The sequence below is a fragment of the Hyposmocoma kahamanoa genome, unplaced genomic scaffold, assembly GCF_003589595.1.
Source record: "Hyposmocoma kahamanoa isolate Upper Pololo Valley unplaced genomic scaffold, ASM358959v1 66, whole genome shotgun sequence".
Lineage (NCBI taxonomy): Eukaryota > Metazoa > Arthropoda > Insecta > Lepidoptera > Cosmopterigidae > Hyposmocoma > Hyposmocoma kahamanoa.
In genome coordinates, this window is record NW_020653854.1 from 15721994 (window position 1) to 15794082 (window position 72089).

Consider the following 72089-nt stretch of genomic DNA (forward strand, 5'->3'; position numbering starts at 1 on the left):
AAATACAACTGTATCCACAAGATTCAATTTTTCGTTTCTAACTACAATGTTTGTAACCGTCTCTCTAACATTGGGTAATGTAAATTTCACACAACTTGTTTGTTTCTCATTAAGAAGTAGGTTATTAACAGCAAACCAATCAACTACTTTAGATATAGCATTGTTCACATCGTCGTAGAAACATTGGTGCCTTTTAACTTTAAATAATAAGGAAGTATCATCAGCAAACAATACTATCTCATGTTTTATACCCTCCATAAGGCTAGGTAAGTCATTAATATAAACTAAAAATAAAAATCGTCAATGTCGATCGTGTCTGTAGGCACCTTAATCTAAACCAGTCTTAATGATTGCAAAATTTTATGTTTGAAACTTGAAAAGTTTTAGGAAATGAAACTATTTTTCCGGATTTAAATCGCGTATATTTGTTTTTTCAAACAAACCGATGTTTCGTTTTGTTGAAGACTGTACCATCACAGTTAACCAAAAATCGGACCTGCAAAGGGCCCAAAACGTCGGTTTGTTTGAATAAACAAATGTACGCGATTTAAATCCGGAAAAATAGTTTCATTTCCTATGTGTAACAATCGCTAAAACCTAAGAACTCGATTGAAAAGTTTTTTATGTGTAAGTAGGTAAATTATGAAATTCAGGATTCATTATTACTAGAGTTGTCCTTTAAGAGTACAGATATTTTTTTAGTTTGTATTTTGAGGATTACATCTACAGTTAATTCTTTGCAGCTGTCGGAGATTTTATTGTGTATTATTCCATTATCGACAACATTTATAAATTCCAAAATCATCGCTTTATAGTAACCAGTCGATTTCTTGTACATATTGTTTTAGAGTAACTTAAATTAATTTTAATTTTTTTTATTGTAAATATATGTACACGGTATTACCGTTTAACTAATTGTACCATCAAACGAAGCTAACAAATAACTTACAAAAAATGTATTATAATTATACACTCGATTCTCTAGCATCCATCCATTCTCTACTTGCGTATTTTGCAGCGTTCAGCAAACAAACTAAACTAAATTCGGGTTAATGCAAATCGGCGTATGTTTGCATTGGTAAAACAAACACAAAACCATATTTTTCAAAAGAACGATTCAACGTCATTATTTCGTTACTTCATTGGCTACGACTTTAAATTTTGCTTAGTAAGTGTTAATTTATATTGTCTACGGAATGATAACAATAGATTCTCATAAATCGCGCTAATTTGGCTGGCTCAACTAATTTACCAAAAACTTATAATCCAATACTAGTTACGCGTTATTGCACTATGCCCGACGATATCACTTTATCGTTTTTTTTTAATATAAATAACGCACACACTTAACATAGCCTCGCACTAGGGAAACCCTGTGTCGCGGGTGCCATGGGCACACACATAGACAACCACAAATTACACCCAAACTCACGAGAGAAATAATTGTAGGCCATACAACTATTTCTCCCGGGCCGGGAATCGAACCTGGGACCTCTGGCAGTCCGGCATGGTAACCGTTCGGCAACAGAGGCAGTTAATCTGGACTTAAAACTCTATGCTCGAATGATCGTTGATTGTAATGAAACAAAAAATACTTTTACTATTTTTATTATAATTTTATATGTACATTTTATATACAAGATAACAAACAAGAGCGCGGCTTGCGCTCACAACTCTTGAGCATTTTCGTTAGCTACGTTTTCCCTTACCGTTTCAATGAAGGTATCATTATAATAATTACACATTGCAGAGCGGGAATGATGTATAAAATAAATATTTGGTATGATACTACGTTACTTTTTGGAACAATAAACAACATTTACAGAGGTTTGTAGTATGTCCTTAAATTATCAACATGCTAAATGAATATTGTCCACTCCAAATCTGTCATTGTGTAGAATTACGTAATAAAAATAATGATATGACATGTTATGACACGTAATAGGGTAGGGAATAGGTACGTGATTTGTACTTATTGACCTACAATTGTAATTTGTTTATTATTGATACTATTTTGAACTAAACATATAATTATGAAAGTTATATTCCAAGTAGCGTAGTAGCATGCAGGCGTCAGTCCAGTTCCCGCCCGTTGGACAGTCACTCGAAAAATTAAACCCAAGAACAAAATCACCCTTTAAAATATACTAAAGCAACAGATGAAACATACACATGATGGTGCTAAACTAACTATTTTTTTAATAAACAGCAAGGGCGTTCCTTATTACAAAAATGTGAACTTACTGTAACTAATAAAATAAAACGCTACTATGACGCCAAAAAGGTAAATTTGCCCTGGAGTTCCAAAAACTCAAACACAATCTTCAAAGGCTTTACAGGACCTAAGGCTAAGACATTAAAATTAGATAAAGTCGATGAATAGAAGGCATGGGTTCATTGGAAAATGGCACACCGTACAGTAAACACACAGTACGCTATCGAAGTTACAGTCTTTACAGTATACATATATCAGTAAAATTTAAAATGCCATACATAGAAAAACTTCAAAAGGGCCCATAATGCGAGATAAATATAAAAAAGGAAAACTTAAACTGAAAATTAGAAATTAAAAGCTATAAACATACCTAGTACAAAGAAATTCTTTTTCAATCTGCTCCTAAGACTAAGAAGCCCATTACAGACTTCTGAATGAAATACCGTTATTAGTACGCAATGTCAAATGTGAATCATATCCCTAGAAAAACTGTCTTAAACAATAAATATCGATCCTGTATACTGTTTATATAGTAAGAAATACAGTAACCATAGAGTTCACAAATCTACAATTTCCTATTCCTGTTCTACAATATCAGAACAAGGTGGTTGTAGTAGTCCTAAAAAATGTACCATAGATTTGATTGCCGCTTGGCTTTCCCGAAAACCTAAGTATTACCCATAATAAAATAGGCCTTTACTACCAAAGATTTAAAGTCCTACACATTTCAGAAGTTTTATTCTAAAATCTCTATCAAATGTTTGATCCCAAGAATTTGTAGCGTCTAAATAGAACCGTACGTCGTCTATAAAACTTTCTAGAAGATTCGGTAACGAGATTCCATACATATCACGCTAAGACAATGTTACGTATCATTCGACTTTTGATTCTACTTCAGAATCCATTTGTAAGTAAAGATTTTAACGGAAATGGATTTCAATATTCATAGCAACATATATTTGTAAAAATATATTATCAATAAATGTTACATTCACAACACTTTGAGCGTCAAATAATTTATAATTGTCATAAACAAAATGGAATCAAAAGTGGAACCGTTCATCGTCTCACGTAGTCACGATTCGAGAGAGACAACATTAAAAAGTCTATATAAGTGTCACTGTTGCTTCGGGTGCGGCGCTGGCGCCGGCGGCGCTGGCTTAAAGCACTGTAATAAGAACGCTGTGTACAAGACGAACGCTATTGATAAAGCAATCAATGCGTACATGAATATATTGAGCTCTGGCTGCCTAAATCTGTTTTTCCGCAGCCATTCTAGTACTTCGTCCTCGTTCATGAGGTCACCTGCGGCAAACAAAAAAATTGTCTATGACGCACATGTTTATTGTAATTCATCCTATGAAGTGTTGAAAATGTCTGAGGTCTTACCTCTGAATATGCTAGGGAATCGCTTCCTGAAGTAAACTATAGCCGGTAATTTGGTAACACCCCACTTGCGTGCATATCGAGGATCTTGCATTTTTACAAATGTGATATCCAAGTTATCTGTTTCGCTGTCAATGTTTTCCAGTTTGTCTAAAACTGCTCGGCTTTCGGCTGACTTCTCATCTAAAAGTATTAAGTAATCAATAACGATCGTTTATATCGATGCCAATAGATAAAATTTGTACGTACTTACCTAATACTATTTTAATGATACTTACAAAAGTAGACAGCCAAAAACTCGTTTTCCTCCAACAGTTTATCTAACATCTTACGGTTTACCTCTTCAATTTCGTTTTTTATTTCAAAAACATCTTGAGAAGTCAACCATTGAAGTACTCTATCGACTTGCAGCAGATCTCCATCATACAGCATCGGTACTTGTTTACGGAAATACAAAAGTGAAGGGATGTTGACGATATTGTATTTGGCTGCTGCTTCTGGGCTAGCGATTTTGACGAAGTCTATGCCAAATTGGTCAACTTCTCCGTCGATTTGTTCGAGAGATTCAAGGATTTCTTCACACTCTGGGCAATCCTTTTCGTCATCTGCAATAAAAAAATGTTTGTAACTACCTATTTATTTATATTCATAACGCTAATTACTTTTTGTTATATTTCCATTTCATTAGATATTACGTATTCAAATCATACTCACAGAAGAACACAACAAGCAAATGAGATTCGTGCAGCAATCTTTCCAACATTCTTTCATTGACTGATTCGATTTCATCTGCTAATTCACGGTTGTCATCGTCTATCAACCATTCAAGGATTGACTCCTCATTTTGTAGGTCACCTTCGAATAAGAGTGGGTTGCCATTTCTGTTACAACAAATCAATTGAGATTTAGAACTATCTACGTAAATGATTTGCATTAAATTGTTTCTAAATTTGTATTGAATTGATATTGAATTATTTTTTGTGTAATTGCTCCACTAGTTTGTTATAATTATTAATACAAAGATCGAACACTTAGAAAAAAACCCTTCGATCCCGCCGGATTCGAACCGATGTCTTCTAGCAAACTGTGCCAGACGCTATGCCAACTAAGCCACGGAACGAACCAGCGGACCTCACGAATTTTTCTGTGCTCGTTGTTTGATTTTTGTATTTGGTTTTCAACTACTTTTTAGCCGCAGCTTCATCTATAAGAAATCTATGAAAGTATTTCGTCAATCAGTTAGGTAACTTTACAGCTACCAGCCCTGGCTCTGGTTCGTTCCGTGGCTTAGTTGGCATACCGTCTGACACGGTTTGCTAGAAAACGCCGGTTCGAATCCAGCCGAATCGAAGGAATATTTTCCAAGTGTTCGATCTTTGTATTAATAGTTAAATTATTTCTTTTACGCTACCGAAGCGGTATGTATATATGTTTCTCTTACCTAAAGTAAACCATAGCTGGGAAAGTTTTTATGGAATATCGTTTAGCAAGCTGAGGATCTTGGATCTTGACCATGTGAATACCAAAGACATCACATTCATCATCTATTTTCTCCAGTCCTTCCAAAATGTGGTCGCAGATGTGACAATTTAGTTTGTCTAAAACAAATGTAATGAGTTTTTGAAAGTTATATTGGTCAAAAAAATTGACTATTTCAGTAGTACTTACAGAAATAAACTGCTAGATATTGCGTTTCTTCAACCATTTTTTCTAACATAACTCTCGTTATCAACTCTATACGATCCTCTGTTTTTTGGGTTATCAGCCACTGCAACACCTCTTCTTCCTCCGCTAAAGAACCTTCATACACATTCGGTATATTGTTTTCAAAATATACCAACACAGGAAAATCGGTAACACCATAACTTTCAGCAATGGAGTAGTCTTGTGTTTTGACGAATTTAATTCCATGTCTATCGCAATCATCGTCAATATTCTCTAGTTCTTCAAGGATCCCGATGCACTGTTCGCAGTCGGGACCATCTGAAAATTCCAACTTTATTATTTGTGTTGTTATAGCGAGGTGACGCACATTTTACTTGGTGGACGAAATGTCTAAAGTGAGAGTGAATGAACATTCTTAAATATAACGGTAGATGTCTCAACCTCTACATTGAAAAACCAAGGTGCGATAATATCTGTACACATATCATCGTGGAGCAAACATTTAAGGGATCACAAAACCTAAATTACAATGTAGGTGCTAAGGATATTTGACTAGATGAACACACGCATAACAGCTATTAAAAATATTTGAATTTTGTAAAACATTATAAATAGCACACTTATTGAAACATGCGACATGCACGACAATAAGAATTAATAAACAGAAATAGACGAAATAAAGGAATTTTTAGCCAAGAAAATATCTGTTTAGCAAAGTAAGTCGTAAAACTCAACAATAAAATACATTTCGAGTTCTAAGGTTTTCGCGATTGTTACACATAGGAAATGAAACTATTTTTCCGGATTCAAATCGCGTATATTTGTTTTTTTAAACAAACCGACGTTTCGGGTTCTTTAGAGGTCGCATGGTCGCGGTTGACTGAGGAGGTACAGTGTTCAACCAGTTATGTCTAATATTAATGCAAACCACCCTGTTCTTTCACTATAGTTACAAAAGTTATTATTTAAATAGCTTATTTTTAATTTTACAAAGAAAACGTTTCAATTTACGCTACATTAAGTTTTACAAATTATTATATTGAATGAATTTTTATTAAGTTCAACTTATTATTAATTAATAATAGAAAATTATAATAAACTAAAACATATTAATTAGTACTGCAGTCTTATGTCTCTTTGGGATTTTTCGTCAGAGGAAATACTGGATCTCAAACTGGTGGTACGGAGAAACCATCTTCCCTGTTCAAATTAGGATGTTTTTTTAATTTCAATGGCCTCTCGCACATGGTGTCTGCCACAGTAATCATCTGGCAGGGGAACTTCAGCATATAAAGCAAGGCCTACATGCGAATAAGTTGAAGATTCCACACCAATGTCGCAGGCCCCGTGTGAAGCCACCAACAGTCGAGCGAAGACCTGCCATTTTACCTTACGTGAGAGGTGTTACAGACAAGATCGGAAGAGTCCTCAGGCGTGCAGCTATCAAGACCTATTTCAAGCCCCTGAGGAAGATTTCTCAGTTCCTGAGACCCGTGAAATGTAACATCCCCTTACAGGATGCAGGAGTTTACAAGCTTGACTGTGAGTGTGGTCTCTCTTATATTGGACAAACAAAGCGAAGTATTTGTACCCGCGTCAAAGAACATATAGCTGATGTCAAACACCGTCGCGTAAACAAGTCTGCAGTCTGCGAGCATGTCATGGATAAATCTACACATTAATGAAGTTTGACAAACCCCAGGTCCTTGCAATTAGTCCGTTATCTACCCAGGATGCTACGAGAGGTCATTGAAATTAAAAAAACATCCTAATTTGAACAGGGAAAATGGTTTCTCCGTACCACCAGTTTGGGATCCAATATTTCCTCTGATGAAAAATCCCAAACAGACATAAGACTGCAGTACTAATTAATATGTTTTAGTTTATTCTAATTTTCTATTATTAATTAGTAATAAATTGAACTTAATAAAAATTCGTTCAATAAAATAATTTGTAAAACTTAATGTAGCATAAATTGGAATGTTTTCTTTGTAAAATTAAAAATAAGCTTTTTAATTAATAACTATTGTAACTATAATGAAAAAATAGGGAGGTTTGCATTAATATTAGACATAACTGGTTGAAAACTGTACCTTAGTCAACCGTGACCATGGGACCTGTAAAGGGTCCGAAACGTCGGTTTGTTTGAAAAACAAATATGCGCGATTTAAATCCGGAAAAATAGTTTCATTTCGTCTGTGTAACAATCGCGAAAACCTAAGAACTCGTAACGTAATTTATTTAGGAACGACGTAAAATACATTATTTCACAAGTCAACGTTTAAAGTTTTTTAAAGATATTACAAATATCTTCAAGTGTATTGCAAGAAAATATATCTACATGGCTTTTCACTATCATAAAGAGTAAGTTTATTGAAACTGTCATAAATTATGTGAAGTTTAATGTTCTACGATAGACAATTAGCTAAACAGATATTGTTTGGTTTTAAGTACGGAATGTCAAAGGGTCAACGACTCGTATAAGGGACAGCTGTACCCTCTTCTGCACCCTCTTCCTCTTCGATTTCTTTTAATTTCTTTTTCATCGCCTTTCTCATCGCTTTCGAATTGCAAATTTCGCACAACGTTTTGTTCCCTAATAAAAGCAAGAGTATTAGTATTTTGAAGTACCATTTTTGGATTCGGTGTTGCTGTTATAGTTAAGCGTGTTAATTATACAAAAACAATCGATGGAAGTAGTGCATAACACCACAATCACAATAAGCTTCATAAACGGCCAATTGGAATACTTATTTGCAGACATTTTGGAATTCAAGAAAGTAGATATGGATAATTCAGTAGTCTTATCAAATCAAGATTTCAATATCCCAGTTATCAATGAACATATTGCATTTGTAATGTTGTACTGGGATACTGACACATACTGCATCTATTAGTAATTATTTAATAAAAAAAAATCATATGTGGAGGAAGTGTCAGTCAGCTATCGTAATAAAAGTACAAATATAATTGTTCTCTCTCAATTTTGTGTTGTGGCATTTGTACACTAAAATGTGAATTTTGATTAAGGTAGCCACTTACAGAAGTAAACGGCCAGTGATCCGGACTCTTCAATCGTTTTTATCAGTTCTTCGCCTTCTAATGCCTCTATCACATCTCCAGATGGGTTTTTTTGGGTTAATAACCAACTTAACAGCTGTTGTTCATCATAAAGGTCACCTAAAAAGCAATTCAAACCAATTCTCAGATTGTTAGTTTCAGTACGTACACGTGATCAACCGCTTCCGGAACTGAATCCAGTGGAGTCAAGCAGTAAATTACATTATAAAATCCTCACATATTTGTAAACATAATTTTTTCTGTATTCTTACTGCGTACGAGTATATTAATTGTACACAAAAACAAAATTACCAGCATAAATAACAGGATCTTTAGAACCCATTTTAAAGAACAGTACAGCAGGCAGAGCAAATACACCATATTCTTTAGCCATCTGTTTGTCGTCAATCTTTACGAAGTTGATACCAGCGCCATCTGCGTCGTCATCAATGTGCTCAATCTCCATCAGCACTCTAGGGCACTGTTTGCAGTCATTACTGTCTAAAACATGTCATATGTGCAATACAATTGGAATTGCAGAAATATATTTGAAACTTTCAGACCAAAAATATGAATAATTGACAAAAATAATCACAATTATTAAAGTGGATGATATTTAGTTTACCGTTCTATTTAAATTTAAAACAATTTAAAGTTTCAGCTCCTATTTAAATGCAAGATTATCGTTTACTCACAAAAGAACACGGCAACATAATCTGACGTTTGTCTTATCTTCTGGAACATTTTCCTGTTGACCCTCTCTATATGATCTGTAAGCTCCATATTATCTGGATTTGTAAGCCAGTCCAATATCTCTTCTTCATCATCCATATCTCCGTCATAGTTGATGTACTTTCCTTTTCTGAAATATGTTATTCCAGGTGGATTTCGGAATCCATATTTTTTGGCCATTAATCGGTCTGCACATTTAACAATTTTGATTCCATATTCAGAGGCTTCATCGTCAATTAATTCAACATGTCTTAGAATTTGTGGACTCTTGGGATCTTCTTCCTTATCTGTAAATTAAAAATACATTGCGTGACTATTTACTAATAAACGACGCCAAAATGTATGACTTTTATTCAAAACTTACAAAAAACAACAGCCAGAAATTCCTTAGTCTCAATATATTTGAATAATTTTTCTCTATCAATTTCTTCTATACTTTCATCTTCTTTCTGTTTAATCATCCAATCTAACACTTCGTGCTCGTCCAATAGGTTTCCTAAAATGTGTCCATAGTTATTTTCCATGCTGAAAGACCTATATTTACAAAATTATGTAAAAAGAAACCACATCCATTTTATTATATTTTGAAACTCACCAGCTTTACATCCAATAAAGGTCATGCTCGGATACAACTACAGCAATACCATGCTGACATCATTCGTGTGTGTGTAATGACAAAAAATATTTAATAGAAAAAAGTATTTATTCAACAAAAAAATATTGACCCAGCGCTGACTCAACAATTCAACGTAACAATAAATTAATAAATAACATCCATGCGAATTTTCGGCCAAACATTACAACTTACATATCGACAAATTGTCACACAACGCCAGCACTGTTCAAAAACTTGTTCCTAGCAGTTATAGCGCACGTAGATAATTTATCAAATCATCTCATAACTACGCATACTAGGAAGGAACACAACTGGTGATTTATAGGACCTCCTGTTATTCATGAACCTCAAAGTGAAAACCGTACAAACCACCAGACCTAAAATAGCAGATGGTATAGGCTCGATTCCTGACCCTTAACATTATCGAAGTATAGAAAAGACGAACGAAATGTTATAATAGTATTCACTGCATTTATATAATATCTGGCATTGTGTTTGTCAATATTAATAGAAAAAAAATTAAAGAAAATCTATTATTTTATATTCTTTAAAATAATAGTTTAACAAATGTAGAGTACGATTACGTATTACAAAATAATGAGATTCCATGAAGACTAGAAAACTATATGAACATGAAATCCTTACAACAATAAGTCTTTCAAGATGGCATGGCAAAATACAATTAAGAAATGCCTTCAATTTGTTATACTTCTCACTTTTAATTTCTAAATATTGGTCAATTCAACATCATATTTAACGATTTGTACACCTGCTTATTATGTTTCTAGACGTTCCAATATTTAGTCACCGCCATGTTCTTGAATTTATAGTAGGTACATTAACGAGTATTGCAATGGACAATACTTTGAAAAGGATAAATCTTTATGAAATGTATTCACGTCTCTTGCATAATTTCAAGACGCCTGCTACATTGTCCAAGAGTTAAGCTAAATTTATATATGAAGCTCATTCATTTCTCTCCTGAGGTGGGGGCCCCAGAGTAAACTCTTCGATATGGTTTACAATGTAATATAAAGAATATAAAAAAATACCTCAGAGAAGCAACGAGTGAGCAATGCTATGCATTGCAAGTGAATACAGTCCATGAGCAACACGAAAGTACAACATCAAATGTTAAGTGCTTGCGGGGATCAAGGGACACGAGGTTATAAAGCTAGCAATGTTAAGGTGCCATGGCAATCGATGCATCGTTAGACTAGTCTATTTGATTAAGCTATAACAGAGGTGAAAGAGAACTCTGCAAGGACTTGTGAGATGATAACATTCGTGTCCGCTTGACGCCTCGCATGCACGATCCGTCTTGCAATAATATCTCCGATACTAGTGCAAGTGTCATCGTAACAGAATAATTTACCACCACCAATTCTCAGTGTCGAATAAACCTTTTTTTCCTTTGCCGCCTTTATCCGGTTTGACTGTGAGCGCTTTGCTTTTGCCCTTTGCCGGCGGCATCTGAAGAGGCGGTCTCGGATTGCCCTTGTCGAGTTTCTTGGACGGCTGCTTAGTCGGCGTCGCTTTAGCAACTTTGGTCGGACTCTGAACTTTAGTGGGACAGCACTGGTAGGGTTCGTAAGTCATTTTTGGGACAGCCGGTTTCGCCCCCAATCCAATGTAGAAACAGCGATCGCCTGCAGTCAGTAAAAATCTAATGTTTATATCCGGTAGACATGATAATCACACGAAAGTTAACTGCGAGTTAATAACTGTGCATATTTTATATGCGCCTATGTTATGCGCGCTATTAAGTCTAGTATGAATTGTTAGTAAGAATAAGAAAACATTTAAATCGGAAAGCGTCCGCGAATGACTGCAGGCGACAGCTGGAAAGTGGGTCCCATGCGGGCTCCATTATTCGACCATGCAGATGTGTGACGCTAACTGGGGTATCCGTGCCTCCGTGCAGGGTCACCTCTCGAGGGTCAACACTATTCATTACCTGTGAACATTCTTTTTATTCTACCAAAAAAACTATCATCATCATCATCTTCGTCGTCATCGTCGTCACCATCATCATCATTCCTATTCCGACGCAGAATGGGTTTACCTACTTTTGGTTTAGCCCCTTTCCGCCGTTTGCCTTTGTCTTGTTTGTCGTCATCTTCTTCATCATCTTCATCATCGTCATCACCATCAACATCGCCGTCGTCGTCATCATCATCTTCTTCTTCGTCGTCGTCATCATTGTCATCGTCTTCATCATCATCATCGTCGTCATCATCGTCGTCGTCGTCATCATCATCGTCATCCTCATTGTCGTTGTCATCATCGTCATTGTCATCATCGTCATTGTTGTCACTATCATCATGTTTCCTACTACGATCTCGGAGGGATTTATCTACTTTATGTTTAGCCCCTTTCCGTCGCTTTCTGTTGCCATTATCATAGTCATCGTCATCGTCGTCGTCGTCGTCGTCGTCGTCGTCGTCGTCGTCGTCATCGTCCTCGTCGTCGTCGTCGTCGTCGTCGTCATCGTCATCGTCATCATCGTCGTCATCATCGTCGTCATCATCGTCGTCATCATCGTCATCATCATCGTCATCATCGTCGTCATCATCGTTGTCGTCATCATCATCGTCATCGTTATCTCTGTTATTACTGCGACGACTAGCAACTTTACCTACTTTTTTACTTCCTTTATCCCCTTTCCGCTGTTTTACCTTTTCTTTGTCATTATCATAGTCATCGTCGTCATCATTATCGTCGTCGTCGTTATTGCCCTCATCATCATCGTCATCATCGTCGTATTTGCCTCCTACTTTCTTTCCGGGAAAGCGTATTTTTAATTTTCCAACTGACTTCCAAGTCGCATGTTTTCCCGGAGTTTGCAATCTATTTATTCTATTTTTTATTTTTAACAACTGAGCTTTGTAATCAATTTTTTTGTCGCCTTTGTTATCATCATCATCGTCATCATCGTCATCTTCGTCATCGTCGTCATCGCCGTCATCGCCGTCATCGTCGTCATCGCCGTCATCATTCTCGTCATCATCATCATCATCATCATTATCGTCATCCACGTCGTCGTCATTGTCGTCTTCTTTTCTCTTGTACATTTTGCTATCACCGCGATGCTTTGGATCAATCGTGCCAGGAAATCTGATTTTTAATGTGCCTATAGTTTTCCATTCAGCGGATTTGACATTCTTGGGAGCTGGCTTTCTGTCATTAGTATCCTTAGACCGCGAGATCCCCAAGCTTTTTTTAACATCTGCATTGGCCTTCGATTTAGGATTAGCTTTAGTTTTTTGGCGGTGGCTATCTTCACCTGCAGGCATTAGTAACTGTCATGCAAAATGACATAGCTCAAACATCCAGCATTTAAGGCGTAAAATAATAACTTATTTGTACAGCATATTATCAAGAATGATGTCATGCACGTACGTCTTTTATATACTTTTTAAATAATAATTAAATCTAACAAGTCTTTAGACGGACATAAAAGATTTATAAATGGATGTGGATTCTTACTTTTTTGATCAATTAGCCACTGCAGAACCTTTTTTTCGTTCTTTAAGTCACCTATAAACAGGATGAAAGTATTATAATAATTATAATTTAAAGAAAATTACTAGGTTATCAACTCTTATCATTTTGCACTCATGCAGTACTGTAGGCACTGAAATAATATTCTTCATGACAATTATTTACATTCATTCTATATAACACGTAATATATACCTCCATAATGTACCTGAATTTCATTGTCAATATATTTTCAGCATCCGAACCTGTATATCATTTGACAACCTTAGCGGCCTAGAGGTTTGCAGTATACTGCTAAATTAAAACGTCTCAGGTTCGATTCCAGGTAAGATCAATTTGAGAAACGATCTTTTCTAAATTGGATCTGATTTGAATGGTCTGTGATAATAGGTCGGTCCGGACCATTTCGTTGCCCTGATACTTAGTTTGAGATCAGGTAATTGGTGTGGTTGTCTAACACTGTATAAACACGATTTAATATTAAACATTAAAATACTAAAATGTAACTTACCATCATACATGATTGGTACCCCAGTCTCATAATAGACTAGGGCTGGGAAACTGAAAATACCAATATCTGACGCCAATTTTGAATCCTTTGACTTAACAAACTGAATGTCATATTTGTCAGTATCATCGTCAATTGTTTCTAATTCCTCCAGTACGTCATCGCAGGTATCACAATCGTCACTGTCTGTAAACAAAAAGTTAACTGAGAATAATGTACATACAATCACAATCGTCACTGTCTGTAAACAAAAAGTTAACTGAGAATAATGTACATACACCTACTATAGGTAAAGGTAATTGAACGCAGGATATCAAAGTCAAATAATCATTTACTAACTACCTCTGTGGCCGAACGGTTACCAAACTGGTCTGCCACGCAGAGGTCTCGGGTTCGATTCCCGGGCTGGGAGAAAAAGTTATATGATCTACATATATTTATCTTGTTCACTGTACTGACTTCCTTGAAAAGAACGAGCAAGAAACTCTAGGGATTCCTCTTTTCACACTTTACACTTTGAATCAAATTTGTGTGGAATCTAGAGCCATGTCGTCTTTCGATACATACATCTTTATATAACTCGTAGTCTTCAATTTTGTAATATGACTTTTCAATTAATATATTTTTAATGTAGGTTTTAAACTTAGGAAATGATAATCATAATATTATACGCTCTGGAATTGTATAGTAAATATGTATACAGTTCCCCAAGTCGTTTATCTTGGTTAAACGAAATCGTGGTACCATGAGTTTGAACTTAGCTCTAAGGTTAATATTATGGACATCTTCTTTCATAATGAAATTATGATATGATAATTATGTATATTTTACGGGCACATAAAATATTTGAGCAAATGTACTGTGATGCCACAGTCATGATACCAGTCTCCTTAAACTTTTCTCTGAGAGAAACCCGAGAAACTAAACGGTACGGTACGTCAACAGAACGAATCGCTCGTTTTTGCAATACAAATATGCTTTGTATACCCATGTCTGCCGCTTTACCCCATATGGAAATCCCGTAGGATCTTATACTATCTAAGTAATTAAAGTAATCTAGTCTAGCAGTACTAACATAGGTAAGCTCACGTATTCTGAGAACTGCGTATGCAGCGGACCTTAGTCTGCTGGCCAGGGAAGATATATGTGGAAACCATTGAAGTTTAATATCTAAGGTCACTCCCAAGAAGACTGCTTTATTAACAAGATCTAACTTTTCTCTGTTTATTTCTATGCTTGGACTAGTCGGTTTTACGTCAGATTATTCAAATTTAACACACTTCATCTTCTTGGTATTAAGCAATAAATTGTTAGCATCAAACCAATAAACTACCTTAGAGAGGGTATCGTTAACATGGTCACAGTTAACGTCAAGTCTGTCTGTTTTAAAAATTAAAGATGTCGTCATGTCATCCATGCATGTCATCATGCAAACAATACTATTTCGCAATGGTCCTTAACAACGAATTGCAGATCATTAATATAAATCAGAAATAAGAAAGGTCCATGTATTGAGCCCTTCGGAACATACATTTTTATTGGAGAATCTAAAGAAGTCACTCCTTTTATGTCTACTTTCTGAATTCTACTGTTGACATATGACGAGATAAATTCCACCGCCTTGCCATTTACACCGTAATATTCCAGCTTCTTAACAAGACTAATATGATCAACACAATCAAATGCTCCACTAGTTTGTTATAATTATTGGTACAAAGATCGAACACTCAGAAAAAACACTCAGAAAAAATTCCTTCGATCCGGTCGGATTCGAACCGACGTCTTCTTGCATACCGTGCCGGCCGGATCGAAGGAATTTTTTCTGAGTGTTTTTTCTGTGTTCGATCTTTGTATTAATAATTATAACAATCAAACGCCTTTGACACGTCACAGAAAACACCACAGCGTTCTGGGGCCTTTCCCAAACATAAAAAATGTGTTTCAATAACGCTACCCGTATTGTTCACTATGAAAAATATGATTCCAAATGAAATAGGATAGTAATTGAGTCAGCATAATTGTTTCGAAATTAAAGTTGCTAGGATCAACTTTCCTACTGCTTCTGAATATAGGAATAACCTTGCTGTATTTCATCAAATCAGGAAAGATACCTTCGTCGACGCACCTATTGAAAACAATAGCTAAATGTGGGAAAATTAGACAAATTACTGAGTCTATAACTTTAGTTGATATGTTTACAGATGTTCAGTTTTTTAACATGCATTGATTTAAAATCTTTGATTATTTCCTGTGGATTAACATGATGGAATTAAATACACTGCCACTGACATTAACATTTTCCTTTAGGAGACCAATAGCACGAGAAGAGGAGGAATTTAATGATTCTGTAGTATTCACAGCGACTTCCGAAAAGAACGTTTCAAAAGCTTAGGCTACCTCATCTTTAGATTTTATAAGTTTGCCGTCTAATTCTAGAACTCTGTCCTCGGAACGTAAAAGGGCACAACTGTCGTATAAAGTACGCATAGTTGTGTCTTTTTTCGTTACGAGGGCAGAACTATATCTCTATCAGGTTGTTGTTTAACCCTGCCTGACAATTTATTTATTATGCTTCAAGTAGATTCTTTTTAATTTATTTATCGATTGTCTCAGTTTATCGCTGTGAAACTTAACCTTAGCAGCTACATATACTTTTTTTACATATTTTTGAATAATTTGTAACATTTTATAAAATTGGAATTGGTATTATAAATTTTCATGGCGTATAGCACATACGTGTACAAACGAGACCTACTTTTATAAATGCCTACTGTTGCCCAGTTGTGGAATTTAGTCATGCAAAGTTTGTTTATTATTATTGTATGTTTTCGTTTTAAATACCATTATCAAATAAATTTTTAATTGAACTCAATATAGTGCTGTATGAAATATTAGGAACCTCCGGTATATGAGGTCGGGAATTTAAACTATTGCCGATATTATTTTGAAATCGAATGATTCGTTATTTGGCAATCGCTCTGCAGAGAAATTGATCTACCGTCTTGCTCATTTTGCAATTAAATAGCCAATTGGTCACTATGGTCTGATCTTAAGCAATTTATTATTGATTTAAACACTGCGTCTATGTTGCAAAAAACGTTATCAATACAAGTAGAAGAAGAGGTAATGGTGTAAATTGGTTCTAAGAACATATTAATCAAGTTAGAACTCTTAGGTTTTCGCGATTGTTACACATAGGAAATGAAACTATTTTTCCGGATTTAAATCCATAATAAATAGTTTTGCAAAAGGGTTTGAATTACGCAGTGGCTCCTCGTCGTGTTCCATACGAAGAAATTATTTGTAACGTTGAGGATTGTCTAGTTAAAAACAACATGAGAAACGAAGATTTGGAGGCAATACGCCAAGACGTTTCGTCAATATTGCGTTCAAATAAACAGCCCACACCGAATCTTACTCGAGATGAATATAAGACGCTGAAGACCTTCCGCGAAGTTCCTGAATTAGTCATCCTCCGTTCAGATAAAAATAACGCGACTGTGGTCATGAATACGTCAGATTATAACAGCAAAATAACTGACTTACTATCGGATGAAAGCACATATAAAAAAGTGAAGAAAGATCCTACCACCAAGATATTAAAAACAACAACTAACTTAATATCTAAGCACTCCGATACGCTGAAACTTGATGTAAGTGAGTTTGTACCCTGCTCTGTAAAACCACCAAAACTGTATGGGTTACCAAAAATACATAAGGCTGACACCCCACTCCGTCCCATAGTTAACCAGATTGATACACCAACCTACAAACTGGCTTAACACATGGCAAAGGTACTGTCACCATTGAGAGGGAACACTTCTACACGTGTGAAGGATTTCATTCCATTTCATCAGTGGAATCAAAGATCTACGGTTAACTGGTGATGACACCATGGTCAGTTTTGATGTTCAGTCGCTGTTTACCAACCTACCAGTAAAAGACTGCATTGAAATTGTACGTAGAAAGCTGAGGGAACATAATATGTCCATTGAATATGCAAAATTATTAGAACACTGCCTAACATCAGGCTATCTATTGTGGAATAATGAATTCTACCTACAAATTGACGGTATAGCGATTGTTGCCGATATTTTCATGGAAGACTTCGAGGAGCGAGTTTTACCCATGGCCCCAGCTAGGCCGAAGATTTTCAAACGGTACGTTGATGATACTTTCACAATATCACCTAAAGATAGCATACCTTCTTTCTTGGACCATCTTAATTCTTTTAGTACTAAGATCCAATTTACTATGGAACAAGAGAATTGTGGTACTTTAGCTTTCTTAGATGTTTTAATTAAAAGAAATCCTAATAACACCTTAGGCCATACTGTATTTCGAAAGAAAACCCATACAGATAGGTATCTCAATGGTAATTCCCATCACCATCCTAGCCAGTTAGCTACCGTGGGCAAATCTTTGTTTCAGAGAGCATATGGTGTCTGCGACAGTAATCATCTGGTGGGGGAACTTCAGCAATAAAGCAAGTCCTACATGCGAATAAGTTGAAGATTCCACGCCAATGCCGCAGGCCCCGTGTGAAACCACAAACAATCGAGTGAAGACCTGCCATCTTACCTTACGTGAGAGGTGTTACAGACAAGATCGGAAGAGTCCTCTGTCGTGCACCTATCAAGACCTATTTCAAGCCCCTGAGGAAGATTTCTCAGTTCCTGAGACCCGTGAACTGTAACATCCCCTTACAGGATTCAGGAGTTTACAAGCTTGACTGTGAGTGTGGTCTCTCTTATATTGGACAAACAAAGCGAAGTATTTGTATCCGCGTCAAAGAACATATAGCTGATGTCAAACACCGTCGCGTAAACAAGTCTGCAGTCTGCGAGCATGTCATGGATAAACCTACACATTCAATGAAGTTTGATAAACCCCAGGTCCTTGCAAAAGAAGTCCGTTATCTACCCAGGATGCTGCGAGAGGCCATTGAAATTAAAAAACATCCTAATTTCAACAAGGAAGGTGGTTTCTCCGTACCACCAGTTTATACGCAAAATAGGCGCCTTGACGTCGAGTTGCGGACACTAGCCCGTTACACCAAGTACCAAGTACCACCAGTTTGGGATCCAGTATTTCCTCTAATGAAAATTCCAAACAGACATAAGACTGCAGTACTAATTAATATGTTTTAGTTTATTCTAATTTCGATTAATAATTAATAATAAATTAAACTTAATAAAAATTCTTTCAATAAAATAATTTGTAAAACTTAATGTAGCGTAAATTGGAATGTTTTCTTTGTAAAATTAAAAATAAGGTATTTAATTAATAACTATTGTAACTATAGTGAAAAAAAAAAGGGTTTGCATTAATATTAGACATAACTGGTTGAAGACTGTACCACCTCAGTCAACCGTGACCATGGGACCTGTAAAGGGCCCGAAACGTCGGTTTGTTTGAAAAAACAAATATACGCGATTTAAATCCGGAAAAATAGTTTCATTTCCAAGTTAGAACTTTTAAATAAATTGATGAGTCTTACAGAATTGGAACACTTTTCCTACAGGTTGACATTGAAATCTGCACATACTACTACAGTTTTTTTGGTTCATTGACTTACAATTATATGGACGTCGGGTCCGCGCTAAAAAGAGTCCGCACTTGTAAGGCGCTAAAATCGTATACAGAGCGCCAAACTCCGCTTTAGTCTTCATTTGTTCGACTGACAGCGCGATACTGCGATGACATTACAATTTAAATTTCGTATAGGTTGACTTGGGACATTTTTTATGTATATACTCGTATATATATGTATTAGACCCGTCGTCCATTTATTTGTAAGTCAATGTTTTGGTTGGAAAAAATCCGCTTTAACGATAGTTTCATGGAAAATATTCCATGATTAATTCAAACTCGTTGAAGGTAGTAGAACTGATCCAATTTCACATATGAAATCTCAATAATCCGTTCAACAGAAAGACTTGTGATGTCATAAGGACATCACAAGTCTCGCCCTTTAAATTTTAAGGTACGTTTAATAATAATAGATCCGCCACTACTTAAGTTCTTTCTTATGAACGAACTGTCTATTACATAATTTATTTTCTACGTTAATTGCTTCGTAGTCTTTCAACCATTGTTCTGTAGCACAAAACACGTCAACGGAAATATCGTGTAGAAAAAGACTTATTTATAACGTTTTACCAGAAAAGCCTTGTGTGTTTTGATTACTACATGGAAACGATTAGACTTTTTTGTTGTCGTGTTAATATTTTAGCGGATGTACTAACAAAACCTTTTATTTATCAAGTTTCAAATTGAACTTGACCCGAACAGCGATGGCATATTTGACTCTTGACACCACCATATTTTTAAGAAAATTCTAAACATTTATCGACTACAAAAAAAAAAGAATTTACAAAAATATACTTACAGAAAAATACGGCAAGATGTTCTACATCTTCAATAAGATCCTTCAAAGTTTTCCTATCAACACTTTCAATGACATCAGGTTGAGAATCTTGTATTTCTAATACCCACTTCAAAATATCTTCTTCATGCATTAGATCTCCTTCATAAATCGTCCTAAATTTGTGTCTGTAGAAAGCCAATGCTGGTAGATCTGGCAAGTCATACTCCTTGTCAATTCCTTCGTCAGATGTCTTAACGAAGTCAATATCTTTCTCTTCACACTCGTCGTCGATGTTCTCCAGTTCACTTAATATCTTTTGTGACTTCTTGTCACCTTCCACGTCTGTAAACATGTATTTTTCAGAAATAAAATCATGACAGTTAAGCCTACCAAAAATGTAAATTTCCTAGGTTCTTAGTGATGTAAGTGCTGACATGTGTCAGACAAAACTGATTGCATGTAAATATATACTTCAATCACTGTTTTTAGTAAGTCTAATTGTTATATATAGGTAAACAAGAATGTTTGTCGTTTAGAATACAGTAAAATAAAAAAGACATTTCTGCATCAGCTATAAAATTAATACTTACAGAAGAAAACAACAACATGGTCGTTTTCCTCAAGAATCTTGTCCAACATTCTGGAATTGACTTCCTCAATTTTTCCAGGGATTTCCAAAGTGTTTTCGTCAGTCAGCCAGGACAGCACTTCATCTTCATCCTCAATGTCACCTGAAATGTAAACATTTTTTCCATGTTTTAATTGCAAGAACAGGGGGTACTTGATCAAAGATTTTATTTTATTCTCGATGGCTTTCTTTTAAGATTCAGTACGTCTTCATTGTTATTATTGATTAATGCTTCTTGTTGTCCCTGCCCCTTGTAGAAAAGAAAAGCCAATTCGAGAGAGACCCAAGAGGGTCAAATCGACTTTTCTTTCGAAACAACAATTTAACAATTTAAGCCCATCATAACAAGGACATAATATACAAAAACATACCTTTGTAAATAAGTGGGTCTTTGTTCCTGAAAAACACAAGTGTAGGGAAAGTCTTGATGCCATATTTCTTAGCCAACGAAATATCTTCTGTTGTGACGAAAATGATGCCGGTCTCGTCAAGTTCGTCGTCTATATTCTCTAACTCATCCAATATGTTGTCACACTCTTCGCCTTCCTCGCAGTTGCCACCTTGAATGTATTATAGATTATAGTCATGAGTATAATAATAAATTAACAAAGTAAAAAAGTAAAAGCGGGATACAACTAATTTAAATAAAATTTCAAAAATATTTTTAATAAATTTAAAATCATTGTTATAACCAAATGTTAAGTTGATTGGTCACGTCCGTGAATGCAAAACTACCAATAAGAAACTTATTAGTTAAAGAAGACATTTAAAAAAATACTTACTGAAATACACAACGACGTATTCATGCTCCTCAATAAGATCCGTCAGGATCTCGTCAGTGACTTCTTCAATAGTTGCACTGTTTTTCTGTTCAATAAGCCATTTAAGAACTTCATCTTCATTCATAAGGTCTCCTTCGTAAATCGCAGGAATGTTCTCCTCAAAGTAGACGAGAGTAGGTAGATGGTCGATACCAAATTCTTTAGCTTCAGCTTCGTTGTCCATTCTGACGATGACGATTCCTTCTTTTTCTAACTCATCATCAATGTTTTCTAGCTCATTAAGTATTCGAATGTCTTGTTTATCGTCTTTGTCATCTGCAAAGCAAGTACATTAGACAGTTATAATATATTTTTAGTTATTGCTTACTATCAGGGATATTCGATAACTAAATTTTATAATGACAATTGAAATTATGGCACTTACAGAAAATAACAGCTAAATATTGAGTTGCTTCAATTAGCTTGTCCATCATTTCATCTGTAACTTCGGGGATTTCGCTGTGGCGTTTCTGATGTAATAACCAACCAAAGAGTTCGTCTTCCTTCATCAAGTCGCCTTCATAGATATGTGGAATTCCTTTTTCAAAGAACACCATGGTGGGAATAGATTCAATGCCATACTCCTTGGCCTCCTTGTCGTCATCGATCTTAACAAAAGCTATATCATTTTGGTCACATTCATCATCAATATTCTCCAACTCAGCCAAGATCTTTTGACTTTTCTTCTGGTCCTTGTCGTCTGAAATGGATTTGGAAAACTGTATTTCATTTATATGTCAGTTCTTGATAAAACAGTTCACGTTAAATTATTAGTTTAATTTTAACACTAATGAATTTCGAAAGAGTGAGGTAATTTGGAACCTGGCATTGTTTCAAATGCCTTTGCCAATGTTAAGGCTATTATGGAGTAAAAAAATACTTACAGAACAGTACGGCCACGTATTGCATTTTGTCGATGATCATATCAAGCATTTCGTCGGTGATATCCTCAATTTCGTCACTCTCGATTTGGTACCGCAGCCATTGAAGGACTTTATCTTCCTCTTCTAAATTGCCCTCATAATAAGTGGGTATACCCTTTTCAAAGTACAGTAGCGCAGGTACTTTTTCGATCCCGTATTCTTTAGCTTCATCGTCATTGTCGATCTTCACAAACGCAATGCCAAGTTGGTCACATTCATCGTCGATGTTTTCCAGTTCGTTAAGTACTTTTTGAGATTTACGGTCGTTGTTGTCATCTGTGAACGTAAGAAAGTGTGTTATTGGCATATATGTACATCCTACGTGATATAAGTAAAATTGATGGGCAGTATCTGTAACGTACAGAATAACACAGCGACGGTTTTGCCATCTTTGATAAGTTTGTCCAACATCTCATCGGTGACGTCTTCAATCTCATCTTTTTCCAATTGATCTACCAACCACTCTAAGATTTCTTCCTCATTCTCTAAATCACCTGTAGATATATACAATCATCATTAGTCTCGCATCAACTTTTTTTACATACTAGTTATAAATATACGTGATTTCATAAAGAAAGAAGATATCCATAATATAACCTTAGAGCTAAGTCCAAACTCATGGTACCATGATTTCGATTAACCAAGGTAAACGATTTTTTTTATGGGGAACTGTATACGTTTTTACAATAATATTCCGGAGCATATATTAAGAATATTATTTCGAAGAAGTTTACATTAAAAATATTTAAATTGAAAATTAATATTACAAAATTGAAGACTACGTATTAGATAAAGATATATGGAAAGACGACACGGCTCTATACCCCAATTTGCTTCAAAGTGTATTCATGCATTTAAGTTTATTTTAAAAGAGCAATCCCTCGAGTTTCTTGCTCGTTCTTCTCAGGGAAATCAGCATAGTGAACGAGCATTAGTTTAAAACTGACGTTTTTAAGTGTAAATTTATTTTACTATGAAATAAATGATTCTTTTCCTTTGACTTGAAGTAAAGTCAGCTCACATCACAGTAACCTTTGCCCTGTGAATCAACGCCTAAATTGTATCATGTATATAATAATTCTTAACAGCAAAAAGTTATTATAAAACCTCGCAATGTACAACATCTTAACATAATTCTTATGTAAAAACACATAGTCTATATCTGTAACGTAAATCAATTCTTTGCAAGTCGTAAAAAAACTACAATAAAGTTTAAAACCAAACAAACTTTTAGCACCTTTACTTACTTCATCAAAAAGTAACTAATGTTTATGAGATTCCCTGGTGTTTACGAGTACACCTATTTGAAGTTTTCAAAGCAAAGCAGTAGCTCAGTTAATTTTTCAGTCAAAGTTTATTTAAACAATGACTTGAACCCTTTTTTACGTTACATTGTTTGTGATTCATACTAAGGCATTATTGGGAACAACGTTTAGTAAAAGGATTCGATGTTGTCACGCTTGATACAAGAAATTAGAATCTACAAAGATAGACTTACCATCGTAAACATTAGGGATCTGTTTCTCAAAGTACACGATAGCAGGGATGTGGTCGATACCAAACGCGTCAGCAGCTTTCTGATCGTCAATCTTGACAAATTGAATACCATGGCGATCGCAATCATCGTCGATCTTTTCAAGCTCGCCCAGAACTGTCATTGATTCTTCGTCGCCGTGATCGTCTGCAATGTAATGTTATCTCTCATCATTTGTATGAAACATAAAACAATAACATATTCATACAAGCCCATCTGTTATAGTGCCTACTTTGTAATCAAGGAAGCAGGTTACCCACAGGCCATAAATTATCGTTAATTTACGAATTGTTAGATGCAGCTAGTTCATGAATTTTCCTGACATTTTCTACCTACTAGAACAGAGTATTTCGTTAAGAAGAAGACATTTCAAATATTTTTATAGAATTGTTGTATTAATACAAATAATAATAATAATAATAATAATAATATTTATTATTATTACAAAACCACTAAAATAGAAAAGGTTTTTTTTAACATCGTGACATCAGAAATTTCCGGTGTAGTGAGATGGACGTGTGACGTTGATTGACACATCTTAGCATATTTCAGAGCCGATTTTCAGCAATTCATAATTGGTCTGCTAGTCTGCTACGTAAATTTATGTAACTTGAGGTTTTTACATCGTAATCTAAATCGTCATACTAAAAAGTGACTAACAGAAAAGTACGACCAGGTTGTCAACATTTCCGATGAGCGTATTCAAGGTCTTGGCCGTGACGTCTTCGATGACGTCCTCCTCGTCTCCCGTCGACTTGTTCGCAATCAGCCACTCCAGCACGTCCTCTTCACGACTCAGTTCTCCTATAATTTTAAATAACTCATTTAAGACAAGCAAATCGTAAAGGACGAATAATCTGAATATATAGTACCTAAAATGAAAATCAAAAAGTCGTGGCTGGTAGTAAGCCACACCCTATCCATAGCAGTTGCAGTGCCACCCAGAACCTTAAATGGCAAAGATCTGATGTGCACTGCCGTTGCGCTCGTCACCCTGAGATATAACTTCACAAGTCCCATGTGTCTGTAATTTCAGTGTCAGTTTGGCAGGTCTAAGATAATTAATTACAAGAGGGATAGCCAATTCTATAACATCTTGATTAATTTGATTTATGAATGAACTGATCACGTTTTCGTCCACCAAACTTTATGTAATGCTTCCATCAGCGAATCGTTCTCAATTTCGTAATACAAACGTCAGAAACCGTACAAAATGACTCACGTACCTTCATAGATAATAGGTATTTCGTGCCTGTAGTACACCAGTCTTGGCAGGTCTCCAAGACTGTACTCCTCAGCAAGTTCTTCATCATGGATTTTGACAAAACCAATTCCTAGTTGGTCAGCTTCATCATCGATGTTTTCTAACTCCTGAAGTGCTTTAGCGCATTTTTTACACTCCGGCTTATCTGCAACATCGGAAGTATCGTTCTTACTGTTTTATCAATCTACGGTGCGTCTACACCGTTCAGTGTGACCAATGACATGCTTCGTATAAGTACTGTAGCAGAGCAGTTAAGCCTGTGTGTTAAAAAGTTTGCGTATGTGTGAGGGTAATGAAGCTTGTGTCGTGCTCGTGCATTGTGGCATTTTAAGTACTACTAGTGGTCATTGAAATACAAGCTACGTGGATCCGGAGATATTGGTTTACGTAGGACATTTAATTTAAATTCACAAACATATAATATCTGCAGGGTTCACGAATTGTTATCACATCTACTCTACTGGAGAATTTCTCACGAATATTTATTGACAAGAACATTGAGACAAGTGTTTTCTTTGATCCAGATCAAATTATAAATAGAGGGGCGGTGTAAACAACGCTCATATGATGGCATGCTTTCATAGACAGAGTTCCATCACCTAATTAGGTCAAGGTCACCAAAATTTCAGTTTTAAAAAGTTTACAAACGTCCAGTTTCTTTGGACATACAACGGAGCTGTTTCGGATATTGTGTATGAATGAGTTTTAATAGGCTTTTCTATTGTCGTTAAGTAACGAGAATGTGTGGTTGACGTGGTCGTCGTGACAGGTCGGTCCGTCAATCCCGGCCTGCTGGCGGGCTGCAAATAGCTCTCCCAAAATAGCTCGCCTCACGGCCCGATAATGCAAACTCGTTTTTGATACTAGTTTTCCCTACCACCAGAGAGGATATTAAACACTTGACTCTGAATTTAACTAAACATTTGATTATAACAATTGCAATTGAAAATTGATTTTCCGACACTGAAGAAGCTAAGGGTAGCAGCAAACGTATTAAAAATATCAGAAACTGCGCACGAGATGTTGGAAACCTTTAAATTGTGAGTGTTCGTGTATATAGATTTATTGATCGATTTTAATTAGTCTAGTGAGTCACGCTTGCGCGACTTCAATATATTGTGCTCGAGCCAAAAATTTAATTAGCTGAATTCATCATCTGTAAATTCATTTAGATAATTGAAGTTAATCTTTTATTATTCAACTGCCAATGATTCTGTCTCCGTAACTGACCTAAATCTTCGCGTTAAAAGCGGAAAACACGTCTGAAATATAAATTATACGGAATATAAACTATTCTACGAAGCCAGAAGAGTTACAGCCACACGGACAAAAGGAGGCATGCCGCCATCCGGAGATCTTACTTACTGTTCGATGAGCCGCAAGATTCGTGATCAGGACCTACGTCAAAAACACAGTAAAACACACGGCACAATTTACAGACGACAACTCTTATAAAACCTTCGACAACTAACAAGTACAAGTAAGTAGGCGAAAGAAGAACTATTACTTACAGATCTACAAAAAGAAATTTACAGTTCGGCCGCAGCCTGTAGTATTGAATGTTAGTCGAGAAAATGGTTTAAATTTGCTATGATAGCTGAGAAGTGTACGAAGAACAAACTTCAATAATGGGATAAGGTAACTACTTACAGAAGAGCACAGCTACGTAATCGGTGTCTTCAATGATTTTCGACAGGATCTTTTGATTGATTTCTTCTATCCGGTCAGGAAGGTCCATTGCTTCTAAACTCGTCAAGAAATCCAGGACGCTTTCTTCGTCCATGAGATCTCCTAAAGTAATTGAGAAATAATAATGCAATTTTAAACTTCGTAGAATTAATATATTTAGATTTAGACGAATATGGCAATTTATTGCATATTAATATTGCCATGAAAAGCAATAGATTTTCATACGAACTGTCAAATTTTACAAATGATATAACCAGTAAGATGCGATATTGCAAATTTGCACAATACCATATTTAAGAAAAACAAGGTGCGTTTATTCAATAATAATTATATATGACCGAATTTTTATACGATACCGTGGAGTTATTATCGATGTACACATCACCGTATACAATAATGATCGAAAATGTATAATGCTTCAATTCTTTGCCTTTTGCGACAAATATAACTTGGGTCATTTCAAGAACAGAATGAATAGGTTTTTTCCAGCCTAGCATGCTCCTTCCTCCTCCAAATAATCCTATACAATAGGGCAGTTAAGTGTTACGCTAGCAGCATTTAACCACAAAGCATGTAAGCTATTCGACATTTCTTTGCCGCCATTCAGAACGTATTGTTACTATCTTTCGTTCAACATTAAAAACAGATTATACCTACTAACTAGTTGTGCAGGTGCAGACAAGAAAAAGCAAACGTTTAAATCTTCTGAACTTATCTCTTAGCAACAAATAGGTAGTGCGGATAAGATAAAAGAAAGCACACCTTCGTAAATGATCGGTTCCTTCTCACGGAAGTACGTGAGGGCGGGAAATTTCGTGATGCCATACTGCTTGGCTAGCCGCTTATCGTTGATCTTCACAAAATCCACTCCGAAGGTATCGGTGTCATCGTCTATTTTCTCTAACTCTTCTAGCACCTTGTCACATGTTACGCAGCTTCGGGCATCTGCACATAGGTATAAGCACAAATTGTTTTCTAGTGACCCATGCGTAGGTTGGTAAGCCTATTTAAATATTATTACTTATAACTAACGTCAACTTAATGAATTGATGAAATTGTTTTTACTGAGTTTTACTTATTATTGCAGACCCTAACAAGTAATAAGAAAATTTGGTTTCGGTTTTTCAAGGATATGTACGCAACTTATTGAATAAATTTATTATGGCAAATAACCGCAAACAAACAGGCTTTATGTATCTATGTAATGTGTACATTCCATTACCAACTCTTAATAAAAAATGGATTTAAGTAAGACATAAAATAAAATAAAAGGCTGCTTCTTTACTAGGGTAGTGATGACCATAGGGCAGGATACAAGTAAAAACTTATCCTCCTATAACAAAATAGTCCTTTAAGTTTAGATCACACAGACGCGATATAGCGGGAAAAGCGGTCCGGGGGCGGACCTTCAGGAAGTGTAGTTCGCGGCGGGACAGCGCGTGAAGGCTGCCGAGGTGACACTCACAAGTGAAAGTCACGTTTAATATTTTACTTAGATTTAAAGAAAGCACCACCGTGTCGCTGTCGGATAGTGTTCAAAGAAAAATACTGCTTTTATTTGCGTTACGGAAGCAACGCAAGAGAAATTTCGGTCAAATTCATATTGAAACTTAATAAAAACACACTCAAGAGTTGTAAAAAAATACAACGTGCAATCCCTCTAAATGCCCGTTCCCGGACCGCGCTCTGCCGCTGTTGTTCTGTGACTGTGTGGACTGGTTTCATACAATCAATGGATTACGTGAGAGTCAGAATGGCAGGTGTATCTTAACGAATCTTGACACATTTAGTATCAAAAAGAGTACCTAAATTATATTATTTAGTACCTATGCTTATAAAAACTGTACCTCCATCAGAACGAAGTTATCGCAATATCAAAGATACACACACCCGCCTTATTAACAGTCAATATAGCGGGTGTTATCAGTTTTTATTTCATAATTATAAAAAGCTATTATTTCAAAAAAATGCACCTTAAATGTAGGTAAAATAAACGCCAACTCGGCCTAATGATTAGTTCCTGAGAAATAAGACTAAATTTGTGGAGAGTCAGAAGGGCAGGTGTATCTTTAACTGCCTCCGTGGCCGAACGGTTACCATGCCGGACTGCCACGCAGAGGTCCCAGATTCGTTTCCCGGCCCGGGAGAAATGTTTGTATGGCTTACATTTATTTCTCTCGTGAGTTTGGGTGTAATTTGTGGTTGTCTATGTGTGTGTCCATGACACCCGCAACACAGGGTTTCCCTAGTGCGGGGTTATGTTGAGTGTGTGCGTTATTTATTATCTTAATTGCATTTATTGCAACCCGCGCGGTCGAAGAGCGGAGTCCGCATTGCCGCCGCGCAGCGTCCGCGTGCGTCTAACTGTCATGGCAAAATACGCTCTATTTGTTTCATGTTCCGTTTTTATTTAAATGAGCGTTCCGGGCACGCGGGCTAGCCTGGCTTGAATTTGGTCTATGCGGTCTAATTTTATTGAGAGGAATTCAAATGTTGTTGCATAATAAATAGAATTCAGATTCGCCATTAATGTACATGAAGCCGTGGTAATTGGGTGGTCGCGACTCGGCGGCTGCGCGAAAACTTTCTTCTCGTGTTACTGGGCGCTAACGAATCAGAGATATAATTTTTGAAATAATAAGTTTTTATAATTATTAAATGAAAATTGGTAATTTGAGGTATACCCGCCATATTGATTGTCAATATGACGGGTGTACACTTCGATATTGCTTTAATTTTGTTTTGATGGAGATACAAATTTTTTAAGCTACTAAATAGTACAATGTAGGTACATTTTTTGGTACTAAATTTATCAGGATTCGTTACGATGCACTCGCCATCTGACTCCCACTGGAATACAGTTTCGCACCTCGCGTTCGCCCCGGACCCGGCCCCCGCCGCTACCACTTCTTTGTGGCCAGAGCATTAATTCGGTTCATTCATTTGATTTATTACCAGTGAAAGGACTACGATACGGAAAGTTTCGATGGTCTACTTTTTTCTTTGAATCTTAGTTGTTCAATATTTGAATGTGCAAGCACTAAATCAATCAGAAAATCGTTAAAATCCTGCATTTTTCTTTCATCTTCTAAAAGGCCCTACCGATTTTTAATAGATATATAGCTAATCCAGCGTAATAATGAGACAAATTGCAATTAATTCAAATCTAAGATAATTATAACGTAACTTTTATTTTTATTTTCGTGTAGGTAAAGTAGGAGGGCAAACGAGCAGACGAACCATTTGAAGGGAGGTGGTTATTGTCGCCCAAGGACATCTGCAACATCAGGTTGGTTAAAACCTGGATAGATGCCGTAGTGGGATAGGTGCCTCGGTTTCAAAAAACCTAACTTCCCCAAATCGTAACAAAGAATAATTAGTTTAAATAAGGAGTATAGACACCACTCATCAAAGTTCCTGGAGGACTTCGTGTGGAATGAACTGGCTTGTGCATGCCTTTATCTCCGCGACGAACACGACAAATGGTTCAATTTTCAGACGCAAGTATTTACTGTCGCGTAACTTTGTAAGTTATAATAGATTCCGTTTTATTTTTATTATAACTATACACTGGTTCATTAACTGCGCCCCTAGGTGTCAATAATCGCTCTTTTGTTTAGAGCTTAGTTATATAATAAAAGGGCATCTATCCATATCGAATAGGATAGTCGCCTCGATTTTTCGCGGTATAGGTTAGGGCAAAGGACAAAACAAGAAAGTTAGGAAAAGAAATTAAAATAATACATTATTTTAGTAAAAAAGACAAGTAAATGAAGAGTTTAAAAGTAAGTAAAAGTACCAAAGAGACAACACAGTCACAATTCAAACAGCGAACATTTTTGTATAGAATATTTTGATAGCTACAAAAATACGAAGTGAAGTAGGTAGTAACTTTAATTACGTATATATTTATTATTAAAGATGTAATATGTATATACAATATATTAAAGATTACAAATAAAACATTTTATTATGAATTTTACTAATTTATTCTAAAGGGCATCTATCCTTTTTAGTATTTTCATTGTGTGGCGTCTATCCATATAGGCAGGCATCTATCCTAAAAAAATAGATTTGCTAAAAGTCAATTTCTTCAAAATCGGTAAATGTTAGAGCAATAAAATCAAGTCTTAATGTAATGTAAAAGATTAAATTAGGTACCTATATTCATAGGAATTATTCATGGTAAACTAATAATTTTTAAATTAGGAGGCCCTTTCAAAAAAAGTGGGACATCTGACCCGGGTTTACCTTAAGCTGTGCGTGCCATCTTTTGAGAGCCCTGTTGACGAATTTTTTGAAGAAAAAAGCCTTATACTAAACACAATCTAGGATGATCTCTGTGACACTTCATTTGACGTTTCAAAAGATATGAGGTAAAATCGATAGATTTTTAGTGTATTTGATTTTTGAAGCACAAGTTCTCTCTTATAGTTTTATTTTTCTGAAGTATTCTGAACAATGTATAGATGTGTGAACTTTTTTTTTATATTTTGAAGGCATACAATTCACAACTATAATTGCAATTTCAATAGATATTTCAGTAAATTTTTAAAAACATTTATCATATCATTAACCTGTAGGTTGCAAAAAAGTAATAACACTGACTTATTAATCCATTGTCTACGACTAAAATTCATACTTTAACAATGAATACCCACAACATACATTTATTAATTAAATTATCGAAAACTTTTTAACGATGTACCTCATCTCTAGCAAATGCAGTGTGATGAGACCTTTGCAAGTTGTCGTAAAAAATTAATGAATTTTTGAAAAAATATAAAAATTGTCCGGTCATTTCTTCATTAAACATTGATTTGGGGTTATTTTTACTTGAATTTCATTTATTTACTACAATAAAAGCTATTCATTTAAAAGCGAGGCAAAAACACGTAAACGTTACAAGGTTATAAAAAAAGGTATAAAAAATCTGCACAATATATTGAAGATTTTTATGAACTGTGACCAACCTAGATTATTTTAGTACTGTGAAAAGAAAGAAAAGGCTCGGTCCACTTAAACCCGTTTACAAGTAGAAACGAAAAAGCTGTAATACTTAATAAAATAATATAAAAAGTACAATCAGTATAAAACCATCTAAACCAGTCCAGACACTTATCCCAAAAGGCCTATATTCGTACCTATATATAATGATTTAAAAGCATACAATAGGATTCGATTTGAGAATTTTGATGTGAGTAACGACAGAACGAACCAATTAGAATAGTACAAGGAATAATCTCAGTACAGAGTACTAAAAAAACCGACCTCAAAAGTACGTGGAATTACGTCTATTTGCTAAGTTTTATTGAAATATTCCCTAGTTCTCCACTATACGGGACTTGATAAAGGAGATAATAAAAATCGGTTCTCACTACTCAAAGTATATTGAGAGAGAAAAACGCCTTGAATTGGAGAATAGCAAAACCAACTTTAAAATAATTGCTCTTTAAAATTAATTCAACATTTTAAAAATGGCCAGGAACCGTAAAGAGGGTGATAAAAAGGTAGGATGACGATGAAGGAAGTTAGCATCATCACAAAGGAAATACTTCAGGAGGAATACTATTCCACATCTTGTAGGTTGGAGGAAGGACGTAAATATCCTAAAGTACCTACATATTTACTAGGGAATAAAGACGTTAAATGTAGTATTGAACGTTTATAATATGGAGCGAAGGTTGTTGTAGAATTAAAACAAAATTGAAATGGAAAAATTACATACATTTATAAATTCTAAACTGGGTGTCTTGAAGAAGAAATATAAAAGAAGATAATAATTTGTGCTCAAAATTTGTTTTTCGCCATTTTCAAATATAGTCATCATAGAAGCGTTCGTTGGCGGCAGAAAAAACAATGCTCAGATCCCTTTGAAAATTGGCATATGGGTGTTTAATAATAACTGTGACTAAAATTTATTTTACGCCATTTTTCAATATGGCTGTCATACAAACTTTTTAGCGGCAGAAAGAAATTTGCTCTAATTCAGCTGAAAATCGACATGTGGGGATCTCTATGGCTGTTTAATAATTTGCGGTTAAAATTTTCTTTTAGTCATTTTTCAATATGGCTGCCTTATAAAGTTTTTAGTGGTTGATAAAAATTTGCTCTAGTTCTACTGAAAATCGGCATGTGGGGTTCTCTATGGGTGTTTAATAATAATTTGCAGTCAAAATTTACTTTTTACCATTTGTCTATATGGCCGCCATTAAGAGCCATGTTACTTTTAAGTGCCGAGGCCGTAGGCCGAGGTCTAGCGGAGGGCGAAGCCCTAAACGTCCGAACATAGGTACGTGTACAAGATCTCACAATTGTTCAAAATGTAAGGCATACTTCCCGATGTAGTGGAAGTAAGATACTGATAGCGTTGTTGTATCTCGACAGTCTCTCTGTTAGATTCTTTTTTCTTGGAAGCTATGCGAAAAAGAGAAGTATTTAGGGGAAAAAATGCCAGACAATCACTCGAAATTTCTGGTCTCAAACTAGGGAATTTCTACTATGAGTACCAGAATAACGATAATTCGGAGGGTAATACCCAGAATTCCCTGACCAAAACCAACTTAAAAATGTTTTTTTCGTAAATTGGCTCAAATCAGGGATCGAATCTGGGACCTCCTCATCAAGCGCCCATAGTAATAATCACTGTGCCACCGAAGAGCATAAGCACATCCCGTAATCTGAAATCGACCATGCGCCGCAGGCCGAGCCCGACCCCACCGTAGGGGGTACAGGGCTCGTATAATATGTACTTGACTAGGTTGCATGGTCTAAAGATCTTTGCCTTTTCGCAAGGAAAAATACATAAAATAACATCAATAATTTCTATAACTAGACAGTATTTTTTTTTACTTAATTTGTTTTTCGTTTTAGTAATATAATAATTATAAATAGTAAACAGGTGGACCCTGTGTCAAAGCAAATTGAAATATATTGTGCAACTAATAGCGACTTTGCTATGTATGGGCTTTACATTAATTCCCCAACTATGGATAAATATCATTGGTGAACACTCAATATTATCTGTCTGTCTAGTTTTTTTCTTATAATATCAAATGTGGGACAAGCAAGTCGTGCCAGCAAACCTGATGGTAAGCTAAACGCCTGTCCAGAACAGTTTGCAGCGCTACTCAGAGCTTTAAATCGCAAAAATCTGAGGGGTACTGCCACTGCGCTCGTCACCCTGAGACATAAGTTGACAAGTCCTATGTGCCTGTAATTTCATTCCCAATAGGTATAGACTGTTACGTCTGTCTCTCTGATACTCTTTGAGAAAATTCAACACTGAAACAAAGCTAGACTTGGTACGTCAATATAGACATGGGAAAAACTGCTTATTTTTTAAACGTTAAAACATTGTGCTTTTTTAAACCTTTCACTTAGACGTTTATTTGTAAGTCAATGCTTAGACGCTATATATTTTGAAGCTTACAAAATCGTTTAGAAAAACGTTTAAGAGCATAGACTTTCATGTTAAAAAAAGCTTGCAACGTTGTGTTGACAGTTAAAAGCAAGAATAGACCACTAAACTAAAGGTTTTAAGTTATGTAAGTTTATTTGTTTAATACACGAGTGTAATTTTTTTTATGAAATGATTATTCACATTAATGTATTAATTTGTTTAGGAAACATAGATGGCGGGACTTGAAACATAAGCACGTTGTAAAAAATGGAATTGTTGAGTATTGAATTGAGTAGGGAAATACCGAGTATCGCTCTCTCCATTTCCCGCTGAGTGACCTTGAGCCTTATGAGGCCCTTAGCGAGGGGCCACGTGTCTGATCCATATGTGATCACTGGCAACACACACTGGTCAAAGACTTAATAGTTAAGAGATTGAAGTCGTTGCGTGATGACAAATGATGAAGTACGTAAAATATGCGTAAAGGATGTATGTACGTAGGTAAAACTTAATTCTTTAGATGAAGAAGGTAATTTCAAAACGCAAAAACGTACAAATAGAATTACTTTAAGAATAGCTGAGAATTGTAGAATGTTTAACAGCACAGAAATCATTCATGAATTCGTCATAACCACAGAACAACGTGGTTCCGACCGACTGAGAATCTTGGCTTCAACATGATGGTAAACAAATAAACACTTTTGCCAATAGTCATTTGCAAATTCCGAGTAGCAACGTTAATGCTGCCTGTGAGATGGAAGACAACGAATACACAATATAAAAGAATGGAAACACAAGTCTCGTTGCTGAGGACAAATCTCTTCTAATAAAAGGGTTCAGACAATCGTGAGCCGCTCTGGTACATTGAATTTTTAGTAGCAGTAGAGCTCCTTGTGAAAGAGTTCGTTCGAAAAATTTCCATTGTTTGTAATTTTTCGGAAAATTATACAACAGTAGTTACGTAACTACGTTTTCTTTTATATCGTTGAATTAAGCGACATTCAAGAATTTAAATTCCAAATTCATGCCGGAAATCGAACCTTCTTTGAGTATACAAAGTTTAACAACATAGGCCGCGCGGCTACGTATGTCGTGGATTGCTGTTTATCCAAATAATATGATAAGTAGGTATTACTTTTTAATATCAAGAATTTATTGCTTTTCTAGGTTCATAGTTTTTCAAAATCTGTACAATTTTTTATCTACAATTTAATTTTTTAATTTAAATATGTACAATTTAATGTTATTTTGAAACAATGTAAGTACCTAATTTAACGAGAAGTTTTAGTTTCTAAGTCGTGACTCCGGAAAGTCATTGAGTTTTTATTAAATAAAAATCCAAAACAGGATTAAACTTCTGTAAGAAGTGCGCTCGCAGGACTGTCCATCTAATACCGTTCTCCCAAATAATCTATTACAGTCCCTGTGGCCAAGGCTCTAGGCGTTTTTATTCCTTTTCAGCTGAGTTTACTTAGATATCTCTGAATTTATCAAGCAAAGAGCAAAACATGCAAGAAATCAACTCGAAATAATTGTCGAATGGTAGGTAAATGACAGCCATCGTAGAAGCAATAGATTCTGAAACAAATGTATTTCATCAGTCTAACAACAGAACACAGAAACAGAACAGTCAACAGAAAGACACACGAAGGCAAAGTGACTGTTATTAACAAACGACTGAAGGAAGACATATGCAGAAATATGCAGTAGTTATCATTAAACTGTAGATACTATAGATCCAAAAATATAACTAACGAAATAGATACCTACTACCATAGGCGATTTTTTAAAGAAAGGTAGAGTTCGATTTCTTAGGTTTTCGCGGTTGGTATTACCACACTATTACAATATATGGTTTATAAAACCATGGACCAATAACTCAAGCGGACTGCCGATCTTCATACGTTCGTAACTCTGAAAAAGGTCAAAATTCCGTGTTCTAGGTTGCGCCGATTGATAGCCTGGAAGTAGTTTATATTATGTAAATAGCCGTGGATCTCAATTAATTGTATAAGTAAACAGTTTTGTCTTTGTATTATAATATTATTCAAATATTGCCCATGACCTAAAATTATTTTCTGAACTTTGACAAATGTGCGTGTCAATAGATGGCATTGTATGTTATAAACTAATTTATAAATTATATTTAATATTTAGTAGATGGCGCTAACTTTAAACAATTTAAAAGAATAGCCGGCAGTATCCATAAAAAATCTGTGCAGTAAGCGCCATCTAGTTGTTTTGTTTGTTATCGCTAGAAATTAGAGTAGTTTTGATAAATTGTATGCAGTTCGTCAATGTAAAACAATTTAGTAAAAAAAAAATAGCTATTTGGTTCTCACCGCGACATCTGGTGTACCAATAACTCCTAAATTCCCGACTACGCTGTCTCGTATGGCGATAAGCAGTCTTGAATTATTGGTCCATGGTAATACTAACAACACTTAAAATTGGAAATGCAACAATTTTTTCGGATTTAAATATATTTGTTTCTTCAAACAAACCAATTTTTCGGCATGCAGGTATTCTACGCTATTAAAACCATTTATATCGAAAGTTAGCTATTAAACGTTAATTAGAGAGAATCATAATTTAAACGCACTATAGCTGTTGATAAATACAGCAACTACATCAGCCAGAAATATATGACCTTATAATGATTAACATGGTCATTCTAAAGGCAGCTTCACACGGTCCGCGGCCCGTTTCAGGCAAACGCGCGGTGGGAAGAGAACCGCACGAGTGCGCCCGTGCTCGCTCGTGGCGGCCTGTTTGGATCCACCGCTGGGCCGCACGGACTCGTGCCGCCACGTATGGGTCGCTCGGGCCGAGGCCGCACGGACACGTCCGTTTCGCGAACTTCCCGTGCAAATCGGCACGGGAAAATTCGACAACACGGGCCGTGGGAACGCGCCCTAATTATTACTGATCATTATTACAAAATGTTTTTAGCTTTTGGGTTTAAAATTATATAGCTTTTAATTAAGACTACATGTCACGGTCCTGTTTTCATACAAAAACTTTTTATTTCGTACCCAAACACTCGGGTTTCCTACTCATATTAAGTATGAAGTGGTATCATGATCAGCAATCACATGGTCTTATTTAAAAATATATAAATATGTTTGACTTACTCACGCTACTTATTTTACTTATTTTTTCTTTTTCATCTCTCATCTAATTTACTGGGTTCAATTACACTCAATCATTATAACTCCGCTAATAAAACCACCACAGATCATATCACATTAACCTTTTAGCACTGAGATAATTATTTAAAAGTTTGTGGAATCATGTACATCTATTTGCCAAGTTTTATTGAAATTGATTAAAGGAAAGTGGGTAAAATCTAATAAACCGGATTCCTCCCCTAATTTAATTTTGCTTCCCTTTAAGGCTGGCATATTTTTTCAAATTTGAATGGGACCACTTGTGAGATACGTTTCCAACAAAAAAGAATCATCAACATGGGTTCACAATTGTCGGAGTAATCCATAACGTATACAGCAGTCTTTCCCAAAGTGGGCGATAACGCCCCCTTGTGAGCGCTGCAGGCCTAAAGAGGGGCGGTAAAAGACCCAGAAAAAAAATAGGGGCGTTGTGTAAAGGCTTAGGGGGAGATTTGTAATTTCATCTAGGACGACTCTTAGGGTCGTATTCCAGAACTCTACTCAATGCTCAAGTCAGGATTGCACTGGAAACGCAAGCACTGGAAATACGACCCTAATGGCAGGGACTTGAGTATGATTTCGTGTGCTTTAAACCATACTCAAATCCTGACCGACTGAGCTCTCGACTGTCGACTACACCTTGTAAACATCAACTAATATTAACTAAGAGATTGCTCAAACTAACTCGGTTCGATATTTCTCTCCGTGTAGTTCATATCTGTCCTGTTTTATTGAATAAATAAAAAAAAGTCGCACCGTTTCGAAATGAAAGTATGTAGACACAAACAAACAAATAAAAAGACAACAAACAGTTTCGCATTTTAATAGTTATTACTGTTCCTACATAGGTAATTTTCGTAGATAATAGACCGCGGGCAATCATGTTTTTGTGAAATAACCCGATTTGTGCATTCCTGTATCAATCGGCTGGTTCATAGAATACTTGTCCCTACTTGTTGAGCACAACTGAGCGTCGAATGAGATAAACGCGCTTATGCATGGTTGTCTTATTCCTGTCGGTGCGTGCTGCTTATGCAATCCTATATAAACAACGTAATATTTATTTTATTTTCATTTGCGGTTTCGCGCGTAATAGATAAGCAGTACTTAAGTTCAACATTTACTTACGTATTTCTCAAAACAAAACAATGTCGGAAATAAAAAAGAGGAGACGGCAATACTGTGCGGAATATATTAAATTCGGATTCATTGAAAATTTCACAAACCCGTCGTCGCCTTTGTGCCTTCTATGTCTAAAAACATTTTCGAATGAAGCAATGAAGCCTTCAAGACTGCAAGATCATTTGAATAAAATGCATCCAGATAAGAAAGGCAAGAATGACATTTTCATTCATATTTCATTTTCATTTTTTCAATACACAGCCAAGGGTAGCAAAACTCTTTTCGGCGGCTACTAAGCAAGATGACGACGGACTTCGAGCTTCGTACAATATCACTTTGTTATTTGCTCAAAAAGGCAAACCACACAACATCGGAGAAGAGTTAATTTTGCCAGCAATAAAGGAAGTAATAACTACTGTGCTTCATAAACCGGTCGAAGATATTATCCGAAAAATTCCTTTGAGTAATAATTCTGTGCAAAGGCGAATTGATGAAATGGCTGAAAACATTGGAGAATTATTGTTCGATCGTCTGAGGACTAGTCAATTCTCAATTCAGCTCGATGCAGCACTTTACCAACTAATGAAGCATTGTTGCTGTCTTACGTGAGGTTTATTAAAGATGAAAAAATATGTGAAGAACTATTGTTTGCTAGAAATTTGAAGACCGATACAAAAGGCGAAACCATATTCAATACATTGGAAAAGTTTTGTGATGAGAAAGAGATTCCCTTGAAAAATATTATATCAGTTGCTACGGATGACGCTCCGGCTTTATAGCCTTTATGAAACTCTGTTATCAGAGTTTCATAAGGGCTTCATAGCGTGCTTAAAAAATAAAATTCCAGATGTCCTTGCTGTACATTGCGTTATTCATAGACAAAATTTGGTTGCTAGAAATTTAAGTGAACGACTATTTCTATCACTGCAATATATCATCAAAGCAGTCAATAAAATCCGTAACAGCTCTTTGAATGATAGATTATTTCATCAGCTTTGTGTTACTAATGACGAAGATTTCAACCATTTGTTGTTTCATACTGAAGTTCGTTGGCTATCAAGAGGCAATTGTCTGAACCGATTTTACAATCTGTTTGACTCTGTGATAGAGTTCTTGGAAACTAAAGATACAGAATTGCGCAACAAGCTAATTACATCAAAAAATGATATAGCTTACATGATAGACCTGTATAAATTGTTCAACGACATGAATCTCCAACTGCAAGGCAATGAACTAAATTGAATTAAAACAAAAAATGACGTTGCTGCTTTCGCAGCAAAACTGCTTCTACACAAAAAGAATATGTGCAGCCATGAGTTTCACAATTTTCCGAATTTATCAATATTCTGCTGTAACGACGACTTGTTTGCCTACTGCCAACATTTGGAAAACCTCCACATTGACTTCACTGAACGATACCAGGACATTTTGAACTTGGAAATACCAGACTGGGTGTTGGATCCGTTTTGAAATGTGAAGAAGAACTTATAGAATTGACAACGAACGAGGAAATAAAAATCAAGTTCAAAAATGGCTACCAAGAATTTTGGCTACAAAAACCGATCCCGCAATTGTACCCTGGATTGTGGTCAATCCTTCAACGATTTTTGATAGCACTCCCATCGTCATATTTGTGTGAACATGGTTTTAGTACTGTGACAACGCTGCTTACTAAAAGATAAATCGTTTGCATGTTACCGAACGTGGTGACTTGCGGCTGTTCTTGAGTAAATTGGAACCTGATATCAACAAAGTTATAAAACAGCATCAGATTCATCCTTCACATTAGTTTTTATATTAGAATAGATTATGTTTGTTTTATTTTGAATAAAAGATACTCTGTCTGAATACTATAAAGTTGCGTTTCAATAATCATTCTCATTGGCAGGTGTAGCCCGTAAGAGTTAACTTTAGACCTGAGCGCCGTTGTGTACTGCGCTCAGGTCTCAAGTTAACACTTGCGGGTTATAGTAAAAGTCTCGTTTAGAATGAATGTTTAATCTCCGCTAATATAGCTGACAATAATTAATTTAATTTGAAGATATAGTGGTTTTTAAGTAGGTGAAAAAATGGGGGTGCTAAAAAATAATTTATTCTCAAAATGGGCAGTAGACAAAATAAGTTTGGGAACCCCTGGTATACACAAAAAAATATATACAGTCGATTGAGCACCTCCTTCTTTTTTATATAGGTCTGATAAATAGAGAAGAAAATGTGCTAAGTCTTTGGATATGAAATTGAGGCCGTGACATACTTATCATCACCGCAGATTCTCAATTCTCGTGCAATAGAGTGATGTCAATGTGCAGTGCAGATCTAAGTTTAAGTCTCACGTCTGGCGCACCCTGGTCAACAACCGACAAGTTACGCCGAATGGCAAATTCATCACGATGGCATATATGTCCCGCAATTCAACATGGCAGCTACTACTACTGACGCGGGTAGTAACTTCTATGTCACAATAATTAAGTGTATATCATCGATATGATAAGAAAAAGAATGAGAAGTGGTTGCGTTCTCTTTGAATATGGTAAAATGCTGACGTAATTTTGCTTCAGACAAACTTATTTTATGATACCAAAGGACTGGAAAAATAAGTGTGTGCGCCTGGTGGTAAGCGATACGCCTACCTATCCATAACAGTTGCAGTGTCGCTCAGAGCTCTAAATCGCAAAGATCTAAGGGGCATTGCCACAGCGTCCGTCACACTGAAACATAAATTGATAAGTGCCATGTGTCTATAATTTCACCACCACTCTTCAAAACCGGAACGTAGTAATGCTCACATTACCGCTTGGCAGCAGAAATGTGTAAGAGTTCATCCAGACTCTTTCACAAGAAGCTTCACTGCTACTAAAAAACTTATAAATATAGAACTGAAATAACACAATGATGCGTTTCATTCCTTTCATTTATTTGAACCTAAACAAATTAAACCTAAATAAAAAAAGTCATGATCGTTTATTGTTTTCAATAGCACATCATGTTTGACACATTGGACTGCTCTTGTGACGTAAGTAGAATAAAGTTGTGCTGCTAGCTTGACAGCTTGAAGTAGTCTTCACCTTATGCTAATTAAAATTTGAAAATCTTTCGGCCTACCATCTCTGTTAATAGCAAGAGTAGACTATTGCTAGAAAATAGCGATTTTAGTGATATCTTTATAGACACTGAGAATGCGATAATATCTCAATATCGTGAAAATGTCATAGACGTAATAAGATGGATGCAGTACAGACGAACACTCAAAAAAACCTAATAAAAGGTATACTTATATGTGCCTACAGTTCAAACGAGAGATTGTCCAGTTACGTATAATTTGGGTGACGTACATATGTTTAAAGAAATATTTAATATGTACAGGAAAACCTCGACATAAGATACAAGTACCCGAAAGAGAAGTTTCAGTCGTAAAACCAATCATAAACCACGAGAGCGTTTGCAACATCTGGCTTTTTCCAACTAACTTTGTTTGCAGTAATTATAGCATTAGTTGTAAAATTGTAAATGAAACTATTTATATACAGATCTAAATCGCGTACGTTTGTTTTTTCAAACAAGTCAGCCGTGAACATGGGACCTATAAAATCCCCAAGACGTTGATTGCTTTGAAAAAGCAAATATACGCGATTTATTTAGATCCGGAAAAAAATTGTTTCATTTCCTATATGTAATAATTGTGAAACCAAAGAACTCGATATACTTGATTATATCCGAAAAACTAGTTTTTTTATGATACCAAGTGACGGAACGAACAAGTCATGCGCCTAGTGTTGTGGTAAGCGACACCCATGTCCATAACAGTTACATTGCCGCTCAGAGTTTTAAATCACAAAGGTCTGAGAGACACTGTATTGCGCCCGTCAACCTAACTTGAAAAGTCCCATGTGTGCATGTAATTTCACCAGCGCCCTTACCCTTCAAAATCGGAACACAGTAATGCTCACATTACTGCTTGGTGGCAGAAATAGGTAAGGTGGCAATACTTCCCTGGACGAACTCTTTCACGAGGAGGTCTACTACTAGTAAAGTTTAACCCTATCTACCGACCCGTTAGTTGCGCAATGCGCAACACGCAATGTGAAGTGAGCGTGCCTACAGCTCCGGTACCTATCTGGAAAATAGGGAGGGTACCATGCGTGCACCCGGGGAAGCTCACCCAAGGCACTAGCCTTTTGAGAACCTTGAAGTCCTTGCAAACGGGCTGATCTGAGGTCCGGACTTGACTGAGTATGTCCCTGTGCAGGCTTGTTTGCACTGGTTATAGTGCCCTTTCCGTATAACCAAGAGGTTGATATCCCTATCAACAAAAGGGTCTCTATAAACAAAACTTACATAGAAAACCAAGAGGAGATTTGGTAGGGGACTTAACCGTTAGTTGTGCAATGCACAACGGGAAGTGAGCGTGCTTACAGTTCCAGGGTCTATCTGGAAAACAGGGAGGGTACTGTATGTGCACCCGGGGTGGCTCATCCGAGGCACTAGCCTCTTTAGAACGGGACGAAGTCAGTGACAGTCCTGTACGCTGGCAGAACCGGATCAAAACCTGATTTTAGAAGGTCCCTGTGCTTGCACAGTTTATAGTGCCCTTTTTTTATACCCTAAGGGTTGGTAGAGAGGATCACTATAATCAAAACTTATGTAGAAAAGGACGGGGGCTGCTACTAAAGTTCTCTTATCTCCAATGTGTAAAAATCTAAGAATTTCATTTGTAAAATTTAAAAACCATAACCAGTTAACCTAGGTAGGCATTGTCAAACTAAATGTGGTTAAAAAATAAGGTTTCATTACCGACTTAAGACACTTTTGTAGTTAATCGACTGAATCCAGTGCCAATCTATTTGAAATCATCAAAAATGTTTAAATGAAATAAACGAGAACATTTTTGATCGTTGCCCTGTTGAATGATAATAATAGCGCGTGAGTCGTAGAGAACACACAACTTTAAGCCACGACCACATTTAAATTATACCATTCTAAATTAACATGTTGCACTGTATAATAAAATTGTTGAACGCATGAATTACGTAAACAACGTCCCAGAATGCACGGTTGGTTATTTTAAGTGTCCTCGCGTTCTGATTCATGAAGCTGAAAAGAATGTACTTCTTGGATTTAATACGGTGTCTAGTTTTAATATTGTATAACGAAGTAATCACCTTAGATGAACTTGTTTTTTCTGGTCTACTCTTTCAACAGAGAATACCTATACAATACGTCAGTAGGCCTTAGCCGATTTCAGAGGAGACTACACATCAATCCTACCTTTCTATGTTATAAACACTTAGTCAATAATGCAATGAAAAAATTCAGCAAGTACTAAGTACAGTCTATCCTTATATCGATTTTGTCATCATAATTATACCTAATACTTAGCGCACCAATTAACGAACATACCTACAACGAATGAACAAGCAAGTTTATAATTCAGTAGAAGCTTTATATTGCTTTAGATAAATTGCAGCTCATTAATAGAGTAAAGGTAGCCTTGCGGGAGGACTGGGGAGGACATTTGCTTCTCAATTGGCAGGTCGACGGTTCGTATCCGTAATATCTAGAACTTTCCTTTCATAATTAACAATATACGTAAATATTTACTAGCAATATCTTTTGGTAAATCTGAAAACATCGTGATGAAACCTGTAGGTACGTTGAACGTACACAATCATTAGAAAACATGTGAAGTCCCAACTCGCACCCTACGAACCAGTTATAACATTGATTTATACCATTAATGGATGATACGTGCCGAGCTGTGGGACTTCTAATAGGTTGACGATTATTATGATCTCATAAAATGCCTGTAGTCCCTACTGACTCTAAAGCAGAGGCCGTGGGTTGAAGTTTAATTTGAAATTTATCACGAGCTTTTCAGTGAAGGGTAACATCGTGATAAAATCTGCACGTCAAAGCAGGTTTACAACGCTCGGAAAACATGTGAAGTCCCCAACCCGAATTGGATCAGCGTGGCGGACTGGCCTAAAGCCTCGCCTGAGACTCCTCTCACTCTGCTGAGCACGGGTCTCCACTCGTGCCCAGCAATGGGACGTATAAATGGGTTGATGATGACGTACTGACTATAAACTTGATTTTATTTTATTATTTTTTTTTTTATTTTATACCTGACAGGCAAATGACTCCACTCCACCTGATGTTAAGTGGAAAGTGGTATCCAAACGCGAAGGAACCTAGTGCAGCGATGGAATCCTCACTGCACTAGCCGCCTCCACCCTGCCTGCCTACAATATGCCTCTATTTGAAATTAGTTTAATAAATTTAGATTAGTTGAATAAATTATTTTAACCTATTTAGTACGTTTGCCTCTTTTGTAGATGATTATTTAAATTAATATTCTTTAAACGAGACATGAAAATTGGCAAAGAGTACATCGGTGGACACAATTTCTTTTTAAATATGGTCTGTAAAGGATCTGCAGGGAGGCCTAAAATAATTATTTTCTTAGAGTATTTGTCTCATTTTCATCAATCTAATTTGGAAGATTTCCAAAAAAACAGTTGTACCTCCCGACATTTCTGTGATGTCTTTTCTCTAAAACATAGCTACTGGCCCTATTTATAACAGTAAAATCCTTTTTAAAACGTTATATCAAGTGACTAGCCCATTGAGGGTACGGACAATGTGAAAGTTATTTGACATTAAGACCCGCCTCACAAAATGTTTGTCGAACCACCATGCAGTAACATTAGTAAGATGACATTTGGTCCGTACAGAGTACGGATTGCTGTCTACTTATGACTTGCTATTTTATAATGATTTACACATGGGTATGTTATATTAATACGTTGCTGTTTTGGATAAAAAGATTCTATACGTCCTTCGATTGGCTACGCAAGATATGCAACGTAATAAGATTTAAACTAAGGTGGTTATCATATTCCAGTTCGATTTCTTATCAGTCTTAAGCTAAGATTAAGTAGGTAAATAATGTTTGTTTATGTTTTTGTTGCAATTGTTAACATTTGTCACTATGAGGTCCAATGTATTTATATATGTGTGTTCATTCCTAGCTATATATATGTATACTAGACAGAATATTTAAATCTCACAAACAACAATAATCAGTTCCGTCTTAGCCAATAGCCAACACAAAATGTTGCAGTGGGCCGAGCTTCGACAGTAATTTATTGTTCAGGTACTTTTTGGGTCTTATATCAGACACCGCATCGTTCAAAAGACTATGAGTGCTTTCGAGGTGCGTTATTCATCCCTCGTGAACACTATTAGAGTGCTAACGAACGTGACCAAAAAGTTGCGCTGATCATTACACAAATTGCACTATTCTCTGGATGTAATAGAGTTGGCATGACAACGAACAGAATACATCGATCTCATGACAATTGGCGACAAACAAAAATAGTTGGAATGCCAATAGCACGTAATGTAGGTATGTCTATTTCAGCGGCACACTACACAGTTTTAGCCGAGCTGCGAGCGTAGGCGCCTGGCGACCTTGGGGAAACAGCATCGTGGAAAATGAGACTGGGCGCCATTTTAGGCCGCGCCGCAGCGGTCGGCGGCCGGGTCAAGTTTTATTGTCTCCGGGCCTGGTTGCATAATTGTAGAATTGCGGCACGAGCTACTCGAAAATATCATGCGTGACCGCGGTTCGGCAGCGGCTTGAGCCTTCCGCTCAGCTCGTCCGAAGATCATTAACTCGACGATAACCCATTTGGACGGGCGCCGTCGCAGACGTTTCGACACGGCGGTCGCCCCCGCCCTGGCCGACGGCCAGCTTTCGACAGCCCGCAAAATTAGCGGAGACGCGCGCGGGCCGGCGGGCGGCGGCCGAGTGAGCACTACACCGCACTTACACCAGAACACCGCGACGAAGTCCTTCTCTTCCAGCACTCGCTCCAACTGTTTGGCGGTGACTTCCTCGATCTGGGGTTCGTGTTTGGCGGCGGCGGGTTTTCGCGCGGTCGCGGCGGCGGCGAGCAGCAGAACGGCCGCCAAAGCCTTCAGCCACCGTGCCATGGCGAGGGCGCGCGCGGACTGAAAGACCGCCCGGACCGCCCTGCGCCGGCGCCGCCCGCCCCGCGCCGCCACCGCCCGCACCCGACTTAGCGCTGCGCATGCGCTCGGTTGCCCGCCGAATCGCGAAGCTTTCAGACGATGTGATTTTGTTTACATCCTTCAATGCCACCATCGTCGTCGCCGCCGCTCTTATAATCACAACTTGTAGCTTTGAACTCAATGTCTCCGAGTAGAGACAATTAATAGATTAAAATAGCTTCCGAAATTATACACGACTGAATGTAGGACATACTTCCCCACCCACCTACTGTGTAGATTTTATTACCAGCAGGTGTAAGTACCATGGTAGGTACTGTGGTGATCATAAAGCATAGTAATATTGTAGGATATTTGTTAAATGGCAATCGTTGATGAGATGTCTTAAAAACTAGAATATCAATTCAAAATAATAGTCTTTATAACGACAATTGAGCTTGCGTCTACGGCCAGCCGAGAGCGCATGGAGATGAATACACCTACTTGCCGACCTACCGATACGCGATCATTAACAGTACTTACATAGTTTTCTGATTAGAAAACAATTTTTAGATTGAATTCAAACTCATCTTTTACTTCCTTTCCCAAAAGCCAAGACCAAACTAAGTAGATATATTAAGCTTGGTCCCATGACGCCCTCGTGTTCATAAAGAACCTGAAACAAAAAAGGCACACTACTTTAGGACCAAAAATAAATCATGATATTTTTGACCAAAATGTAAACATATATAAGTATTACACCTTTTTTTAGCTTAGTCATTTCATATAATTATTGAACTTGTCCTTAAGCTAAGGTTTCAGTTTAATTTTTGGGTCTGATATTAAGTTTTATAGCGAAATAGAATGAAACTCATATTGATATACCAAGGTGCTCCATGCGTTTCATGAAATTACCCATAACATTGTTCGGCATAATACAGCGATTGAACTTAGTTCAGCATATCGATTAATTAATCGTATCCGATGTTAATGGCAACAATTAATGATGAAACATTAATATATTCTAAAACAGTAAATACCTACTTAACTAACAAAGCACCTAACTCCTCAAGGATAGTAATGACTTCTACTTTTAATAACGGTAAAGAACAAATACACCTCTATTCCCAGTTGTCCAGTTCAATTGTCTGAACTATTGAGATTTTTCAAATATACACGTGTCATCATTCATCAATCATCATTTATTAAGGATGACACATTTTTTTATGAAGAACAAAGAGGTTTCAGGTTTCGCAATGGAGTCCCATAAGGTAGTATCTTCGGACCTAAGCTGACGATTGTAACATTACATACATATATATTTTAAATAATTAACAGCTTAAATTTTTACTAGAGTGGCTTCAAGAGCAAAATTTAAAAATCACTAACGAAAAATGAAACTTCTGAATTTTGTAATGACAAAAGTAACCATACTAACGCAAACGTAAATTATGAAGGGAGACATGATTATAACAAAGTTCCTATTTATATAGGTTGATGTCAAAATAACTGGAAAGCATAATTTAGAGATTTCCCTAACCTCAACACTTATACCAACATACATATTGTATGTACCTATACATTGGCGTAGATAGTTCTTTAAGTAGGTATAGCAAGTTACTTCTATTTTAAAATACTATGTATTCTAGCAATGCAAGTAATGAGAACATAATTTTCAAGACACAAAAACTTTTTCAGGGCAATTTGACGACTGAAAAGAACAAACTTTACATCTACGAAACTGCCATGATCTTCACGTTCGAATACAGCCACACTTATTCACATGATCTTGGCGCGCTCTAAAGTCGAGACTATTCCAACTTTGTTTCAAAGGTTCTCTTTTATGCTTAAAAGTATTTCTGTAATGGCACCAAAAGTTTACAACTATTTATCTAAAGTACTTAAATTCAAGTAAAAATTTATTCTATTTAGAAAGCAATTAAATACTTTATTGGTTCATAAAATGTATTATACAATGTGCGAAAGTTTAAAAGACAAATCCCTAATTTGATTGCCTTTTATTCTTTAGAGGTTTCTAAAAAAAAATCCTTTACAAAAATACCGCCCACGTATGTAAACTACATGGAGATGGCGCATGGCGTCCGGAGGGATCTTTAAATTATTGTAAGTATATTGTGTCACGAAATGATATATTAACTTATCCTGACATGGAGACCAAACAACTTCGGTAAACTTAATAATAGATGTGATACATAGTATAATAATTACTATGTATCACATCATGAGAACTTTCAACAAAGTTACCCTTACTATCTTTCTTGTTTTTCTCAGAATGTCTACGGGGTGCTTTAATCTGCCGTCCGCTAAAACGCGGCTAAGTGACAAAATATTTTTTTTAGATATCATAAAAAACCATGACCCAGTTTCACAATATTGAAATTGTTTAATGATATAGCTATACATCGTTAGGCTAAGTTCCGATAAGTCAAACACGTTAACTAGTTTTAACTGTTTTTAAAATAGAATTTTGTGCTCTATCATACACTATTTAAAACCAACATTTGATCATTTGTCACTTAGCTCCGTTTTAGTTAGTGGACGGCAGAAATGCATTTCCTATTTTTGCGCTAAACTTACTGCGGGCACCATCTTATATCTACTGCACTCGCTTCAATTGAAGATATTTCTATATTTTAAGACCACTGAAGGCACTGTTCCTCCAGTAACACCGGGGGGCTCGTCGCCCGTGTTAAAAAAATGAAAAACTTACCCGAGGTACATATTTGTAACCAAAGTAAAGTAACCAAAGCAAAATTCGGCAAGACTTATGAATAAACTACTTAAGTAAATGAGTCTAATTACATGAGATATTTGGGCTATTGTATGATTTATAGGCAGAAAAACAACACATGCCGGTTTAATGTAATATTCGATTGATTTCCGCTTTTTCTACTGCCGCACCCCTTACTGCTGCAGTGACGCATTTTTATCAATACTTAATTGTTATCACTGTCAATATTTTTGTCCATTTCATTACAATTGAATAATTCAATGTAACATTTGGTCAAACATTAGTTTTGAAGTTCGATGTACTTCCTTTTGTCAACCGGAAACGGTTATCAAAGGGTACTACAAAAATAAGGACAGTTTACTTTTAAGATGACGTTTGGTATTTAGGTATTTCCTTTTATTTTTTTTCCATCCTCTAAGGGTTTTTCGATTCCCGTGTTTGACATAAATCGATGTAGTGCTATCTCTTTTGGCTTACGAAGGCACGCAATGGTTAAACAAAGACAATAAAATGTTTTTCATGTTTTCAACGTCTAAATGCATCATATAAATATAACGTCTGATTTATATACCTATGTCAATATAACATGTCTTTTGGTTTCCATCTTTCCATCCTCTAAGGTTTCCATAGTCTAAGGAAGATACCCGCGTTTTTTTTCCGAATGACATAAATCGTCGTCTTACTTTCTCAAACTCGTATCTTAAAATACAAAGTTACTGAAAAGCAAAAAACAGATTGTAAATACAAATTTTGCATGCTGATTTGACATCACATTTCCTTTATATTTACACACTGGCTTTTACCTATTCTTAAGTAATACATCCAAATTAACACCATTGAAAATAAATAGAAAGTTTTGCCATCTCCTGAGTAGTCACTCTTTATGAGATACGAGTTTGAGAAAGTGAGGCATCGAAATAACATTTAAGCATTCGCGCGATTTTTTAATTTCTAAACGACTCATTATTCCCGTAGTGCGGTTCGCACGCTGCTTTATTTTTTTCGATATCGACATCAAACTACTGCAATACACTTTACATTAAAATTTATAAACATTTTTATTAGAACCTAATCTAGAAGATTGTGCAAAACTTACATTTTCTTAATCTATATTTTGAATGGCCTATAACTTCTTATATGTAATGTATACCAATAAGATACCTTATTGTTATAAAAAATCTAAAATTTGATACTGAGATTGGGTCTTTACAATTTAAATGAAGTAAGTATTTCAACCTGTTTGTTTTAGGTTATTAAAACCACACGTAAGTATAACGAGTCTGTCAAATTCTTCGTTGAAAAGTTGTAAAAAATAAAATACCGTACTTATGAAATTGTCATTCAAATTTGCAATTTAAGAAAGTGGTATTTAGTAACTTCTAGCTAAATGTACAAATCAAATAAAAACGATTTGTTGCTTTATAATTTTATCTAAACTCTATTTAAAATATAAAAATTAATATTTTATTCGCACATCATAGAAATTCATTACGGTATCTTACGGTATCTTATAACTTTACGGTATCTTAATACCGAATATTTTTAAAGAAAATAGCATATTTTTGTGATTCTGATTGTGATTGGTCAAAAGTCTAAAATGGCGGAATGACAGCTATTTTGGTGTCGGAAGATGTATTTTGATAGCGATTATCGATACTCGATTTTTTTTTATACAAGACTTTTTTTTTCATTAAATGCTTCATGATACTTATATCATGAAGCATTTATGAAAAAAAAAGATAACTTTACGAAATATAATATAATTACTTTTGATCTGGGTCCTTACAATACGAGTGGGATTTCGCGAAGGAGAGTACTAAGGCCGGGGCCGCACTGGTACGGCGACAGCGACGCGGGGACGATGCGAAAAAATTGGTGGCCGCATTGTAAAAGCGAGAAGCCAGCGAAACGCCGCGACGTCGCTTAATGAGTGGCTGCACCAAGCAGGTTAGGCGATCAGTGGCGGCCACACTGACGCCGCACTCGTATTGTTGAACGACAAAATCAAACTGTTTTGTTTATGTCGTGTGGTGTCTCCTTTGCAATACTTCGCTTGAACATGTCGCGCTCTTTCGCACGAACGCCGCGAAGCAGTGCGGCCGCTCAGGCAGGTACATCACCTCATATTTTGTCGCAAATCGGTACAAATCGCCGTGTCGCACCGCTGTTTGTCATACGAAATTCAAGTGTCGTTGCGAGTCTCTAAATAATTTTATTTAATGCGGACACTCTCATTACTTGTAGAACATTCGAAATTTCTTTACGATATGATTAAATATATTTCACTTGTCATTTCTGCAGTGTGATCACCGACATATGTTTATATGAGTTTGTTTTCACGAAATCCCCGTCGCGTCGCAGTCGTCTTAGTAGTGCGGCCACGGCCTAACTGGGCACTTCTTTGATTCGTAGCGTGGCCTACAACTGCCGTTGTTTATGTGATACGTTTCGAAGCACCAAATAGTGATCCTTATACGCATGCGAGATATTGTAAGCGATAACATTTTATTTTTTTAATTATAATTATATTAATCAAATTCATAACTATCAATATTATTTATTGTAATAATTATCACTACAAACCCATTTAGACGAAACAAAAGAAACAAAAATTTTGTTTTGTTACGTTTAAGTGTTGGAATGACTTTCCACCCCCGATTAAATTTAGACAGTTATTGCACACTTTCAAAGGAAAGTGTAAGCAATGGCTACTTAACGTACAGACATCACAATGTTGCGGGACTAAATTGTTATCGTAATTTCATTATAACAAGGCAAATTGTTTCCATGTTTTGTTATAAGTCTCTTTTTAGTATATTTGTCATCAAAGTACCTAAGTTTAAAAGTATGTAAAGTTTGATGATTGTCAGCAGCGAATGTCTATGTATAAAAGTGGTACCGGAAAAGCAGCATGCAGTGCTGAGGCTCCAACCTTTTCATTGGCACTAGATCCCACATTTCCAAAACTGTTAACTGTTATCCTTTTCATTGTAAATGTGCTTAAGAATAAAAAATGTCTTATTATTATTAAAATCGTGGATAGGAAGCGAATATGGAATGCGGATATGGAATGCGAATATGGAATAAAATATCATATACGGAATAATTCCATAATTATCACAAATTTCGATGTAATACATCTTTTTTGAACAAAAAAAAGGCAACTCCACACAATATCCACCTAGCAATCCTGTGAATTCTCACTACTAAAGGGATGCACATTGCGATTCGATTTTTACAAAAATCGATTCAAGTGCATACGATCTAACGATTTTTTGTATCTATTTATTACATTACGATTTTTAATTGAATCGATTAAATAGAAAATCAAACCGTATCGTGTAGATTTAAAAAGCCATAAATATTTTGTAAAATATCACGGTACAAAATTGGATTTACAACAAATCTATAGTTTGAATAGTTTTTGCCGATTTTTCGATTTCGGTTTTGATTTTTGGCATTAATGGGTTTTAATCCGATTTTAACCCGGTTTTATCAAAGTGCCCGTCTCTGGCCTGTGTTTGTTTTTTTATTATTGATTATCGATAATCGCTGTGAAAATACATCTGCCGACACTAAAATAGCTGTCATTCCGCCATTTTAGACTTTTGACCAATCGCAATCTTATAAAAACGTCAAATCACATTCGCGCCGCGCTCGCTTGTCCGTCTGTGGGGAAACTTGGACTAAATTTCTGAACGAAATTGTGTGTTTGAAATTGCTTTGCGGCGCCATGGTGTTGTCAAGTGTTAGTCAAGTCAACGATTTACAGCTGTGTGCAGTTAGCTGGCAGAAATAAAAAGCTGTCTTGGGACTTGTGTCTAAGTGTTTTGTGGAACGATGGATCTTAGCTGCTGATTTAAATCGTGTCGTGGTGAAAATATTTTTTATCAGATCAGAACATTGGTAAGTTATTGTAAACTACTTTATCGAATCTTTGTATTGCCGGTGTAAAGTTTGTAGATATGTAACATTCTTAACATTTTTATTGCTTAGTCATACGCGAAGCCTGCGGAGGCTTTCATCTAAAAATAATAAAATCAGAGAGGACCCATGAGATTATTTGGCACAAACTTATTAACAAGATAGGTATTATCCAAGGTAAAGTTTCGATAAGATTTTACTGGAAATTGATTCCGTTAAAGTGCAAAGGATTTTAATAAGAAGTGATTTAATAATCGTACACTTGATCAACTTTCCGGCTTTAAATTCAAGGTCTTAAAATAATCACCGTCTATGTAAAGTGGGACTAAAGATATACGGGTTAATATTCTTTATTACTATACCTTACTTCATTAACATAGCGTTCGAAATTGCAGCTAAAAAGGGAGATAGTTTTGCTTAATGTGTGGTACTTACTTAGAAAGTTATTTGTAAGTATAATTATATAACTTGTGCTAGTCAGAGTATTGACTGCACAGCTGAACAAAGCCTTTTTCAAACTGCACTGTGCTGGGAAGCTAACCATTAAGTGTGTGCCCATTTTCACACAATCATATGCAATAGAATTTACGTAGTCTTTTTTTCAGTTACTGGTTAGCTTAAAGTTTTACTGATATATTGTAAATTCTATCCTAAAAGCATGCATTTGGTTGCGTCTTTCAATTCCTGGTACTATTATGTAGGTAAATTTTCTGACTATTCTGTTTCTATTCTAGGGAGATTTTCCTAAATGGTGCTTGTGGATTATGTGAAATAAAAAATTTACCATACCTTGGTATTTTGCATTATAAATAATGAAAAAAGAAATTAAAATAGTTCAATACATAAATTCGCACATGCAAACAGTGTCTGTAGAATTAGGCAAAGTATTATTAATTGTTAACTTTTGCATGAAAAGGAGGTATTTTTTATGATAGCAAAGTACAAAGGCAAGAAAGGAGGAAAGTATAGAGGCAATATAAATAACAAAATTTAAAAAAATCTTATGTACTTTTGAATAAATCCATTACTTTCAGTTTTTATTTTCAAGTTACATTTGAAAAATGAACTCACAATATAAATAATTTTATCAAAATTTATTAAAATAATCACAAAAGGTTATTCACAACTGAAAACAATCAAACTGCAAAGGTCATATCAGTTGTTTGTGACGTCATTCTAAAGTGTTTTAAAATTCGTAAATTGTATTTTCTTCTACAGTAACAAGTTATTTAGAAAGACGCACAAATAACCGCGAAAATTGTTGCTAAGATTATAGGAAAAAATGCTTCTCCATAGACGATTGCACTGTGACTGCGTTAATGAAGAGAAAAAATAGAATAATTGTACAATATCTGAAAAATATCATTTATTTCTAATGATTTGATTTATTGGGATATTCTAGTCATATAATTAAAACCAAATTGTGTAATTTATTTTTTTGAACTGCAGTGTCATTTTCGTTGGAATGACCCAGATAGGGGTTTTGTGCGGTTCATTGGCACTCTATAAGTATATATTCATATTTATGTTCTATGTGCTAATCGTAACCAGCGAGATAACACTCTTCTGAACTACACCCTTTTTTAATAAGCCTCCAATTCTATAAGTAGGGTAATTGGTAAGCAATATCACAATATATATATAAGGTTCATTTTGAAATACTTCAGTTCTACTTGAACTTAATAAGGTTTTGGTACTCCTTTGAAATAGAGAATTTGAAACAATAATTTGATCTAGTACCTTCCACAGTACTACAGCACGAGAATGATCAGTTTTCTATTATTACGTCTCTATTGCTCTTGATACTGATCAAACTTAACTATGTTTTAATGCATGTTTATATGGGCGTGAATGTTTTCTAAGCAGAATATTTAGGGCCTAAAAACGTCTTGTGCAACAACTGGCCTTGTGAGGTATGCACTGCACTCGTCTCTATTTTTAGACATAGACATTCTTTATTGGTAAAATTAACATTTACAAGTCATTCAAAATTATAAATTACATTAGTATTATTTTCTTATATTACTATTGTAGTCACATTTAAAATTTATTAATTAATTATCTTATACTACTATTACTTAACCAGTGTGATAAGTTAATATTGTGTTGTGATGTGCAGTGCTTTAATCTACATCTAAGTAAGTTCTCTGAACCGGAATCAACAATTTCAAGAGGCAGCCGGTTATATACTGTCGGGGCCCAATACATGCGTTAATTTGTCTGTTTTGGATAAAATATACTGTACGGGTACAACCCTGTGTTTATTACGTAGCTCATGGTTATGTCCTTCCCCTCATCTAGTATAAGTTTCCAGGTGTTCTCTGGTGTAAGTTTCCAGGTGTTCTCTAGTGTAGACAGTCGCTTGGGAAGTCACGAGAGCAGGCAAGGTGAGTATGCCGAACTGCTCGAAGTAAGGCTTAGCTGACGTATGCTGTGGCACACCACCCCGCTTCTGCATTCTGAACGCACGCTGCCAGTCAGCCGCGCATCCCTAGAACTCGACGCCATATTGTAAGAGCGAGTGCACGGTGGCGAAGTAACATGACCTAACCATGGCCCATGGCAGAGTCCACGATAGGCGCTGCAGAACAAAGCATGCGCGGCCGAGTTTATTACACAGCATATCAAGATGACAGTTCCAGGTTATACATAGCATGATCCAGATGAGACCCTAAAAAGTTACTATTGGAGACTTGCCCCAATGGGGTTTTTCTACCATGACGTTAAGACTCTTGTAACTACGACCTGAGAGGTTTATATGTAAGTAGTAGGTCTTGGTCAAGTTTAGCATGAAACCGTTAATCCTAAACCAGCTTGGTATCTTTGATGCTACTATGTTAAATTTTTGCTCTATCTTATAGTAGATATTGTAGCCCAAGTGCAGATGTAGAATTGCAGACTTATCTTAACAGTCAAAGTAAAAAAATACATATGCATGATGCGATTTAACACTATGTGAGTGTTTGTGCATGAGGTAAATATATCCATTTATATTATAATTTAGTACATGATAGTACAATCTTAGAGTTTGATATCTATAATCATGTGTTTACCTAATAAGGTATTAAAGAGAAGTGTGACAGGATGTTGATAATAGTTGTGATAAAATCTTTTGTATCCAGTGTAAATATCAATTAAGTACTCCACCTATTGATAATATTGTAAAATAGTTGATGATGTCATGAGTTCTAGAAAATTCAGATTAGCTTTTTTATGTATTTTACATTAACTTTTCGGACCGCGGGATACATGGAGGAAGAACCACCCAGATAATTGATTAAAAAAGTATCATAAAAGAAGTAGTATTATAAGCTCATTATCACGTTCTATAAACTGTAAGTTTTACGACTTGCCACTACTAAACACATATTATCTACTGGTAGATAAACAGAGACGATTAAATCTTGTAGTACAGTCACATACATTAATAATATGCATTACACCTAGTGACATTACAGTCGGCGTGCCCTTTTGTTCAAAATGGTGTTATTTTTATCAAATAAACATTTGCTATTATGGGTTTGTTTTGCTCACATCACATGTCTAATATGTTCGATTTTTTACGGAAATCTGATTTGAATTTCGCTTCGTGTATACATTTTATTGCACGTGACTTTACCTGTCGATAATCGGTATCGTCCCGATATTGGAAGCACACTTATCACAAGGCGTTCAGTGATTACGTGTCTGTACTTCAGTGAGCACAAAAATGGCGGAATATAGAGCAGCAAAAGCCGGTATCAACGCCGATGCCCAGGCCAGGATCAACAGCAAATACAGAGATGACGTCGCTCAAGAAACTTTAGAATGGATCAAAGTATTGACTGGTGAGCCTGACAACACCTCAGGTGACGTTGATAACCTCTACAATGTCCTTAAAGACGGCACTCTGCTATGTAAACTAGTCAACGCTATACAAGATGGATCTGTGAAGAAAATAAATCAGTCAAACTTGGCATTTAAGTGCATGGAGAATATTAACTCCTTCCTCGAAGCCGCGAAAAAGTTGGGTGTGCCTCCGCAGGAAACATTCCAGACCATCGATCTTTGGGAGAAACAAAACTTGTTTTCTGTTGTGATTTGCCTGCAGTCGCTGGGCAGGAAAGCTGGTAACTACGGTAAACCTTCGATTGGACCAAAGGAGGCTGAGAAAAACGTGCGCGAGTTTACCGAGGAGCAGTTGAAAGCCGGCCAGAACGTCATTTCTTTGCAGTACGGTACAAATAAAGACCAGCAAACCGGCATATCGTTCGGTAACACACGTCATATGTAATATATTTGCTTTTTTAACCTTATTAATTGAAATAATAAATATTTTGTACATTTTCTAACATACTGTTTCATTAAAGGTAATTTTACTTAGGAGTGGTCATAATTTCAAGAATGCGAAAAGGTCTGATTAGATAAGGCTAGTGATTACATAAAGCACTATAATCCAATTACACCGTTGCGATGTTTACTGATAATATGGCACTAGCATTCTATAGTATTTTCGCTGACGCCAAAAATAATAATTTTATAAATTTATCAGGCCCGTTTACCATGACGACCTTTGTATAATATCGAGGGGAACCTCCCCAACAGGGGACAGCAATCTACGTCATTGGGCCATATTGATCCAAACGCCTTGTGCTCTATCCGTTACCAGCCACAGCTGGATCGAAACTATGCAAAATTGTTTCGAAGTTCCGTCCCGAAAGACTTCTACATTCCTTTTGTATGATTAGGTAATGATTACTTTCATAATAGTAGGTACATTATGTAATAAAGTAGTGTATATTATTTTGAACGCGAGTAGTAAAGAATACTAATTAGTAGAAACCCCTGGAATTTGACTTTATTACTAAGAACTGGGAAAGCAGACAGACGTAAAGTTGTAGAACTATCAGAAGTAAGTCGCAAATGTAATTTAAATTGTCAAATCTTATCACGAGAATTGAGGGAACAGAGCAAACATTAAATATTTAATATCACTCATTTAATGTGACTCATTATCATCTCAAACGTATTAAATTAAATCATATATAATACGTGAGGCGCACTATAAGTTTCCGGAATGAATAAGAAGAAAATAGTATAAATGGTCAGAATTGAATTTATTGTTTCTCAAAATATTCTCCGTTAGCGCTAATGCACTTTTTCATACGAATGAACCAATTTTGAAAACATTTATGCCACTCCTCCTTGAAAATCTCGGAAACATATTTTTCATGCTCTTCGACAGCCTCTTCAGGTCATGAAAATCGTTGACCGCGTAACTGGTTCTTAATTTTTGGAAGTAAATAAAAGTTACAAGGTGTCAGGTCGGGACTGTACGCGGGATGGCTCATGAGGTCAACGTTGTTCACCTTCAAAAATTCATTTGTCTGTCTGGCCGCGTGAGAACTGGCATTATCGTGGTGCAAGATGATACGGCGTTTACGGTTATTTTTACGAAGTTTGTCAATAACTTCCGGCAAACAAATGGTCGTGTACCAATCACAATTCACGGTAGAATGATTCTCCAAAGCAATAGTAGTGTCCAATTTTATTTAAAAAAGAAGCAATTATTCGCTTAGAGGCACTTTGCACGCGCACCACCTTGGTTGGTTTCGGCTCATTTCGGAAGACCCATACGCTCGATTGCTGCTTTGTTTTGGGATCGTAACTATAAATCCATGTTTCGTCACCTGTTACTATATCCCACACCGAACTTATTGCCCCTTCGTTGAATCTGGTAAGCATGGCATTGCACCAAGTGACGCGATCCGTTTTTTGAGCCTCAGTCAAATTGTGTGGGATCCACCGAGAGCACAGGTTTTTCACAACCAAATGTTTGTGTAGTATAGATTGTATTTGACACATGCATATGCTTAAAGATGCCCGAATCTCATCGTATGTCACATGCCTGTCTGTTTTGATCATACGGCGCACAGCGTCGATGTTTTTGTTGTTCACAGCAGTGGACGGGCGACCATCACGAAATTCGTCACTGAGATTCACACGACCGCGTTTGAATTCTGCAAACCAGCTGTAAATAGTCGTCTTGCATGGTGCTTCATCGCCAAAAGCAGTTTGAAGCCGAGTGAAGCTCCGCTGAGGTGTTAAATTACTACGAAAATTTTCACGAGTTAAATCCATGGTGATGTAGACAACCAATTTCTAAAATGACGCCACTATGTAAAAACAAGTGACAGTCAGATGAAACAAACTGTATTCTACAGCCAAAGAGTTCTATTTTCAAATGTTGTAATTGCTTTTCAAATATAGTTTAAGTGGCCAATTCCGGAAACTTATAGTGCGCCCTATGTACGTGTCAACAAAACTAACTTACTATTGCCAACTAATTCCCGGTTTTGATTGTCAGTACTGCATACCAAACTGTTGAAACATTTATAATCGGTTGTCTCGCATATTCCATCCTTAATGACTTACCACTGCGTTTCGCGACCATGTGTAAGATTTCTCCACTGAGTTTTGAACGAATTGCGTGATAAATGCTATTCAAAGCGCTTTTCGTCGGATCGTCCCATTGTCTCTCGTTGTCGGTGCTCTATCATTTTAATTTACCAAAAATTAACACAATATGGCAATGTTTAGACGTCACGGTCATGTCAGCACCCCTAGCCGGAAGGCCCGTCACGCGCCAACGACCGGAAACACGGACATCCGACCTACTATGTCGCACACGCGTCTGTGCAGGTGTGACCTTTCGCCTATAGCAATAAGTTTAACATTTTGTATTTGTATGTGTACACATATGAGATATTTAGATCATTCTCTGCTTGGTCAACTCGTGTAAGTTGAGCTGCCGGGTTTAAGTGATTTGTTTTTGCTGGAGTGTGTGTCGGAGTTTTCGAGGTGCATTATTTAATTTTATATTTGTTTTTAAATTTAGTTATGTTATTTCGATAACACATATTGCGAATGTAATTGCATTATGTCTTATGCGGACATTGCCAAGTGCACAAGGCGCTTTGTTGTCTATAATCTTACAACACTGTATATATACATATACGAGGAGTGATCTAAAAGTATTATCATTACATTACCATTGAAAACAACGGCTATGTTTCAAAAGTATTTCTATTTTTCAACGTTAGCTCATGTATAGTCAATACGTTTAGTCCGTCCATCTAGACCCTCGTACCTTTACAAAACTAAATATTTTTCTTGTCCTTCCGAAAATTTCTCTACAGTGGCCATCACTTCGCTATCTTCTTTAAATTTCCTTCCCCTGAGCTGTTCTTTGACCCAAGGAAAGAAATAACTTTCTCTAGGGGCTAGATACTCCATAGAATAGAGCGGATGTTCGAAGTTCGAACCCTGCTTCTTGAATGGCAGCCATCGCAACTTCAGCTTTATGTGCGGGCGAGTTGTCTTGGTAAAACAATACTCCATTAAGTATTACAAATACCCGATTACCATTACTTTTGGATCACCCTTCGTATTTTCCACTTTTCCCAAAATTCCTTCAAATTTTGATTATGTAAGCTTACTGCAAGCAATTATAAATTTGAAATTTGCGGACTTTCAAAATTAATGAAACACGCCAATGAATGCTATAAACGAATGTTTCTAGTTTCGATCGATTAAAATCTTTCAACCGTTGCCTTGAAATGGAAATGGTTTTACTCATAGCACCGGCGAGTAAAAAAGTTTAACCTAGTTAACGTAATAAGTCTTGGGATAACGCTATTGTCTAGTGGATTATATGACGTTTAATCGCAACAGTGTATTCAATTAGTCACGCGTTGTATAATATGCTCTATATTTTTATAGGTGTTTAAGAAATGTGTTTGGACGGTGCTTATACCTATACATTATTAACATTTTACGGTTGTGCTATCAGAGTCTGAGTGCTGTTATTGAAACATTTTTTTATATTAGAGATAGGTTTATGTTTATTGACACTAACGTTGCCTATGAAGAGTAAAAATATTGTTGCTGAAACCCTCCAAAACTATTTCGTCGGGGATAGTGCAATTACCCGTAACTAGCGTTTGATTATGAGTTTCTATTTCGGTAATTTAGTTGTCAAATCAAACCCGCGTGAATGTCGTGGCAACCAAATTAGCCTGATTTACGGGAATCTATTCTTATCAGTCCGTAGACATCATAAATTAATAACTGTGCGTAAATGAAAGTCGTAGCCATTGAAATAAAAAAGTAGTAACGTTAAAATCCCTCTCCTGTGAAATTGGTTTAGTGCAGATACCGATACTACATTCGCGGATTTGCACTAACTCCGACGGTATACCTAATAGTCTTTACGTTTCAGCGCTGCTTCTAAACTTTTAACGATATTATTGAGTGCCAAATTAAATCACTACATTGAATAAGTATAATAATACATAACGTTGTCTAAATGATTGCTCCGAACGATTCCAAGATAATATAGAGCTCCATATGCTGATGTACGTATTTTACCGACTTCACTTTAGGCACTGAAGTGCAAAATCTGTAAATTTCAACTGTAAATTTGCACACATGCTTCTTTATTATTGTGTTGTGTATACCCTGTGACTGACAGTTTAACAAATGAGTCAGCAAAAATATTGATCATTTATGCTTATGACATCCACCTACGTTTGTTTTCGAAAGTTAGGACGCTATGTAAAAAATTGACTTATGCCTAGTGTTGACATATGATGTACAATATTTAGGTTGTATAATTTAGTGTTAGTTTCAAGTTACCGCTGAGTATTTAAGTAAACTCTCAATCGTGATTACCTGAAATATATTATTAGCAAACATGATTTCGTATGAGAATAGAGAACATTTCGCACCCCTCATGGAAGAATGGCATAAGTGGAGTTATGTCAAAAACGTTTATTGCTCCATTAGATACAGAAAAATATAACCCACGTCCTCTCCAATTCTCGTAATTCTATCGACTAATATTGTAGATAGAGTTACAAAAATTGGAGAGGGTATGGGTTATGTTTTTTTGTATTGTCTCCTACACCTTACTCCGACTTTCCGAGATGTATCCGTTCCGATAAGGGACCACCTTGAGCTACTTGGTCTGGACTTATCATCCAACCTCAAATTTTGGCGATACTTCGAGTGCTTGGCAAAAACTGCTGCCAGAAAACTAACCATACTTTACAAGGTCAGGCGGTACTTCACACCTGAACTGCTTTTCAATCTGTATAAAGCACAAGTTCGATCCTGTATGGACTACTGTTGCCACCTTTACGACGGCTCTGTCCATTACCAGCTGGCTGCCTTGGACTCGGTGGAGCGAAAAGCAAAGATACTTATTAACAACAATTCTCTTGTGGAGTCGAAGCTACAAAATCTCGACTATCACAGACAAGTTTTCTATCGGATATATTTTGGGGAGTGTGCGCAGGAACTTTTCAATTTAATTCCACCCTCACCGCTCCTCCTTCGGTCGACTAAAAGGTCCGAAGAACTCTATTCTTATGTCGCTGATATTCCATCTATTCGCACTTAGCGTTTTGCTTCCTCCTTTCTGATGCGTACAGCAAAGGAATGGAATCTGCATTACCTGAAAAGTACAATTTGAGGCTTTTCAAGCCTAGAGTGAATAGGCATATTTAGGCAATCACGATCCATCGTCGGTTACATCGTCAAACATATAAAAACGTATAAATTTTTTTCACATCGGAGTTTTCTTCGTTGGAATTTATTGCGCTTATACCATTTATAGGCTTGCCTCCACCATTTGTAGCCTAGAGACGTAGCTCAGGTCGCGTAGCAAGAGTACTTTATAAATACAAACTGGGATTATCTTCGTAACTAGATATTTATTGTGTTTTTCACATATTCACTTATGGAGGCTACTTCTAGATCTGCCAAGATGTTCTTCTTTTCCTATCCTATTTTTTAAACACATTCTAAATACAAATCTATATTCACTCAGCCAGTACTTCTACTCATAGAGCCTAGACAACAATACCTAATGAATGATTGTTTTTAACCAAAATAAATATTTCGATTCCTACGTAATGTGATATCGACCAGAGACTTGCGAGGCTTCCGTGGACACGGTAGGCGCACTTGCCGAAGGCTGCGGTACCGTTGCTCAATCGCTTCAGATTATCTCTAACGGCAAGATGGCACCCAACGACTTCTTTGATTTATTGTAGCAATGTCCGTGGATAGAATTTAAAAAAAAAATAGAAGACCGTCTTCCAGGCGAGTGGCGCGGGCGCGGCCACCAGTGTTTCGAAGTTTCAATTTAATTCAAACAGTATCGATAGAATGTTTAAAATAATACTTTAATATAAGTCATAGCTTAACTTAGGGCCCTATTGGTCGAGTTTTTGAGATCATGTAGTTTTGTTTTGTATATTACAGGATTATTACGGAAAACTTCGTTTCGAGATCGTATCTAACATTGAACATTGTTGAGTTTGAATTTTTATACCCAAAACAGTGTAGAACATCGTGTATATGGAGCTTGCTCACGGGACAATCATTAAGGAATAATGCTTGTGTATGATTTCATTGAGTCGATCTCTCCGTAATATCTATATGTATTTTACAAACAAATACATGAGAAATTTCTCATGGTGTTTCGTGCAAATATAACTAACATTTGCATCTTTTTTATGATGCTAAGTAACGGGACGAAAAAGTCGTGCACCTGATGGTAAGCGACTCGCTTGTCCATAACAGGTACAGTGCCACTCGGAGCTAATCTCAAAGATCTGAGAGGCACTGCCACTGCGCCCGCCACTCTGAGACATAATTTGAAAAGTCGCAAGTGCCTGTAATCTTATATTACTAAAAATGTAAAAACAAAAGTAAACACAAAATGAACCAGAGTGTATGAGCTTACCGACACTTATGAGTAAGTATGACAACAATGATGTGAAAGCTTTATCTGAATGTATAGCGCAGCATCTAAAGGAGTAGACTGGACTCGCAAAATTATTTGGACTACTTGTTTCATGAGTTAGCTTTCTGAGAAAGCAGAGTACTCAATCTCTCTACATAATTTCTCATAATATGACCCATTTAGAGTGAAAACTAGCGGTGATAAAATTAAATAATTATTGCCGAAATGCTATTAAGCAGTCCTAAGAAATTGTGCAAAATGTGGTTTAATGATCGATCGTAAATTATAATTAATTTACAAGGAAATTTTCCAGCACTATCTTTATGTTTAACCAGGAAGTTAACTAATGGTTTATTTAAGAATTTTGCACAAAAAGTTTTATGAATTACGTACAGCTTTCAATGTTACTTTATTTGTGGCCACTTTGGAATAAGTCTTTGGATTTGTTTGGCACGATAAGTGTATACGGTTTCTGCTTCTTAAACAATATGCGGTTTATGGCTTATGATTACGAAACTGAGGCTTTGCGTGTTTACTCGTTATTGTTACGTTGCGAACGACGCCCACTTTTACCAAGACAATGTCGAACAACATTATTTCCGTATGAAAGGAAGTAATGGTAAGTCACCTCAATTGTTAGGTAAATCAAATTTGCGCAAACGCTTTGTGCAAAAAGTTACAACAAAATATATTCTTTCTTTCTCGCGGTGGCACAAACGTAGTCGTGTATTCTAAGTCATAAGCAAGTTCTGCTTGCAGCTAAGAAGTACACGAGAGGAGCCTCTCCACGTCTTTCCGTCTGGCGCACCCTGGGCAACAATCGGCGAGTACGTTACGCCGATTGGTAAATCTGAAAGGATTTACGACGATGGCAGGCATTACTAGTATGTGCCATGGATACAATAAGAGTGTTCATAAAGCCTCCCCTTTAAGAAGCCTAGGTCGTCAGTCTAAAGAAATGATTTAAGACAAGAAACAAGGTCTGGAAGATCGCAAGGCAGCTGAGGTATCGTTTCGAATTTCCTATTCATTTGCATCCAACTGCGCCATTCAAGCATGCATTTTTCATTGCGTCTAAACTACTCAGAACTTAGGGGAGCGGTTATTGATATGGCCCTGCATGTTCCTATGATTTACTCGTTAACCTGGGTTGATACAGATTGAACTCTAACGATCAGAAATGCCAATTGTCAATGCGTCGTCAATTACTCCAGGTCAAGATCATTACACTTGACATTTGTGCCTCCAGGATTTAGAACACCCGATGAAAAATATCTGTAGCCATATTGTTTTTCATGCTACGAAAACTTGGATTATTTCAATAGTAAATCATTCAGTATATATATACTGAGTGTATTACATTCTTACTCACTCACTCACTAATTCTAAACCTTGTGTAGTTATCTTATGCAAACTATTGCGTTGATCCCATCGCAATTTTGGGTTGATTTCATCACTATGTTACTAAGTTTTTGAATGTTAATTAGTTAAGGTCTGACAAAAGAATGGACTATCAAAGTGTGTCGCTGTATTGTGATTGAGAATATAAGAAGCTTATGCAACTTTGGAAGAATTGGACTTCCCAGATAACGTGATTGTGCTATTTTACAAAGCATCTGTGGAAACCGTTCCATATGATGATTATTGATTAGGTAGCCACTGGTTTTGTTTTCATGTATCAGTTCTGTTTATCTAATATATCTCTTACATCGCACCAGTTTAATGGGATACGCTCTTTTGTTTTTATTATATAACGTGTTTTGTTGCTCAGTGTGGGTTGAATTATTCAACCAGATGTCTCGTGGTACAATGCTTCTACACTACTTGATGATTTATGAATCATCTATGGCAGTATCGTGTATGTTGCATAATTTATGTTGTCTCTTTGTTCAGTATTTTTTAATGTAATGAAACTAAGAAATAACCGTATGTAATTTGCGAAAATTGATTTTCTTTCTCAAAACAATTTATCATCATAGACCTCTGTGGTTAGTGCCGTTTTAACGGATCGCTCTGATATTTTCAATAAAACCGTTTAATGCAACGTTCCCAATAGCAGTGCAATGCAAAAACATTACTGTACGCACAAGTACCGGTCGCCGACCAACGGTCTAACCGTGTCCGAACAACTCTCCAAAACCTGTTTATACGAGTACCACCAAATTGCGGTCAAACCAACCTTGGCATTGAGAAAACTCGATGACTAACGTCCGCACTTTTTTGACCCTAACTAACGTGCTTTTGCTCGTGAATAGTATATTCAATAATTTCGTAATAGTAAGTAGTAATCAAGTATTACAAGTCGGTGTGTTAATTGCAGGTGCGTTTGAAAGAAATTGTTTCGTTTAAATTAGCGATAAAACAAGTCTTGCTTAATTCCAGTACAATTTCGCGCATGATCACTTGCGTCAATATTGTTACTCGGACTGACTCCTTCGCTTAGTTTCGTGAGAAGGTTTACGCAACTGGATCCCGTTCACAATAGTCTTGGGTTTCTGTTAAGTATTACAGTTTGTTCAATATCACACTGTTTTTAAAATATGGAATTGCAATTATATTCTTGAAAACATTGGTCGGTGACAACTTTTCTTTTTATCTTACGATATCTTATCGCAGTTTCCGCAACGTATGTACATAGTTTCATCCAATACCTGTTATCGCCATTTTGAAGTACCATAAACCGAGTTCTACTCCTACACATGTCAGTCCTTATATATCGTCACCTAATCTCTAGCTCGTACATGCGATGTTGTTATTGATTCGGTTTCTAGATCTTTATTTCCAGTTCGTTAATGACACACAACAACTGGATGTAGCGATTCAAATGTGTAATGACTCCTCTTAGGGCCGGCGTTCAACTCACAAATATCCTGTGGTACTAGTTACATGTTCACATTCGACGCCTTTTACCTGCTCTTTTATTGTTCTAATTATATCAACATTTTTAAACATGATTACTACTTACTCTTATTCTCACTATCCTTTTTAATACGTTAATTTTCATTGAAATTCCTAGTATTAGATGTTCTAATGTTTTTCGTGTACTGTTTGGGAGGTTCTTTGTTCTATACCATGAGGACATATAAAGAATAATATAATAGAAAATATTGTATGGCTTGAGTCATACAATAGCTATAAAAACGATATTTTATTCCATAAACTTTGCGTTTAAATTTTTATAGACTTATATCATGGTTCATTATTCTGAATATTCCATGTGATATCATGTAATTCAACATTCATGGGTACAAACATTTATTGACGTAAGTTGTCGTTTGTCTCTGATAGAGTGATGAGTAATACATGGAAATTCTCGGCTGTAGGAATTTTCATTGTCTAAGTGAACCTTGCAGATAAGATAATGGTTGGCAATTTGTTGTCTCTTTCAAATATTCGTTCGTTGTTATTTGGCTTTTGATCTATGAGTAAGTTATTCATTATCGCCATTTACGTCATTTGGTGCATCTGCGCAGGTAATATTTATGACTGTTTCTACTGTCGATGTTATGAAATGATGTAAATTTTTGAGAAATATAAATTTTGATTTTGGTGCTGTTATTGCGTAGGACTCGGCTCTAATTATTTTTTGACCTGTTTTTGCGAACATGCTTTCGTTAATATATTCCGGTTTGTTATGTACAATTTTAGGTGGTCCGTATTATTTAACTAGTTATCTATTATGATACTATGCATCCATGCTACGTGTTGTGGTAAACTAAAATGTATAAACTAATTTTAATCATTCACAAACATAGGGGACTTGAATTGCGTGTTTACATGACTTACTTCGTCAAGTGATAGTGTTGTTTTCAATTTCCTTGTTCTTGTACAGGTAATCTGAATGTCAATGGTTATGACTTTAAATAGTTCCATTTAGTTCATATAAATACATTATTATAATGTCGTTGTCTCGATTTTCTATAATCTTTCGTTTATATTTCTAAGTTAGTAAGTTAGTTCCAAAAAATTACCTGTGTTAATTATTGACCGCATATTGGATTTCTCTTTTTCGGCAGAAATATTTGTTATTTAGCCTTCATTAATTTCTCTTGTGAGTGTAATTTGTGGTTGTTTATTATGGTGTGTCCATAGCAACCACGACACGGTTTCCGTAGTGCGGGGCTATGAGTGTATGCGTTATTTATTTATTTTTAATTTCCTGTTGCCCATTAAGCAAACGAACAGTTCATTCATTTACTCAAGGTGTGATACAGGTGTATTATTTTAAGGTGTCATAATGTGTAACACATATGTATACATGTGCATTGTTTGTATTATGAATTAGCTTTCCAAACTATTTTTACTTACAGCAGCATCAGATGTTCAATTGCGCAAAATCGCACCCGACCCCGGAGGTCGATGTCAATTTAGTTTGTGCATGACTCACACACAACGGCAATTTTTATTCACTCATCAAATACTCCGCTCGTTTCAACTCGTGCGGTGCGACTGGCAATAGTGTGCTAGTTGTGTTTATAATAATGCAGTTATAGTTCGTATTTAACCTTATAAGTTAGCAGCTGATGTGTTTAATCTTTTAAATCCTCCATTCTTTCTTTTGTTCTTTTATTTATCACAGATGTTTATATAATATAGCCCGTAGTATTTGTGCCCCATAACCTTTTGTACTTGCTTTAGATATTCGTTGCCTAGTATCAGAAAAGCAGTTTTATAGAGAGTACTTGTATTGTATTTTAGAGTTAAAATCTGGTGCGGTATCAATCGGTCAATGAACTACCTAATCTAACACGCTAGGGCGTTTATTGTACCTGAATCATCCTTTCTGTTTGTTTTACTTCTTTTACGATAACGGTTTTTTAAGTCTATTTATTATTATTATGTTTTGGATAATTATAATCCAATATCACATTTACCATTATTTACTTTTCCGTAACACATGAAGTAAACTTTTGATTTCAGAATTTCAATTGTTTCTTTTTAAGACCATTATATTTATTCTGTGTTTGTTAACCATGATTGCTATGTTATCTTCTTCTTTGTTCGGATCAAAGAGTTACGAAAGATTGTGTGAAACTGTAAGGACATTGCGATTGCTGTTCATGATCTAGTATCTAGTGGGTAAACCTACGAGCGTTTTACCATTACGGATAGTTGTTCTCGACGCTTCTGCTATTCTGATATAGAGATAATGATTTTAAGGAATGGTTTCATGGCTATCAAACGTAATTTTAAGCTTGAAGAAAATTGGTTCTAAGATTATATCACTTTTCTGTTACTTATGGTAAAATGGTGAGAATTGAAGTTTGATAGACAATGGAAATTAAATGAGTGGTAACTGTAGGTGCTAGTAATTTCTCAGTTATAATGACTGAATGGAAAACGAGTAGCAATTGTAAGGCAATATAAAAATGTATTTTATATATAAAGGAGTTATGGTTTAAACTGTGAAATATTGATACATGAAACGTCTTTGCATGAAAGGTTATTCCAAGAATAGATTTGCTGACACGGCAAGTACAATCCCACAAAGAAAGTGGAAAGGCGCGGTCCATTTAACAGAAATGGCAATGGAGGTCATGAGTTCACGGTTCACGTACAGTATACAACCATAAGTTTATTAACTTCGTAGCATTAACCAAAGGTCATGAACTTTTGTACATATGATGAACAATGCGGGTAGAGTACACAGCCGTGACAACTTTATTTCATGAAGGAGTATTATATACTTAATGTACATAAACATGTTTAGGGCTTATTATACTACGCTTGAAAACTAACAGAGACCACTTTCGAATCATCGATAGCTGACCGTGACCAGTGTACTATAGGAATATTGAATATTCAACTTTGTTGCGTTTGAGTTAAAGTTTTGTTTAGTTATGTCTGAAAAACAAATAACAAGTGACACTACAGACTGATTTACTGTTTTTATACAGATATTAGGTCGTTTTAAAAGTGTTTTCTAGGTCTAAAACGTTGTTATGAATGTATATGTGAAGCAGGTGAAGATGTCTTGACTTCAAACACTGTATCGACTTGTCCACAAGTAATGGTCCACAGACTACTTAATCTATTTTGGCATTTACAAGAGCAACCCCTTCGCGTTTTTGCTTGTTCTCTTAAAGGGAATCTCTCTGCCAACCCGCAGATTTTGAAATACATCGACTGTTAAAACGGAAAAATTAACAGCTTAGTAACATTTTTGAAATAAAATTGTTCATGAGAGCTTTTTACAGTTTTCAAATTCAGAAATGAAAATCATCCGTTTAGCCAAATTCTAATCGATTACTTTTTTAGTTAGAAAAATCTGCTGATTCCACACGTTCATTTAAAATTTAATATAAAAGTAAAAGATTTTGAGTTTGAGAGTTCTTTTTATTTAAATTTACCTACGCTCTTTCAAGTTGCACTACCAACAGTCTAGTGGCCAATTTCTTTTAATATCTAGCCAGACACGTAAATATTTTACATAGTGTGTCACCAAACTTAAATAAAGGCGTTGTACACAGTAAAATTCACGGACTGGATCGGTGTCGAGATTTGTTAGTTTTTTATGAGTGACAATCAGTTCCGCCGTAAATAGAAAGACGTGGAACTGTAGTACCTCTTTTATGTTTGCTTTTAACCTTGTTGTTATAATGTAGGCTCAAACATTAACGTGATATAGATATAACGTAACGTATAACTAGGTACTTAATATTGGTTGGTTTTTACCAACGTTGAGAACAAGTGTTCATTTAATTTTACATACGTTTTGAATAACATTGCTGAAAGATACTAGGTAAGGTTCTTTGTAACTTTTTTTGAATTTTTTGAACGGGGGGAAATGCTTTATTTTATTACGAGTACGTTGGACTGACTCTCCGATGGAGGGTGTACTAAGTGAAAAAAAAAAACTAAAGCGCAACCTCTTGTGAAGTAACGCCTCACCTTGGAAAGGATGCCAAGCTTCCTGGCTGCATTTTTGGCCATGGATTCAATATATCTGCCGAAGTTCAGATTGGATGACAGGTCCATTTCAAATAACTGGAGACAGTCGGCCATCGGTATGTATACATCATGAAAAGTCGGAGTCAGATGAAAGGGACTCCGTTTTGTGGAAAATAGACACGCCTGCGTTTTGGTAGCATTAAATTTGACATGATTGGCATCGCCCCAATCGGAGACTGTCTTAAGTGTCAAGTTCAAACGACTAACCATGGACTCTCGACAAGACTGGATTTCTACTCCACTGATCCTTGCATTGGTCAAGTACCTATCCACAACTGTGCTGTCATCAGCGGGAGTACTTCCTTAGACGAACTTTTTCACAAGGAGCTCCTGCTGCTACTAAATTAATTTAATTTAAATGTTTGTTTGCTAATTGCAAATTGTTTGCTTGTTTCAAATAAAGGCTTGAACTTATACGTGCACATTGATTAAGCATTCTTGATAATAATTCATGCATATTCACAAGGCAGCGAAAGAATCGTTGGATCGCTAATGTAAGGTCTTATTTTATGTATTTATCTGAATAAGAAGACTGTAAATTACTTCTATATGTATGTGAGTGTGCATTAAACGTGATTAAAGCAGCCAACGCAATTTTTCTACCTTGCTACTATAAAAGTTAAGACCCAGATTATATGGACCCGATACCAGCTTGGCTCCTGTTCGAATTCCTGTCCTATTCAAAAGCTAGTAATTTGTTCGTTTCGAAAAATAAACATCCCGGTCCATGAACCAGGCTGCCGCCGCGGCCTACTGAATTGAGCCGATGCAGGGTTGAACTGATTCCATGTATATTATTCGTCTATACTACTCTAGCGGATAACAGATGTTGTATAACGTTCCAAAAATACCCTAATATAACGAATAAAATGTTCCAATTTCAGTTCATATATCGATAGCTAAGTGAGACGCAACGGATATAAAGTCCATATTTTGAAATTTAGATGTCTGTACAAACATTTCTTTAGAATCATTGATTTACAAATAAATGGACGGGTCTAATACAAAAACCACGAAAAAAATATCCCAAGTCAACCTATTTAAACGTAGTG

General features: G+C 36.1%; 2 protein-coding genes across 7 annotated transcripts; one reads left to right on the forward strand and one right to left on the reverse strand.

Moving 5' to 3' along the window:
• Positions 1-1653: 1653 nt before the first annotated feature.
• On the reverse strand, positions 1654-46648 carry LOC113231978 (FK506-binding protein 5). Of its 6 annotated transcripts, XM_026466575.1 has the most exons (26): positions 46441-46648; positions 27677-27859; positions 26876-27016; positions 26591-26623; positions 25188-25370; positions 24622-24765; positions 23926-24108; positions 22790-22921; positions 22389-22703; positions 21890-22204; positions 21466-21780; positions 21055-21243; positions 20646-20786; positions 20077-20397; positions 13689-13871; positions 9423-9554; positions 9022-9345; positions 8639-8827; positions 8309-8446; positions 7764-7862; positions 5270-5584; positions 5043-5199; positions 4316-4482; positions 3880-4206; positions 3605-3784; positions 1654-3520 (listed from the first exon to the last, which is right to left on the reverse strand). In XM_026466575.1, the coding sequence occupies exons 1-26, from the start codon at positions 46601-46603 to the stop codon at positions 3333-3335; spliced, it is 5157 nt and encodes a 1718-aa protein (XP_026322360.1). In that variant the 5' UTR covers positions 46604-46648; the 3' UTR covers positions 1654-3332. The 6 variants fall into 6 exon arrangements, with proteins under 6 accessions (XP_026322360.1, XP_026322361.1, XP_026322362.1 ...); XM_026466576.1 differs by lacking the exon at positions 26591-26623; XM_026466577.1 differs by lacking the exon at positions 7764-7862.
• A 10339-nt stretch (positions 46649-56987) lies between these two features.
• Positions 56988-57599, forward strand: LOC113232091 (myophilin-like). The gene has a single exon (XM_026466718.1). It carries the CDS (start codon positions 57004-57006, stop codon positions 57565-57567), a length of 564 nt encoding a protein of 187 aa, XP_026322503.1. The 5' UTR covers positions 56988-57003; the 3' UTR covers positions 57568-57599.
• Positions 57600-72089: the final 14490 nt, after the last annotated feature.

Excerpts from the sequence above, each read along its gene's own strand:
- LOC113231978 (XM_026466575.1), bottom strand. The coding sequence starts at position 46,603 with ATGGCACGGTGGCTGAAGGCTTTGGCGGCCGTTCTGCTGCTCGCCGCC. Across the intron at positions 25,371-26,590 it reads ATCTTGCGGCTCATCGAACA|ATAAGCCGGAGTGTAAAAAA; the intron begins GTAAGTAAGATC and ends CCGATGTTGCAG. Across the intron at positions 8,828-9,021 it reads TTATGTTGCCGTGTTCTTTT|ACAGTAATGACTGCAAACAG; the intron begins GTGAGTAAACGA and ends GACATGTTTTAG.
- LOC113232091 (XM_026466718.1), top strand. The coding sequence starts at position 57,004 with ATGGCGGAATATAGAGCAGCAAAAGCCGGTATCAACGCCGATGCCCAG.